The sequence below is a fragment of the Schistocerca serialis genome, chromosome 5, assembly GCF_023864345.2.
Source record: "Schistocerca serialis cubense isolate TAMUIC-IGC-003099 chromosome 5, iqSchSeri2.2, whole genome shotgun sequence".
NCBI classification, from domain to species: domain Eukaryota; kingdom Metazoa; phylum Arthropoda; class Insecta; order Orthoptera; family Acrididae; genus Schistocerca; species Schistocerca serialis.
In genome coordinates, this window is record NC_064642.1 from 292,264,249 (window position 1) to 292,336,337 (window position 72,089).

A 72,089-nucleotide genomic window follows, 5' to 3' on the forward strand; every position below is an offset into this window, starting at 1 on the left:
ATTTTGCTTTTGCTTCAGCCTGAGGTGTTCACAGTAGGCTTTTCTACAGATTAAGTGTGTTTTTTTTAATCTAAGTTGGTACAGCTCATTAAATGTGTCGGAAAGGTGATGAGCATAATTCTTATTAGTCTCTATCCCTCACCCGCCCCCCCCCCCCCCCAGACTAATCACTGACTCACCACTTCTATAGTTGTCGAATTGTGAAGGCTCCTGCACTTCTTGGAGAGGATACCTTCGGAAAGATAGTCACTGTTGTACACATGGTATGTTTGGTACTTTACTCGGTAGTTCGGCCTGCACAACGATTCGCAGCAGCTTGCAGTCGATTGAGAGCAGTCTGAGACACTTCCGTCAGCTTATAGCCGTCTACACACATACACAAACGTACACACTTTCTTTACTCGTGGGGTGTCAAAACGACGCCGCTTTCGTCTCGCCTGGGACGTTATTTGCGATAGTACTTATACTTGACTGAGTTCAAACCATAATGACTCGAGTGGCAAGTAGATAGTAGCTGTCTTCTATGATCTGATAATCCTACTACTTTAATCAATTTCGTATTTCATTTGAAAATGTAGTATGTCGTTGTTCATAGTTATGTGGTCCTTGCCAGGTAGGCAAGAACAGATAGAGATGATATAACGAAGAGCGGCATAGTTTCGTCACGGGACCAGTTTAGTCGACACGAGAGCGTAACCGAGATATTCAACAACATCCAAAATTGGAAGAGAGGCGTTGTGCTTCACTGAGAGAAAGAATGTTCCAGGAAGAGTCGCGCAATATATTAATACATTCCACATTCATCTCGCGTAATGTCCACGACGAGAATATTCGAGAAATTAGAGCCAATGCGGAGGCCTGGCGACAAACATTCTTCACACGCGCCATTCGCGAATGGAACAGTGTAGGGGTATCAGTAATTGGTACCAAGAAGTACCCTCCGCCACACACTATTAGGTGGCTTGAGGAGTATGATGTAGATTTTTTTTATAAATAATAAAATATGGTTTTGCAATGAAACAACGGAAAGTTGTGAGACCTGAGTTTCTCTTGGCGTATACAATTTTCAAGCAACTTATGGGAATTCAGCCAGGTCATACTAACAGCGGCCGCCGATATTTCGGTGAGAGCACACCCCGTCATTTGCCTAGAAAATGGCGGGGTGTGCTCCCGCCGAAATATAGGCGGTCGCTGTTAATATGACCGGACTGAATTCCCGTAAGTTGTTTTAGAAGTGTCTATTTTTCTCGCTGGCCGTCTGAAGTCGGCATTTTGATATGGCAATCGGTAACACCAGACCCCAGTAAATAGAAACTGATAATTTTTAATGAAGTTTCGGTGTAACAAAAAGAGGTGTAAGTGGTAAGTAATGTTTTGAGACTTGGGGTCTCTAAAAATTTAGTCAGGTCATTTATAGCTTAGTACTTCTAAGACACTATTTCATGGATAATTGTCGCTGAGTGACGAAATGTTTTAAGCCATTATAGTGTTTGTATTCCTTGACATATAATTTATAGTTACTCCTTTGCTTCATACTTATTACTGCCAGGCCTAACAGCAGTTTTCAGGTCAGCGTTCTGACACATGGTCAGACAGAGTGCACTACATCGGCAGGAATTCAATTATCCTGATATCGTTATCGCTATGCATTGCGAGAAATGACCTATTTTACACTTCCTAACACACGGTGCGTAAGGCCGCTGAAGATGGTGTAGGGTTAACTGTAAGGGAGCGCCATCAGCCATAACGCTTGTGGTTATTGTCTGGCGCCACGACGGTGGGAATACTAATGCTTGGTGCTCTCCGACGTTCCAGGGGAGCTCAGAGACAATCAGCTGCTGATGAGGTGCACACGAGTGCTGCATGCGACCTGGGCAGTGATAGGTCTGACGTCAGTAGACTACGCCGGTAGTATAACGTTTGCTTTCAAGGAAACAGCTCAGATAATTTGCGCTGAATTTGGTTGCATTATGACGATATTACGATCTGGTAGCTAAGAAATGCTGTTCATTGAACAACATTTGTGAACTTCACAACATAATAGTAGCAGAGTTCAACAGCCAATCTGTCGGAAACTAGGAAGTATCAAGAAATTGACATTTACGATGACTTACTACTACAGTACAACTAATTCTTTCGGATTTGCACCATCGCACACGGTTTTAATCTGCCAGGAAGCTTCATACCAGCGCACAATCCACTGCAGAATGAAAATTTCTCTCTGGAAACATCCCCCAGACTGTGGCTAAGCCACATCTTCGCAGTATCCTTTTTCCAGTAGTATTAGATACGCAAGTTTCGCAGAACTTCTGTGAAGTTTAAAGCTAGGTGATGAGATACTGGCGGAAGTAAAGCTGTGAGAACGGGTCGCGATTCGTGCTTGAGTAGCTCAGTAGGGAGAGCACTCGTCCGCAAAAGGCAAAGTCACTACTCCGAGTATCGGTCCGCCACAGAGTTTTAATCCGCCAGGAAGTGTCACCTCAATGGTTGCTTAGAGACAAAGAAAAGTACCTTACGATCAGTGGGTAGTGACAATGAATATTGACCAGAGGTTCCTGAGTCCCGATTTCGGTGCAAGTCATTGCTTTGATTCTGAATAATTAGCAGTGACGGTTGAAGATTTCCAGCATTAGAAGTCACTCTCGTTCGGTCAACAGCGTAGCAAAAGAGAAGACGGTGCAGGAGCAGATAAACGTTCACGTCGTGTTCTTGTCCTTGGGATGGCTCATTGCCTTAAGAGACGGATGAATCGACAATGACCAATAGCAACATGATGTAGAAGGCAACTTAAAGCACTCTTTTTGAAGACAATTTGTATCCACAGGTGATGTGGCCTGTGATTTGAATTATTGTAATCATGATACTTCTGTTGGTAAACGATTACGGATTAGACCCACTTCCGGTTTCGCGGTGAGGACTGCCAAGTTCAGTATGACTATAAGCAAGTATGACGAAATGGTAACACAGTACGAACAGGAGAGTCGATTACTAGAAGATTGGTTATGATAGTGAAGGTAGAAAATCGGAAAAAGGAAATGCGAAGAGTGAATATACGGGTAGATGTGGCAGGGGTGTCAGAGAAGTGAAATGGAGAAAAAAGCAAAGAAATCTAATGAGGCAACAGATGGGTAACATCAGTTACTTCAAAAAAACTAGTGATGGGAGTGCGATAAAAGCTAGGACCAAAAAGTCTCTAAAATGTTCAAATGTGTGTGAAATCTTATGGGACTTAACTGCTAAGGCCATCAGTCCCTAAGCTTACACACTACTTAACCTAAATCATCCTAGGGGCATACACACTCACCCATGCCCGAGGGAGGACTCGAACCTCCGCCGGGACCAGCCGCACAGTCCATGACTGCAGCGCCGTAGACCGCTCGGCTAATCCCAAGCGGCAAAAATGTCTTCCTGAGCACACATTACTGTAGGATTTCTCATAGGAATTTAAACAGAATCGGTGTCAACTGCTATGGTTCACCTGCATATGCTGCCGAGCATACGATGACGAGTTAGAGTAGGTGACAGAAATGAATGGAGAATCCTTTATGTAAAGATGAGATGTAAATCTAATGTCCCTAGGGGTAAAGAAACTCTGTAGTAGGGGGAAAGATCAGAAGTAAGAATTACGGGAAGATATGGACTCGTCAGTCAGAATGTGAGAAAACATAGGCTCCTTGATTTCTGCATAAATTCAGTTAGTAATAACAGATATACTATTCAAAAATCATAAGAGAGGAAAGCATACTTGGAGGAGGCCAGCTGGACAATATCATGGTGAGACAAAAATCCTGATACCAATTATCAGATTGCATTCAGGAGCAGTTATAGAGTTGGGTCACAATTTAGTGATGATGAGTAGTAGTTTGACAGTAAGAAAACATGTTACGTACACAACTGGTAATGCTCTTGTCGTTGTGGAACCTTTGCATTTACATTTCTGAAGATGGAAATAATTTCGAAAAGCGTCAGGCATACTTTGCGATCAATGAAATCATTGTTTAATTTCTGTATGACTTTGCATGCGACCTAGCCACTTAACTACAGATCTATGCATAACAGTTGATGTATGCAGGTTCCTGACAAGAGTGATAAGGCGTTAGATGGTGTGAAACAGTGTTATTTGTTCGGAATCCTCAGTAAAAGAAAGCTAAGCTCTAGGAAATGATGAATTTGAAAGAATGAAGAGGAAACAATGACAATGGAAGACTAAGAGCGAAGTACTCTGGTTAAAATTGGAATAATGCAGTGACGAATTTTTTCTCTTCTACTGCTCAGACTGCATGCTGGAGAAACATGAAATCAAATAAAAAATGTAATGTGTAGAAGTGACATTCAAATTCCCTGTGAAAAGGTATTAATGAGGACATTTGCTACTGTCACTGTTGTCGCCTTTGAATGTGAGAAAAAACTGTTATACAATCTATTGCATAAATTTTTTGGTTTTGTTTTTCTCTGTTTTGGGACCACATGTTTTTTGATAATGAGGCCCAACGTTCCGTACAACAGTGTCATATCGGAGAAGCTCTTACGCCCGACGTCCTCGATTAGTTGCTGGATGTATTCCAGTGCCTTTCCCTTATATTTATTGCGCTCTACGTGCCCTCCAGTACCATTGAAGTTATTACCTGATGTCTTAAAAGTTGTGGTATCATTCTGCTCCTTCTAGTTACTGTTTCCTAGTTATTTATTTCCCAAGGGTTATGCGAAAGTATATTTCATTTCAACAGTCCACATAATTTTCAGCATTCTTCTGTAACACCACATATGAAAAGTATCGATTCATTTTTTTCCGGTTTCACGCAGTCCATAGTGCATTTCCAAACAATGCTCTACAGTATCACACTCCATATGTACAGTCTCAGGAATAATAGCGAACTCTTTTTAGTTGTGCTAGTCGGCTTCTTACAGTGTCCTTCTTCATCGTCATGAATCATTTTGCTTCCAAGATAGCAAAATTCGTTCACCTACTGCACGATCCCCAATCGCTAATCCTATTTCTATTACGATACTTATTATTGTCTTCATTTTAATTTTGTTTGTTTTGATTTCAAACTTTTTGCTCATCGTTCTGTTTATTGCATTCAACAGATCCTGTAATCCTCCTCACTTTCACCGCGGACAGCGATTTCATAAATGAATCTTCTCACTGACAACGTTTCACCCTTGAATTTTAAACTCACTCTGCAGCCTTTCTTTCAATCTCATCACTGCTCCTTCAAAGTACAGGTCGAACAGTAAGCACAAAGACTGCATCCCTACCTTTCGCTATTTGTTGTACGAGTATTTGTTATCTCCGTCTGTCTTCACTATATAATACCAGTTTTCCTAATAGTTTTTACCTATATTTCTGTGAAATTCAACCTTCTTCATTTACATTGAGCGGTTTCTCCAGATGTACAAGTAAAATAGAAATATCTTGACTTTTCTTAAGTTGTTTTTTCCTTATCAAGCGTAAGGCAACATCACCTCTCTGTTGCATTTGCCTTCACCAAAGCCACGCTGATGGTCATCTAACAGCTCCCCTGGTTTCTTTTCCTTTACTCTGTATATTGGTCTTGTCAGCAGCTTGGACGCCTCAGTTGTGAAGTTGTGTGTACGACAGTTCTGGTATTTATTTGCTTGTGGTATCTTCGGGATTTTGCCGACGGTATGTGTGTCTCATGTCTCATAGGTATGACAGACTATTTGCAATAAACGTTTGGTTGTCACTTCTCCGAATGATTCTACAAACTTTGAATGTATGTCTTCTAACATGTTTCTGTGTTTCCAAGGTTCTAATGCTGGAGTCCCTCCCTCCCTCAAATCGCTATCTATCTCTTATACTGCCACGCCTGCAGACAATTTCTCCACCACGTGGAGGCCCTCCGATTACTATTTCCTCCTATCTGCACATTCTTATACGTGCGTGCATGGGTTGTCTTTTTTTTATCTGAAAAGTGTAGACATACGTATTCACTAACAAGGAAAAAAAAATAACTAAAATCATTCAAACTGTCAACTATTATTTGTTTGTGCGAGCTCCCACCTCACAACTGGGGTGTTAACGACTAAGCTGCGCAACAGAAATATGGAACAGCAAGTTAAACTTTGTGAACAACTTGGCGCAAAGCCCCACAGGTAACAATCTGGACAATATACAGAGAGTTGCGAGCCTACCAGTGGGCTGGGATAAGGGTACGTGCGGTTACTAGTCACCAAACCTACAATTTTTGTCTTCACCAATAAAAGAGACAACCAACATACCTGTAAATCGTCCAAAGTCAGTTTATACAGCGAACGCACTAATGACTAACTTTAGGTCGCGAAGTACGGATGCAGAAAATTTGGACAGTAATTATTTCCAAGTGAGTCAGGTATCGTCACCTTGTCTATGTGACAAATAACTGAGGTAATGCAGTGTAAACGGACCTAGAACAGCGAACAGGGAAAAGTACTTATTCGTAGTCCTGCACACTCAATCTGCTCATCCTCTATGTCGGCCAGTAGCTTCAGTGATTGTAGGAGACTGCATGAGTGCAGTTCAGGAGGTTAGACGTGCAACTCATTCTGATTGTGAAGCACTTTGGTTGCGAAGTAGCGAAGTAGAACTACATTTCCAAGAGAGCTACATAACATCAATTTGGAAAGTGTGTGTTATGCTGAGAAGGAGACAAAGACATTGTAAAAATCACTGTACTCACGAAGATGATACGAATCTTTGGCCGGACGCCATTCTGGTGGTCTGGTAAGCAGAAGTATTTTTAATGTTACCTGTAATGTCACAGATCAAACATTATACGTGATTCAGCTGCTGCTATCCATGGGTTTCATGCAAATAACAACGTCTTTAAAAACTACGGGCGAGCTTTTAATTTTCTAACGCTCGTTACGTGAAAATTATCACTGAAACAGAGGAAATGAATAGGAGCTTTTTGCAGGAATTTTCTTTGAGGCTATAACACAGGCCTGTTGTACATCGCTCTTCCCTAACAACAGAACCTTTACACCTGTCACGGAAAAAGCCATGTATAAAACTATAGTTGCCACGTACGTTGCACAAGCGTACCGTGAAACAAGCTAACGCTACCCTCTGAGAGGATTTCGAATTTTGACCGCGCGTGTATCAAATGGGCAAAGGTATCGGACTGCAGTTTTGAATATGGTAAAATTAACAGAAAAACTAAACGGATTTTAACCTTGAGAGCTAATGAAAGTTGTACAATTCATATGTGAACGAAAAAATGAACGATTGCCAGCCCAGTTAGGCACATTAATTTGGAAATATAAGTTGAAGAAAACTGAACATTAGTTATTAAAGTTACTTTCGTTGATATTTCCCTTTGAACAGCGCACAGGATCCAAACTGACACAGGACACTCTGACCTGTGTGTAGCAGCAGTTATCAATAACGTACACACCAGTAATTATGGAAAGTAGATTTTTACCAAGCTCACACTAATAACAGCTACACACAAGATCATTTCTTAAACCAATACTGAAATGTTACTGCATGAAGTGCAGAGCTGAATTTGGACATGAGGAGCCTCTATCTTAACTGACATGAAAAACACAAGTAAAGATAAATAATATAAATACACTGTTTAAACTCCCCTACACATATCAGTTTTCCTTAGCAGCAGTAATAGTCCAAATATCTTTGTAATGTGTGGAGAATATGATGGGGACGCACAAACTGGTACAGTGTCACTAGTCAAGCTCTATGATTATTTCAGTAGAAAAGACTAATTCAAACAGAGCTAATCCTTCACTTCGCTTGGGGTAGTTCATAATTAACTTTGCAAGACAAAAAATTTCAACACTGAGCTTAGTTAACTTCGAAAAAGGAACCATTCATGATTGCAATTAAGGCCGCACTATTATGAAAATGAGCTTAACTTATTTTCCTTTTCTTTTGTCACCCGTGAAGCAGGTAATTTAGACAATAACATTTACATGATCTGGCACTGTATTCTTGCAAAACTATGCTTTGCAATAAACATAGTACTTTAGCCAGATCCTATCTAACATCACTTCAGTGGTTTTAACTTCAACTTTTATTACTCTTTGTATATTTGACAAAAAAAAACACTTTGAAACACTTGAATGCCAGAATTGTTCATTTAAGACAGGATATTCGGCTTTAATAGCACTTAGGAGAGGACCCTGTGTAGGTTCGTGATCAGGATACAAGATACGGTTCCGGACACAGATTTATAGCATTTGGATTATTATTATAACCACACATACAAATTCACTGGTCCATTTCCATATACATAGCTGGATGTATGAAGTTAGTAAATCAGTGGCGAAGTTTTTGGCGGCAAGCGACATGGTGGCTAACTGTACTCACGGCACTTGATGTTCGAATGCTCTATAAAATTTCTTTTTGGCATCGGATTTTCAACATACCAGAACCATTACTTTTAGCCAAGAATACCAAATAATAGCCATATCCATATCCGAGGCAAAAATCCTTTGCAAAGCAGCTTTCATTTGCGTCTCTTGGCACCGTCGAAGTGTACCGTGCTACGGCTAGCCACATACTGCGTACTATTCACACCAAGGAGCCGCCCAGTTCGGCTGCCAAAGCCGCGTTTTACATCGCGCCATGCCACTTCCGTTCCGGAAGGACTTCCCTACGTCTTTTATATATATTACAAATACCCTACAAGTACCCTAAGCATGAACTAGCTTCCAATAAACATTGTCATTCTTATGAACATACACGTATTATAATAATTTATTATTTTGGCAAATAATTTTGCTTTTTTCATATATTCATTACATAACTCTAAATTTACTGTCACAAATCAAAGACTTTAACTAACACAGAATACACATCATTCCATATAGGCTTTCACGGCCGGCGTCTTTATCAGTAAACTCTTCCGGGCTAAGTTGCCGTGGTCGATCTGTAGAATTTCTTCTCCCTGACGTTTCGTTCTCAACTACGGAGAACATCTTCCGAGGTGAGTCGACGACTCACCTCGGAAGATGTTCTCCGTAGTTGAGAACGAAACGTCAGGGAGAAGAAATTCTACAGATCGACCACGGCAACTTAGCCCGGAAGAGTTTACTGATACAGAATACGCACTTCATATTTGTCGACACACCGTTTTGTAATATAAACCTACTTCTAATCGATATAAGTGTTACAAGTCATTAGTCTTCTGTATAGTTTGATGCAACCCGCTATGACGTCAAGTCCTGTGCCAAACTTTTCATCTGACAGTAGCACTCGCAACCTATGTCTTCAATTATTTACTCAATGTATCCCAATATATGCATTTCGTTTACAGTTTTTTCCTTCTACAGCTCCAAATAGAAACAATGAAGTTGCTCTGTGAAGTCTTAACAGATGTCCTATCATCTTGTCATTTCTTCTTCTTAGTGTATTCCATAGATTCATTTCCCCGCCGTTTCTGCGGAGACCCTCTCCATTCCTTACCTCGTCTGTCCACTGAATTTTTAACATTCTTTTGTAACACCACCTCTCATATGCCACGAATTCACATACACAGTGATTCAGTTTCTCCTAACGCTGTCGTTTTATGCAATGTTATATATGGTCTTCAAAAATCACGTGAAAGATTTTCGTATTATAAGCTCGCTAGACGCAGACTAGTAGTCCTACATAAATAATAAACCTGATCTTTTTTAAAGGAAATGTAATGTAATTAAATTTTGTACCGGAGTAGTTTGCGCTAGAGGCCTGAGTTTTCGAGTTATTCAAGGAAAACGTACTAAAGTGACCTTCAGACGCACCACTTACTCCCACACTCTGCCCCCACTAGTCAGGGGTTTATAGTCGACACGTCGTAAGATTACACTTGTCAGCTCGCAGCACTGCTCCCAACTATCAGCTGCAAATCGCAAACAATTGCAGGCGAAACCTATAGCAGTCTACAGAGCTGTGTCAACACTCAGAAGTAGCCTTAGAGACAGTTCACAAAACAGGGTTACGTTGTAGATTGAGGGTAGCGCGCGAAGCAGCTCCATCCAGCCCACTGCAACAGTCAGGAATTCACTTACGACTGCTAAGCTACAGTGTGCCGTTCAAGCCACGCCTTCCCACAACTTCATAAAAATTGCGACTGCAGGAATTATTTCCTACGTTCGAATTATTTAGTTTTTTACTGACTATCCCTACTAGGCCACAGAGTTAGAAGAGCACTTACAAACTGGAAAACTGACTTCTGTGTAACTTTTACCTAACAAGTGTGAATGCATGCTTTCGCGGCGATATGAATTAACAAAATTTTCTCGGGCTTCCAGCCGCGCCAGGTGATTAAAATCCCACGAGCTTCCGACCGAGCTCTCCTCGGTCATTCTCAAGTGGTAAGAATGACTGCTGTGTCGCCGTGGCCGCGTCGTTATATAGCCGCATAGCTGGCTGTGACGTCACTAGTGCTCTCTTCCTCGCCATATATGGTAATGTTTTCATCCCGAGTCCGTCGCGCCCGTCGCGCCCGTTTCAACCTCACGATGGCCGGGGCCCAGGCGGTGCTGAGTTGCAAACCGCCGTCCTTGTTGACGGTGTTTTCAGAGATTTTCTAAGGCGTGTTCTGCCACGGCTGATTTTTCTGGACAGTGTAGGCGTAAGCACTTCTCGTGTTCCGTCCGGCGTTGCTCCACTGTGCGTACTCATCTGGCCGACATAGTAACAGCCACAATGACATGCTATATTGTACACCCCAGGCGGTCTTAACCCTAGGTCGTCCTTCTCAGGCCTCATGAGCTGTCGAATTTTTGCTGGGGGCCTGAACACCGATGAAACATTAGATCTCTTCAGGAGCCGGCTAATCTTTCCCGACACAGTACCACAGAAAGGCAAAAACACAAGTTTCTTGCTTTCCTCTTCGGTGATGTTCTCTTTTCTGTTGGTGTGTTTCTTGCGTGTCATACCAGATATAGCCTGTGACACCTGTCCATGGCTGTACCCGTTTTCCCGGAAGACTTTTCGGAGCTGGCTCAGTTCTAGTGGTACACTTTCAGCGTCTGAGACGACTTTAGTATTCAGAAAACCACAAATTGTCGAATGTTGGTAACAGTTTGTATAGTCGAAAACTTTTGTCCAATGATAGGAGGGTGCTATCCAAAGGCCTTCCAGCAGTGGCAGCAACGGTTCCCATCAGAACACCGAAGTTAAGCGGTGTCGACAAGCGGTGTGCACGAAGTCCTTGTGAGGCCAATTAAGGACCTACTTGACTGACAAGGAGCGGCTCTGGTCCTGAAAGTTGAAAACGGCCGGCATATCGTTATGCTGACCGCTTGTCCCTCCATCTCCGCATCCAGTGACGCTTATCACTTGAGGACGACACAACGACCGTTCTGTACTATTGGGACTTCCGAGGCCTGTTCGGACGGAGGTAGGAGGGTGTCCAACGAACAACTCAGTATAAATCCTGAATGGTATGCTATACCTTTGTAGGTGGAGGTGCGTTTTAAGATCCGCTTTGTACGTTTTTCTTGAATAACTCGAAAACCGAGGCCTCCATCGAAAACGTATCCCAGTACAATATTAAATTAAATTTGCTGCAAGGAATGTCCTGCTCATAGTTTCCATAAGAGTATGTTTGCGCATAGCATGCAGGAGGATATGAAAATCTGGTGCCTGGTTTTTAGAGGCTAGAAATAACATTGCAGACTGAGTAAAACAACGGCGGTAGGAGCAGTTGAATCATCCTGCACATTTTAGCACTGTTTTAGATACAGTACATTTAAAATATACAAAACTACCTTCCATGTCAGGTGAACAAATCCTAAGTTAAGTAAAAGCAGAAGAAAACGACGGATAAAGGTGGAAGCAGAAAGGCTGAATTTAAATTTGGCCGGGTGGTAACAATCACTAATGGACAGAGCACAGCGGGAAATAGTGACATGGCCCAAGTAGTTACAAGTGGAAATGAGAAAAAGGGGAGAGGTCCCTCCTTTACCTGTACCCTTGACATGTGAATGGCTGGTTTGTAGCAATTCCAGCTTTGATCTTGAAGCTGGATTTTTTTCTATAATGACAATGTAAATTTCAATATACAAATTTCAATTAATGTTTCTTGTATTAGTTGGCTATCTCGCTGTATCTACTCGTATTCGAGTGCATGGCATCCTCATTGTGTCTTGTAAATAACGAATCTTTGACTGTCATTTGTGATATTATTGTCGTTACAGTGTTATTAAGATTACTTTGCACCCGACAGAAGACAAAAGGAACTCGCTGCGTTGCCCCCTGTCATGGCGCACAGACAGCAGCAACATAGCCCAAGCCTCGCAGACAACAACTATGCATTTCGTACGCTAGACTGCAAGATATGATTGGCCCACTCATTGCTCACATCGGCACGTAAGGCTGCACGGATTAGGTTGGGCAAAAAGCACATAAACTGTAGAGTAGCTGACAGGAGCCGAGTAATGTGAGCCGGCCAGTGTGGCCGAGCCGTTCTAGGCGCTTCAGTCTGGAACCACGCGACCGCTACTGTCGCAGGTTCGAATCCTGCCTTGGGCATGGATGTGTGTGATGTCCTTAGGTTAGTTTGGTTTCAGTAGTTCTAAGTTCTAGGGGACTGATGACCTCAGATGTTAAGTCCCATAGTGCTCAGAGCCATTTGAACCATTTTTGAGTAATGTAATCCGACAAGTTCCGCCTTTGCCACTCATGAAATAATGCAGGGCGTCTAGCGCACCGACGGCCCTGATACATCACGGCTAACGCGCCTAGGCAACTTCGACAAGAGATTAAACAGGCGGGTCTCGGACCAAGTAGTTGCCAGCTGTCGGCCGCCAAGCAGAAACCAGGTCAAGCTGGCAGCCACCAACAGGTGTCAGAAACGCTGCTAGAAGTCGCGACATACACGAGCTAGACGTGTGACTGAAAATAGTGTGTGGAGTATTGTGCCGCGGGTAGCCCATTTAAGGCAGCGTACAGATCCCAGAAGGCAGCCTTCATCGAGTAAGCCGCTGTTCCAGGAGCCGAGACAACCGCCCTTCCACAGTCAGTTGCCTACTAAGGTGCATCCAGAAAGACGCGCAGCAGTCCAACACCAGCTACGCCACAGATTTGTCCTCCAGGGGGAACCACAAGTTTCTGGACGATTATCAGTCGACATGTGGCCCACGACGCTTTATCAGTTGTTTCGAACTGTAATTAATCCTGGTGGTTAACTCTGACTACAGCGAACTTTAAAATTTCTTACGCTATTAAGGACCTTGACTATCGGTGAATGATGTTTAATTCCATAAACAGTAACGGCCCTGCCGGCCGAAGTGGCCGTGCGGTTAAAGGCGCTGCAGTCTGGAACCGCAAGACCGCTACGGTCGCAGGTTCGAATCCTGCCTCGGGCATGGATGTTTGTGATGTCCTTAGGTTAGTTAGGTTTAACTAGTTCTAAGTTCTAGGGGACTAATGACCGCAGCAGTTGAGTCCCATAGTGCTCAGAGCCATTTGAACCATTTTTAGTAACGGCCCTGCTTGTCATTAACCGCGATTTTGTTGGCAGCCGTCAGCCTAATTTCGGTTCGTTTAAGTACTTTTCAATACTGGCCATCAGCCAGAACTTATTAGTTGATGTGTTAACACTTGTTCTTATTAGAATTGTTATTTTGATCTGAGAATTTAGCCAGAAATTATTGGTTCCTGTTGTAATTCAGACAATTATTGTTTCTTAATTAGGATTTTAGCGCTCAGGTCACTGTCACTGGAAAAGGACTAGTGTTTCCCTGCAGAAAATAAACTTTGCATCTTTTAGGTTTTGTGCGTCGTTTTTATCCGCTAAAGGCGGATACAGCAAACCCAAAGAGGGCGTTTATCCACAGTGTGTGGTGGCAGAGGTTCAGTTCAGGTTTGGTTCTGTGATGTTTCGGGAGCCGTTTTCGTACCATGAATTAGATCCACTTATTCAGGTTACCGTGAACATAGACCGGGATATTCGTTTCAGCAGTCTCGGTGATTAATCGTGGCCCTTTGTTCTACACATACATGATGAGTACGCTGTGGATCCTTTCGTCTTCCAGCAGTGTTTACAAGGCTGCATGCATAATACCGAGGCCAGCAGACGCAAGAGCAGCGGCAGTAGCAGCAGCAGTTGTTTGATAAACTGTAATTTAGTTAAGTTTATGTTTCTTTTTTCTTTTTTCTTCATGTGCTTCTGCAAAGAAGTGAAATATACCTGTGTATCTTACGTGTAGACTAGTCGTTAGCAAATTACTCTAATATTTTGTTTTTGCGTAAATATTGGTGCATGTCCTCGTGGAAGGCGGCTTCCTAGTATTATTTTCTCGCCTCCGGAAGCTCGACGAACGCTAATAAGTTCAAATCTCGTGCTCGTACACAGCATGCAATTTAGATCAGTGCAATCTAGTCTGCATACTTATCTCGTGCAGCAGCGTTTGGGTAAGCAGAGTTTCTAGTAATAGCTAACTGTAGATACATCCAATTCAGTTGAGAAATGTATTCTGTTTAAGAGCCTGACGTCCCAGGGAGAGAGAACTACAGACCAATTTTTAGTGTATCTTTATTCTCCTCGTTATGTTTTGCGAACATTCCAAACTCAGTAGCCCCACTTGACATCTTATATACAGGGTGAGGCAGCTAAGTCATAACTACCCCTGTATCTCCCCAGCAGTAATAGATACAATGGTGCTGTTTGGATAGGGAACTGCAGGGATAGCGGCTACTTGAATATATCACTTTTCATGTTTGTGCAATTTTTTATTACAGAGATATGAGGCCGTCTTTGGTTTTTTAAACGGAACCCTATGTTAAATTTTAGAGTAACATGATGGGCTTAAAAAGACAGTTTCAAATATGTGTATATCATCATATGTAGTCGAATAGTTTTTGAGACACAGATATGTTCTCGTATCGTGTTCGTCCTTCGAAGCGGCGTTGTCTAATGCGACATTTTCTGTTGACCGCTGAGGAACTTAACAGGGAAGGCGTTGTTTTCCTGCTTCTTGATAACGCCGCCAGGTGACGCACGAGGTAGCTGGAGAGAAGGGTATAAATGTGTTGCTGGGGTAATGAGACATCGTCTTTGCGTCACAGTTTCTAGGAGCAGACATGTACAGCAACGAAGAAAAGTTAGATATGCTTCTAGTGTATGGTGAAAGCAGAAGAAATGCTATTACAGCAATAAGGCGATATGGAGAACAGTATCCTGATCATGAGCGTCCGATGCGCCAGAGTCTTGCACGTATTTTCAGGAAGCTACTTGAATCGGGATCATGGAACGCCATACAGAGGACAAGGCAGAAAACTGCAACTGGCGAGGTACATGAAGAGGGCGTTCTAGCATTGGCGCATAACGATCCTACTGTTTCGTCACGACGTATCGCCTCGGAATGTGGTATGAGTCTGAGAAGTGTTCTACGTATATTGCACTGGCATAGATTTCACCCGTTTCGCCTCTCATTACATCAAGCACTCTCCGATGTGGATTTCTAACGGCGCCAAGACTTTTGCCGGTTTGCTCTGCAGCGCCTACAGGATGATCCAACGTTTTTTCAACGGGTGCTGTTTTATTGATGAAGCGACTTTCACCAACCACGGTAATGTGAATTTGCATAATATGCATTACTGGTCAATAGAGAACCCTCATTGGTTTAGACAGGTACAGCATCAGCAACCGTGGAGTGTAAACGTGTGGTGGGGCATCGTCGGAAATGTCATTGTGGGGCCGTACATCATTCCGCGTATACTAAATGGCAATAACTATGCACAGTTCCTGCGAAATGTTCGGCCCATTTTGCTAGAAGAGGTACCACTAACTACGCATCAGTGCATGTGGTTTCAACATAACTCTTCCCGTGTGGCTACAGAGCTGTTAAATGAAAAGTTCCCGGATTGTTGGATAGGACGAGGTACTGAAGTGGAGTGGCCAGCGCGGTCTCCTGACTTGACCCCTCTTGATTTTTTTTCTGTGGGGAGCAATCAAACATAAAGTGTATGCTCAGATACCAACTACGAAAGACGATATGAAGCAACGTATCATCGAAGCGTGCGCTGATATCTCACGTGACACCCTCGCAGCAGTTCACAAATAATTTGAACGGCGACTACAAATGTGTATTGCAGCAGAGGGGAAGCATTTTGAGCACATGTTTCAGTAAAGTTTTGTGTCATGTACAGTATGTATGCTGCATCTTTGTGTGTATTTGTTTCGTATTGTGATCAATAGTAAATATTTTAAAATAGATAACAAATACGTATGAAATAATTGTGACCAATAAAGGCCTCCTCATTTACATTTGTATTTCTGTTACTTAAAATGTATTAACATATTGTAGTATTTTAATACTGTGTCTATGATTTTGGTATTACAATTGTCAAATAACTGAATAATACTTGCGCGACAGCATCAGTTAATTTTTGCGCAAAATATCGCTTTATGTATGACTATTGTCGGGTAAATGGGCGTGTTTGTGTAAGGACGGACTCGCAACGTTTACCATGTACTCTACACACCAGGAAAGGTCGCATTAGACAACGCCGCTTCGAATGACGAACACGATACGAGACAATGTCTGTGTCTCAAAACTATTCCCCTAAATATTATGACATACACATATTTGAAACCGTCTTTTTCAGCTCGTCATGTTATGCTAAAATTTAACTTAGGGTTCCATTTAAAAAAACCAAATATGGCTTCATATCACTGTAATAACAAATAACACAAACATGAAATATGATGAAACTTCCTTGCAGATTAAAATTGTGTGCCCGACCGATACTCGAACTCGGGACCTTTGCCTTTCGCGGGCAAGTGCTCTACCTTTCTTTCAGGAGTGCTAGTTCTGCAAGGTTCGCAGGAGAGCTTCTGTAAAGTTTGGAAGGTAGGAGACGAGATACTGGCAGAAGTAAAGCTGTAAGTACCGGGCGTGAGTCGTGCTTCGGTACCTCAGATGGTAGAGCACTTGTCCGCGAAAGGCAAAGGTCCCGAGTTCGAGTCTCGGTCAGGCACACCGTTTTAATCTGCCAGGAAGTTTCTTATCAGCGCAGACTCGGCTGCAGAGTGAAAATCTCATTATGAAATGTGATGTATTTAAGTAGCCCCTGTCACTGCAATTGTTATGACTTAGGTGCCTCATATATATATATATATATATATATATATATATATATATATATATATATATATATATATATATGTATATGTATATTGCACTACGATATTGCTAGGGACTGTGCTTGCTGTGAGTGAACCCAAGGAGAACTGGCTGCTGGCCGTAAACAGCTGGAATCTGCGTTGGCTACCGTCTGCTAATGCTCAAAGTTACGGCGATATTGGGGCGCCGGCGACGAGACATGCATCACATTTGGTGCCATTGGAATCCCCTGGTGACCCGGATGTCGCTGCACCTTCTGATACGCAACATCTGACTGGTCTGTCCTCAGTCAAGAGAGGGTGACAGAGTGATGGGTTCGCGTGTCACTAGGCGGAAGGCGGAAGAGGTAGCCGGTGGCGCGACTGGCTCCCTACGCCTTAGCAACAGTGTTGAGGATAACTCTGATCCAGCGCGGGATGCCTCTCCTCTTACGCCGGTAGCTGATTTTCCTGTCCATTCCGGACAAGTGCAGAGGGTGGATTTGATTGTCATTGGGAGCTCCAATGTTAGGCGGGTGATGGAGGTCATCAGGGAAATAGCAGGCAAAGCTGTAAAGAATGCCAGTACACCCCATGTGTAGATTGGAGAGTCATGTTATCATTTTCAGGTTAGTTTTTTTATTTCAATTGTTCTTTTTTCTGCCCTTTTTATAAGATCAGGTTTAAAAGAGAAAAAGTTTATTTGGTTAAATATAATCAAAGTTGCTGTAAATATAATAAAAATGGAGAATCGTATAAGTGGCGATATTTGAGGGATTTAGATTAAGATTCCCCATCAGACGTAGGCGTTGAATTAGAATTTTTTGGTTTAAGACGCCATGTTTGTTGACGATAACGTCCGCGATGTGGAGCAGGTCCTGCCGGGGGTTATCGAGCGCAATGCATATAGTGGTACATATGGGTACGAGTGACGCCTGCTGCTTGCGTTCTGAGAGGATTCTCGGCTCCTATCGGAAGATGCTGATTTGACGAAGGCAACCAGTAACGCACGCGGGGTGCAGGGTAGGCTAACTATCTGCAGCATCGTAACCAGGGTTGATCGCGATCTTCTGGTTTGGAGCAGTGTGGAAGGTCTAAACTAGAGGCTCAGACGACTCTGGGACGGTATCGGATGGGTATTTCTCGACCTCCGCTATAGTGTGCAGAATTGTAGGTTTCCCATTAATATGTTAAGCGTGCCAGAATTAGCTTAGTGAAGATTGTAATGCATTGACAGGATTAGGGACAGAAAGCTAGATTGAAAGCGGACGTTAATGAGAACGATATCCTAAGTTCAGATTGAGCTATTTATCGTAAGGAAAGGTTAGTCACTGATGGTGGCGGCGTGTTTATTGTAGTGAAAGATTCGATAAAATCTAGAGATTTCGACTGTGACTCAATCTGAGTGAAGGTATGCATCAAAGATCAGTCAAGAATGGTAATCGGGTGCTTTTATATTCCTTCTGGGTCAGGAGCTCTAGTGGTAGAGCCCTTCAGACAGAACCTGCACAATATTGTTAATGGTTTTCCTGATCTTATCATTGTAACAGGGAGTGACTTCAATTTTCCATACAGATTGGGAGTGTCATATTGTCAAAACTGATGCCAGAGACAAGGATTCGTGTGACATTGTTCTGGATATGTTGTCCGAAAATTACTTTGAACAGAGAGTTAGAGAACTAACTCGTGAGGGTAATTTCTTAGATCTCCTGTCAACAAACAGACCTAAACTTATCGAACTAGTTAACATAGATAAAGGTGTCTACGATCATTTATGACAACGGGTCTTACAAAGAATGTTAGGAAAGGTAAGAATACGTTTTGGCGTGGCAAGAGCGACAGGATATAAATTTCAGAGTATATGAGTAGTTAGCGTCAAATATTTGGTGATAAGGACGAAGATGTGAGAACAGATGGAAAAAGTTCAAAGGCATCGTGACTAGACAAGGATGTTCTGAATACGGTCGTAATGGATGGGAAAGACCCATGACGGTTTAATAGCCTTGTTAGGAAACTGCTACGTGAACAAAGAGAACTTCATCTCAGATTCAGAGAAATGAAAACGAAGCTAACAAAAGTTGAACGAAGTGGAAATGAGCGCAAGAAAGAGCAATGAGAGAAGCTTTCAATGACTTTAAAAGTAAAATTTTGTCAAATGATCAAAGCAAAAACACTAAGATATTTTGGTCGAGTGTGAAATCAGTAAGTGGGTCAAAATGATCTATTCATTCACTCAGTGATCGTACTGGCATCGAAACGGAAGATAGCAGAGAGAAGGCCGAAATTCATATCCGCCCTTCCGAAATAGTTTCACCGAGAAAGATCGTAACACAGTTCCTAATTTCTATTGATGCACAAACGTTGAAATGGCAGATATTGACATGGGCTATCGTGGAAAAGAAAAACAACTACAATCACTTAGTAGTGGAAAGGCGTCAGGACCAGATGAAATACCTATAAGATTCTACAAATATGATGCGAAAGAACTTGCTCCCATTCTAGTAATAATTTATCGTAGGTTGCTTGAGCAATGAAAGATACCTAGCGACTGGAAAAAGTGCAGGTCACTCCTGCTTTAAAGAAGACACGTGGGACACATGCAAAAAATTAGAGACCTATATATTTGACGACAATCTGTTGTAGAATTATGGAACATGTTTTATACTCAAGAATTTTGGCGTTTTTGGAGAGTGAAAATCTTCTCTATAAAACCTACATCGATTTCGCAAACAGATATCCTATGAAACTCAGCTCGCTCTGTTCCTCCGTGAGATCGACAGAGCCGTACACAACGGCGCTCAGGATGATGTTGTGTTCCTTGACTTCAGAAAGGCGTTTGACACCGTTCCCCACTGCCGTTTAATGAAAAAAAAAACGATCTTATCGAGTATCGGAGCAGATATGCAAATGGATTCAAGACTTCCTCGAAGATAGAACTCAACACGTTGCTCTTAACGGAACAAAATCGACAGATGGATAGGTACTTTCCGGAGTACCATAAGGAAGTGTGGTAGGACTGTTACTGTTTACAATATACATAAATGACCTAATATGAAGCGTCGGGTGCTCTTTAAGCCTGTTTGCAGATGATGCGGTTGTGCATAAGAAAGTAACAACGCCAGGAGATAGTAACGATTTGCAGAATGACCTCCAGAGAAACTAAAGTGTTCAGCTACACTGTTGATGACAAACCGATGGAGACAGTATCTAACGTAAAATATCCAGGAGTATCTATACAGAGCCTTTTGGGGACTGACCTCAAAGAAATAAAATAAGACAGTGGGAAAAGCATACGCCAGACTCACATTCAAAGGAAGTATCTCAAGGAAATGAAACTCATCCACGAAGGAAATGGCTTATAAGATGCCCATTCGCTCGATTCTTGCGTATTATTCACCTGTCTGAGAGCCTTGCTAGGTGGGACTGAGAGAAGAGGCAGAGAAGATCCAACGGAGAGCGGCGCGTTTCGTGATGGAGTCGTTTGGCCGGCGCGAGAGCGTTACGGAGGCGATCAACAAACTCCATTGGCAGACGGTACAAGAGAGGCGTTGTCCTTCACGGAGAGATTTGCTATCAGACTTTCGAGAGAGCACTTTCTGGGAAGAGCAGTCATATACCATATCGCCTCTCGCCTGACTCGCTAAATCACTCGGTATTCATCACAGACAAAATGACAAGAACAATTTGGAGCAACACGTGTAATCTAGCCGTCTTCATCCTCGCAGTTTGGTGTATCGACGGTGTATAACCATCAGTGAGTGCATTGTGCTGAAGGAACTTCCTCGTCAAATTGAGGCCTTTCTCAACGCTAGAGGTGGCTTTATTAACGTGATGTCTTCTTTAAAGACTAAATTTTCGTCCCGTGCCCTTATGGATCTTGTGCAAATTAATGAACGAACTGTTGTTGACGTCGGTACACTAAGATCTGAAAGTTTTAGTCAATTACGCGGAATCAGGTATCGGCGCGTGCCATGGGTCGGTACCCTGCAGAGCTAGCCGTGCTGATTGGGAAAGTTGCTGACAATATCGTTAAGAGTCGCTTGCAGGCCGAGCAAATTCCATCAGGAAGCCAGTGAAGTTTGACACTCCGCCGCGTCAAGCCCAGGCGGCTAGGCGGCGTTGTTGACAAAGTGTTTAACGAGGAGCGCGCGCCGCCTGGCGGTGGCCGACCACAACCACTGAGGGAGCGCTGGCGCCTGCGGTGGAGGTGCGACCGAGACATTACACAGCAGGACGCTGTCTCAATCTGCCCTCGTGGCTGAGCCCGCTGCACCTCGTGTTACGCGGCAAAAGAACGCTGCGCCGCTAATTAGACAAAGGGAATACGAGGGGTCTACCATAAGTAATAACAAAAACAGGCGCTGCTGAAAAAATACCATAAAGTAGTAAAAACATTCCAATAAACGTGGGCCGGCAAAAAGACCCAATTTCGTGATAACTGCGACTGTGTGGCTACGACCCATCATCGATTTTAGTATGTTCTACTCTCCTTGCTACTGCACAAGTATTAGAAATAAAAATTTTCAAAAAGTCACCAGCTAATTGGACTCAAATCTCAATGGTCCCTTGACAGTTGTTCTTCAGGGCGCTCCTTATTTTATTTTACTGTTAATTCCTAACCCCTAAAGGAGGTATTCCACATATGTGAGTCGTCATCGCACTTGGATGACCTCAGACCTCTGGATTTTTCTGTCTTTAGCCATCTCACAAGAGATGTGAACATCCCTCGCATTCAGGCGGTCGAAGTACTGCAGAAAGGAACTGTGCTGTCTTCACAAGATTTACGAGGTGGTCTTGGGTGTTAATTTCTACCACTCTGCAGACACGAGTGTAGTACTGTATCCAAAAGCGAGGACGGCTCGTGGAAGGGCCTCTTTACCAAATACAAGGTTTCAGTAAATTGTAACGACTAAAAGTAGAACTGTTTTTCCTGTTGAAGAAGGTAATGGGTGAAACCTGATCACAGTTGTAAGACGACTTAAACAAAACGATTTAATTTAATATTAACTAGGGTAGATCTTCCCAAGCAAGTCAGTCGCAACTGAGGACGTTGTAGAAAACAGAAGCACGTGGATGAACATCATAAACTCAGTTGGAAAATCAGTTCCAAGCAAAGAAGATGGAGCTGAGAAAGATGAAATGAGTGCACATTCGCTATTCTCTCGCGAATGCATCCTTTGTAGACCAATTTTTTAAGCTTCTGTTATCGTATACATTGTAAGCGGTGTGTGAATATGCGAGTGTGCACGATCGACCCTGTGTGTGTGTTTGTGTGTGTGTGTGTTTGTATGTGTGTGTGTGTGTGTTTGTTGAAAATGATCTACTTCTCTGTGTAGTTAGATAAAGCCATGCTGGGTGATGCTAAGCCCTAATAGACACTGTGTAATCAAAAGTACTCGGACACCCGAAAACACATACGTTTTTCAAGTTAGGTGCATTACACAGCCACCTTCTGCCAGGTACTCCATTTCAGCGACCTCAGTAGTCGTTAGGCATAGCGAGAGAGCAGAATGGGCGCTCCGGGGAACTCACGGACTTCGAACGTGGTCAGGCAATTCGGTGTCACTTGTGTCACTTGTGTCATACGTCTATACGCGAGATTTGCACATTCCTAAACATCCCTAGGTCCACTGTTTCCGTAGTGATAGTGAAGTGGAAAAGTGAAGGGACGCATACAGCACAAAAGCTTACAGGCCGACCTCGTCTGTTGACTGACAGAGAACGCTGGCAGTCGAAGAGGGTCGTAATGTGAAATAGGCAGACATCTGTCCAGACCATCAAACAGGTATTCTAAACTGCATCAGGGTCCACTGCATGTACTATGACAGTTAAGTGGGAGGTGAGAAAACTTGGATTTCATGGTCGAGCGACTGCTCATAAGCCACACATCACGCCGGTAAATGCCAAACGACGCCTCGCGTGGTGTAAGAAGTGTAAACATTGGACGACTGAACAGTGGATAAAGGTTGTGTGGAGTAACGAATCATGGTACACAATGTGGCCGCGCGATGGCAGGGTATGGGTATGACGAATTCCCAGTGAACATTATCTGCCAGCGTGTGTAGTGCCAAAAGTAAAATTCGGAGGCGATGGTGTTATGATGTGGTCGTGTTTTTCATGGAGAGGGCTTGCACACCTTGTTGTTCCGCGTGGCACTATCACAACACAGGCCTACACTGATGTTTTAAGCACCTTCTTGATTCCCGCTGCTGAATTCGGGGATGCTGACTGCATCTTTCAGTATGATCGAGCACCTGTTCATAGTGCACGACCTGTGGCGGAGCAGTTACACGACGATAACATCGCTGTAATGGATTGGCCTGCACAGAGTCCTGACCTGAATCCTGTAGAACACCTTTGGAATGTTTTGGAACGCTGACTTTGTGCCAGGCCTCACCGACCGACATCGATACCTCTCCTCAGTGCAGCACTCCGTGAAGAATGGGCTGCCATTCCCCAAGAAAGCTTCCAGCACCTGACTGAACGTATGCCTGCGAGAGTGGAAGCCGTCATCAAGGCTAAGGGTGGGCCAACAACACATTGAATTCCAGCATTGCCGATGGAGGGCGCCACGAACTTTGAAGTCATTTTCAGCCGGATACATTTGATCACATAGTGTAATTACTTATGACCCAGTATTCAGTTGAAAATGCAGTCTGATAGTCACAGAAATAAACACAAACTTTCGTGAAGTTCCTCTTAGGTTGTGTTGAGGTTGTGTTGAGGTTGCAGGGATGCTACGGAAGTAAGTATTGAGAGAGGCCGATGATCATGTGTTTGTGACCATGGATTTGAAGAACCACACAATGGCATGTAGCCAAACAAAAATGGTGGAGAATGTCTCAACAGGACGTAAAACAGTATGTGAAAATCTTTGTACCATGCACATAGTAGGATGAACCAAGAGCATATTCCACTGTGAAGTTTATCAAAGGCTAGAAAACCATTTCATACGATTGTTTGGGACGTCTTAGGTCTTATTGAGCAAACGATATTAGAAATTCGCTTTGTAGTGGCAGTAATAGATCGCTTTTTGCGCTATATGCGAATGGTACCTATCCACAAATCAACAAGTCGACATAAAGGTCATCCCAAGAAGCGCCTGTTCTACCGCTGGTACTTCCCCTCGGGAAAGAGATAGACGGAGGAGATGAACAGAGGTAGGGGAGAGGGAAATGGACAGGGAGAGGGGAAAGGAGGAGATGGACATAGAAATGAAAGACGAGGAGATGGATAGAGACAGAGGAAGGAGGAGACAGGCAGAGGTATAAGGGAGCTGGAGGGGGAGGAGGGAATGAACAGAGAAAGGGGAGATAAGGGGAAGAATAGAGAGAGGGATGAATAGAAGATGGACACAGATAGGAAACGGAAGGCTTTTTCCGCATGCTGTTCTAGAGCGGAATAATAGAGAATTATTGTGAAGGTGTCACCCCTTAGTGACACTCGGGTAAGGGGTGAGAAAGAAGAGGTAGTGGGAGAATACAAGGTCTACCTGTCAGGAGTCAAAGCAGGAATAGCACAATGGGGTGTAGGGCTTTACATCAGGAAAGAAATGGAACCCAGCGTAGTTGCAATAAGGTATGATAACGAACGACTGATGTGGATAGATTTGACAGTGTCTAGCAAGAAAATTAGGATTGTGTCAGTATATTCGCATTGTGAGGGGACAGATCAAGATAAGATGGATAGTTTTTATGAGGCACTCAGTGATGTAGTTGTTAGAGTAAAGGACAAGGACAGTGTTCTGCCAGGATTGGAAATCGAACAGAAGGGTATGAAAAGGTTATGGGTAAATTTGGAGAGGATATGGAGGCCAACAGGAACGGGAAACAACTCTTGGATTTCTGTGCCAGTATGGGCTTAGTAATCACAAACTCCTTTTTTAAACATAAGAACATTCACCGGTATACTTGGGAAGGCAGGGGAACCAGATCTGTCATTGACTATATAATAACAGATCAGGAATTCAGGAAGGCTGTGAGGGACACACGTGTATTCAGGAGATTCTTTGATGACACTGATCATTATTTAATCTGCAGTGAAATTGGGATTGTGAGGCCGAAAGTGCAGGAGGTCAGGTCCATATGTAGGAGGGTAAGAGTGGAGAAACTTCAGGATAAGGAAATCAGGCACAAGTACATAATAGCGATCTCAGAAAGGTACCAGTTTGTTGAGTGTAGTCAATTACAGTCATTGGAAAAGGAATGGACAAGGTACAGGGACACAGTACTAGAAGTGGCTAAAGAATGTCTTGGAACAGTAGTGTGTAAAAGTAAGATGAAGGAAACAGCTTGGTGGAATGATACAGTCAAGGCAGCCTGTAAAAGGAAAAAGAAGGCGTATCAAAAATAGCTACATACCAGAACCCAGGTAGACAGAGAAAGTTATGTTGAAGAAAGAAACAAAGCCAAACAGATAATTGCAGCATCCAAGAAGAAATCGTGGAAAGACTTTGGAAACAGGTTGGAGACTATGGGTCAAGCTGCTGGAAAACCATTCTGGAGTGTAATTGGCAGTCTTCGAAAGGGAGGTAAGAAGGAAATGACAAGTATTTTGGACAGGTCAGGAAAACTGCTGGTGAATCCTGTGGATGCCTTGGGCAGATGGAGGGAATATTTTGAAAAGTTGCTCAATGTAGGTGAAAATGCGATCAGTAATGTTTCAGATTTCGAGGTAGAATGGGATAGGAATGATGATGGAAATAGGATCACATTTGAGGAAGTGGAAAAAATGGTCAATAGATTGCAGTGCAATAAAGCGGCTGGGGTGGATGAAATTAAGTCGGAACTCATCAAATACAGTGGAATGTCAGGTCTTAAATGGCTACACAGGATAACTGAAATGGCCTGGGAGTCGGGACAGGTTCCATCAGACTGGACAAAAGCAGTAATCACACCAATCTTTAAACATGGAAACAGAAAATATTGTAACAACTACAGAGGTATCTCTTTAATCAGCGTTGTGGGTAAAATCTTCTCAGGTATTGTTGAAAGGAAAGTGCGAGTATTAGTTGAGGACCAATTGGATGAAAATCAGTGTGGGTTTAGGCCTCTTAGAGGCTGTCAGGACGAGATCTTTAGCTTACGGCAAATAGTGGAGAAGTGTTATGAGTGGAACAGGGAATTATATCTATGCTTTATAGATCTAGAAAAGGCATATGACCGGGTTCCTAGCAGGAAGTTATTGTCTGTTCTACAATATTATGGAATAGGTGGCAAACTTTTGCAAGCAATTAAAGGTCTTTACATGGATAGTCAGGCAGCAGTTAGAGTTGACGGTAAATTGAGTTCATGGTTCAGAGTAGTTTCAGGGGTAAGACAAGGCTGCAGCCTGTCTCCACTGTTGTTCATATTATTTATGGATCATATGTTGAAAACAATAGACTGGCTGGGTGAGATTAAGATATGTGAACACAAAATAAGCAGTCTTGCATATGCGGATGACTTAGTTGTGATGGCAGATTCGATTGAAAGTTTGCAAAGTAATATTTCAGAGCTAGATCAGAAATGTAAGGACTATGGTATGAAGATTAGCATCTCCAAAACGAAAGTAATGTCAGTGGGAAAGAAATATAAACGGATTGAGTGCCAAATAGGAGGAACAAAGTTAGAACAGGTGGACGGTTTCAAGTACTTAGGATGCATATTCTCACAGGATGGCAACATAGTGAAGGAACTGGAAGCGAAGTGTAGCAAAGCTAATGGAGTGAGCGCTCAGCTACGATCTACTCTCTTCTGCAAGAAGGAAGTCAGTACCAAGACTAAGTTATCTGTGCACCCTTCAATCTTTCGACCAACTTTGTTGTATGGGAGCGAAAGCTGGGTGGATTCAGGTTACCTTATCAACAAGGTTGAGATTACGGATATGAAAGTAGCTAGGATGATTGCAGGTACTAGTAGATAGGAACAATGGCAGGAGGGTGTCCATAATGAGGAAATCAAAGAAAAACTGGGAATGAACTCTATAGATGTAGCAGTCAGGGCGAACAGGCTTAGATGGTGGGGTCATGTTACACGCATGGGAGGAGCAAGGTTACCCAAGAGACTCATGGATTCAGCAGTAGAAGATAAGAGGAGTCGGGGCAGACCGAGGAGAAGGTACCTGGATTCGGTTAAGAATGATTTTGAAGTAATAGGTTTAACATCAGAAGAGGCACCAATGTTAGCACTGAATAGGGGATCATGGAGGAACTGTATAAGGGGGGCTATGATCCAGACTGAACGCTGAAAGGCATAATCAGTCTTAAATGATGATGATGATGATGATGATGATGGTACTTTGCAGAGTATCCATGTAGATGTGGATGAATATGTAACCCATGAACGTCATAAGTCACAATAACCAGCTGATTCACGGCGCACGTTACGTGGGCGAGGAGAACAAGGGGGTTTCCATTCACTGGGCCGATCTTGAATGACATGTCTGCCGTCTCTACACATTTTCACCCGTCCCGTCACCATACGATATGGCAATGCTGCATCACCACACGCCTCACGCAGTGCCTGAAAACGTTATAGAGCACTCAGTCCACATCTCACTTCAGTATTGATCTACGCTCGTTTTTCATGTTTCTAAGCATACTGTAAGGGAGCCCGACCTAGCCTCTCACACTTTCAGACAGTACAAATTGCAAGTGACTGAAACACAGCCATCGTCGCTCACTGCACTACACCAACTGACCTTCCGTTATCGGCTACATACAGAGTGCCCGCTGCTAGAAGGATATCCTGCATGTTACGGCAGGGTTGCGATCACTTTTTAAGTGCCCTAGTGTATTGTTAGGTTGTTAACTGTTTACCAATTGTAGGGCCAGACTGAATTGGTTTTGCATTAGACCTCGCTCTGGTACTGTAAATGTTTTGTGTTTGATTATTACAACTCTACTGAAGCTTTTTCGGGCTACAGAGAATTATATTCTCTTACTGTAAATGGTGTCTGTTTCCTTAATTGATCTTTTTAATGCTAAACAAGTTTTTGTTAAATTGAGCCCCAGGCATTTTTACGATGTTTTCTTCCTACGGAACGCGGTGATTTGTGGCGCTGGTATCTTTTTATTCTCTGTTCAAGTTGCATATGTGTTATGTCGTTGGAGTTCAGATCGAAGAATCTTTCCAATGGCACAAACAATTATATAGTTGCATTTAAAAAGCTGTAAACTATGAAAATTAATTTACCTGTGTTGAAAAATTCACCGCACTGTCCTGCGTAACTAAGTGCTGGATATGTTTATGGCAGACTGTCTTAAATACCTCATCTTGTATATGTACTGTACTATAATGCTCAAAAGTATCCCATCTCCCTGAACTGCGCTTCCACTGCACAATGTAGCTGCTTCGCAGCTGCTCTAGCCTCTCATCAGAACAACATTGTTATTACAGCAGACCAGTAGACACCGCTGCTCTTGCAAGGCTTCAGTCCAGATGCAAATTAATACCACGGTAATACAAATATTCGGAAACACCTTATCAGAGGCATGTTTCAAATTGAAATAACATGGCGAAAATTTTTGTAATGGACAGGGACGCGGGCGTACTCACCAGGACGACTACCCAGCAACCATATGGTTGTTGTTGTGGTCTTCAGTCCTGAGACTGGTTTGATGCAACTCTCCATGCTACTCTATCCTGTGTCAGCCTCTTCATCTCCCAGTGCCTACTGCAGCCTACATCCTTCTGAATCTGCTTAGTGTATTCATGTCTTGGTCTCTCTCTACGATTTTTACCCTCCACGCTGCTCTCAAATACTAAATTGGTGATCCCTCGATGTCTCAGAACATATCCTACCAACCGGTCCCTTCTTCTAGTCAAGTTGTACCACAAGCTCCTCTTCTCCCCAATTCTATTCAATACCTCTTCATTAGTTATGTGATCTACCCATCTAATCTTCAGTATTCTTCTTAGCACCACATTTCGAAAGATTCTATTCTATTCTTGTGTAAACTATTTATCGTCCACGTTTCACTTCCATACATGGCTACACTCCATACAAATACTTTCAGGAACGACTTCCTGACATTTAAATCTACACTCGATGTTAACACATTTTTCTTCTTTAGAAACGCTTTCCTTGCCATTGCCAGTCTACATTTTATATCCCCTCTACTTCGACCATCGTCAGTTATTTTGCTCCCAATAGCAAATCTCCTTTACTACTTTAAGTGTCTCATTTCCTTATCTAATTCCATCAGCATCACCGAACTTAATTCGACTACATTCCATTAACCTCGTTTTGCTTTTGTTGATGTTCATCTTGTACCCTCCTTTCAAGACACTGTCCATTCCGTTCAGCTGCTCTTCCAAGTCCTTTGCTGTCTCTGACAGAATTACAATGTCATCGGCGAACCTCAAAGTTTTTATTTCTTCTCCATGGATTTTAATACCTACTCCGAACTTTTCTTTTGTTTCCTTTATAGCTTGCTCAATATACAGATTGAATAACATCGGGGATAGGCTACAACCCTGTCTCACTCCCTTCCCAACCACTGCTTCCCTTTCATACCCCTCGACTCTTTATAACTGCCATCTGCATTCTGTACAAATTGTAAATAGCCTTTCGCTCCCTGTATTTTACGGCTGCCACCTTCAGAATTTGAAAGAGAGTATTCCAGTCAACATTGTCAAAAGCTTTCTCTAAGTCTACAAATGCTAGAAACGTAGTTTTGCCTTTCCTTAATCTTTCTTCTAAGATAAGTCGTAAGGTCAGTATTGCCTCACGTGTTCCAACATTTTTTCGGAATCCAAACTGATCATCCCCGAGGTCGGCTTCTATCAGTTTTTCCATTCGTCTGTAAAGAATTCGCGTTAGTATTTTGCAGCTGTGACTTATTAAACTGATAGTTCGGTAATTTTTATATTTGTCAACATCTACTTTCTTTGGGATTGGAATTATTATTTTCTTCTTGAAGTCTGAGGGTATCTCGCCAGTCTCATACATCTTGCTCACCAGATGGTAGAGTTTTGTCAGGACTGGTCCTCCCAAGGCTGTCAGTAGTTCTAATGGAATGTTGTCTACTCCTGCGGCCTTGTTTCGACTTAGGTCTTTCAGTGCCCCGTCAAACTCTTCACGCAGTGTCATATCTCCAATTTCATCTTCATCTACATCCTCCTCCATTTCCATAATATTGTCCTCAAGTACGTCGCCTGTGTGTAGACCCTCTATATACTCCTTCCACCTTTCTGCTTTCCCTTCTTTGCTTAGAACTGGGTTTCCATCAAAGCTCTTGATATTCATGCAAGTGGTTATCCTTTCTCCAAAGGTCTCTTTAATTTTCCTGTATGCAGTGTCTATCTGACCCCTAGTGAGATAAGCCTCTACATCCTTACATTTGTCCTCTAGCCATCCCTTCTAAGCTATTTTGCACTTCCTGTCGATCTCGTTTTTGAGATGTTTGTATTCCATTTTGCCTGCTTCATTTACTGCATTTCTATATTTTCTCCTTTCATCAATTAAATTCAATATTTCTTCTGTTATCCAAGGGTTTCTACTAGCCCTCGTCTTTTTACCTACTTGATCCTCTGCTGCCTTCACTATTTCATCCCTCAAAGCTACCCATTCTTCTTCTACTGTATTCCTTTCCCCCATTACTGTCAATTGTTCCCTTACACTCTCCCTGAAACTCTGTACAACCTCTGGTTCTTTCAGTTTATCCAGGTCCCATATCCTTAAATTTCCACCTTTTTGCAGTTTCTTCAGTTTTAGTCTACAGTTCATAACCAATAGATTGTGGTCAGAGTCCAAATCTGCCCCTGGAAATGTCTTACAATTTAAAACCTGGTTCCTAAATCTCTGTCTTACCATTATATAATCTATCTGATACTTTTTAGTAGTTCCAGGGTTCTTCCAGGTATACAACCTTCTTTTCTGATTCTTGAACCAAGTGTTAGCTATGATTAAGTTATGCTCTGCGCAAAATTGTGCCAGGCGGCTTCCTCTTTCATTTCTTAGCCTCAATCCATATTCACCAACTATGTTTCCTTCTCTCTCTTTTCCTACTGACGACTTCCATTCACCCATGACTGTTAAATTTTCGTCTCCCTTCACTACCTAAATACTTTCTTTTATCTCATCATACATTTCATCAATTTCTTCGTCATCTGCAGAGCTAGTTGGCATATAAATTTGTACTACTGTAGTAGGCGTGGGCTTCATATCTATCTTGGCTACAATAATGCGTTCACTATGCTGTTTGTAGTAGCGTACCCGTACTCCTATTTTTTTATTTATTATTAAACCTACACCTGCATTACCTTTATTTGATTTTGTATTTATAACGCTGTACTCACCTGACCAAAAGTCTTGTTCCTCCTTCCACCGAAATTCACTAATTACCACTATATCTAACTTTAACCTATGCATTTCCCTTTTTAAATTTTCTAACCTACCTGCCCTATTAAGGGATCAGACCTTTCACGCTCCGATCCGTAGAACGCCAGTTTTCTTTCTCCTGATAATGACGTCCTCTTGAGTAGTCCCCGCCCGGAGATCCGAATGGGGGACTATTTTACCTCCGGAATATTTTACCCAAGAGGACGCCATCATCATTTAATCATACAGTAAAGCTACATGCCCTCGGGAAAAATTACAGCTGTAGTTTCCCCTTGCTTTCAGCCGTTCGCAGTACCAGAACAGCAAGGCCATTTTGGTTAGTGTTACAAGGCCAGATCAGTCAATCATCCAAACTGTTACCCCTGCAACTACTGAAAAGGCTGCTGCCCTTCTTCAGAAACCACACGTTTGTCTGGCCTCTCAACAGATAACCTTCCGTTGTGGTTGCACCTACGGTACGGCTATCTGTATCGGTGAGTCACGCAAGCTTCCCCACCAACGGCAAGGTCCATGGTTCATGGGGGGGGGGGGGGGCAACCATTCTATCTGTTAACTAACCTAGAAAGGTCTTAAATGTGATACCAGTCATAAGCATCAAACTGTGTTCATGATCAATGTTCAAGATGACCTTACAGACAATTTGTGTTGGACGGGGCTGCGAACACAGTACCTCAGCGGATTGTTAACTAACACAATCAAATGTAATATGCAGAATTTTTTCACCAATAGTGAGATGACAAACAGTCGGAGAACAGTAAAAATTGAAGATAAGTTGACGTCGGCAAGGACTATCTTGAATGTATTATTAAGCCTTTCCAATAGTCTCCAAGATGAAATGAAATTACCGTTTTTGTTGCCAACTAACTCAGTTTGTGCCGTAAGTACCACAGTATTTCACATTATAGTCTATTCTAACCACTAAACTTCGACAATTCTCATAAGAATTTTCTGGTAGGCTTTCTACACTCACTCAGGTCAATGTCTTCGTGTCACTTATTTCTCTCTTAGGCTGTCTGAAAATTGTAGACATTATTCATTGTTGTAAGCGAATGATACATTCGATCCTCTGGTTTTTTTAGACATATGGACATATTCGAAACATTTCTGTAAACGTTTTCCATGGCACATTCTCATCACGACTTTTTCTCTTTCATGTTACCTGAAGCTGTAATGAGACTTACCTTTAACTCATTCATTTTCTTCACTGCTTCGAGTCTTTGTACAAGATGTCCTTTCATGGTGAGCTTTTCTGATCTGAAACTCTATGGCACTCAAAGCTTAAGAAACTTTTGAGTAGGTATTCGCATTTTGTAATCAGTGCTATGCGGTTTTTCAACTGTGTTAATATGGTTAGAGGCAATGCAAATGAAAGGATTCTTAAGGAAAACTGATCTTAAGTATATAATATTAAGAGGAATATTACTTACATTTAATATCGATAGCGTCTGTTGATGTCATATAAAGTGAATATCTTCCTGTGAAAGAGCACCTTAGTTTTCGTAAGACAGTAAAACAAAAATAGCTGTAACAGTTAGTGAAGAGCAGCACCACTCAAATAATTCCACCTGCTCTTCATTTATGGTGTTAGATTTGCAGTCGGTACTTCTGGACGTTATTCATAACTACGCTTTAGTTAGAGAGATACAAATGAACCCTCACTGGGGTAAACTCACGTATTTTGGCTCCCAAGCAACTCTATGCCAGCCGGTGCTACCGTATCTTCTAAGTGTGAGCTTCCCAAATGCTAACCAGCTCAAGAAACACATCGACTGAGAAACTGTATTTTTTCCATCTCTTGCCCTACAGGGAATTGGCAACTTCTTGTTCTACGGAGAACTGACTGAGTTGTACAATACGTTTGTTAACTATTTCATAATCGATTTATACTCCAGTGGTTCAGAATTATCCTGCGATATTCACTCGATGTACACTTGTCATTTACAATAAATTATCCTAATGATTTTCATTTAAGGTACAACATTAGTCCATCAAATTTAGGAATTGATTCCAGGAAGGGCGTTCCATGTAGAATCTATAAGTAACCAGATATTTTACGTTGCAAATTATCTGTGGTATCAATAATTATGGCAATGAGAGTACCGACACTAGCTCTGTCTTAACGCAGATGCTTTGTGAAGAGGAAAATGCGTTGGGCCTTGGTTCCAAACTCGCTGGAAACCTATACAGTTCCACAGGATTTTACTTCGCTCTTACTGATATACAAGCTTCCAGATCGAAAATCAGTAAGGGAATCTTAATTTCTCCCTCTTAAGTCCTCATGCCGCATTGATCAAGTACCTACTCAATTTAAAGATGAAAAATTGAAGAAACTGTGGCAGTGTTCCCTTGTTAAAACTTTTAATTTTCTACTTACACTATCATAATACACAATGTGATTGATTTGTGTGAAGCATTGAATAATTTGTTTACTGGATATTACTGGGTATACTCTCTCTGCCAGGTTTACGTACTTTCGTGGTAGTCCAGAAGTTGGGCGACATAGGACTTCATGTAGGAAAGGTTCATGTAAAGGACAAAAGTACGTAATATCTTAGTGATGCAGCTTTGCTTATGCTCGAACTGAGGATGGATTATGTTTATTAAGCTAGACTTTCATTGTAAGGTTATCGTTGTAAGTTGTAATTCATTTTTAATAGAACAGTGCATATTTCATAGAGCTTCTGGTTGGATTGTTGAAGATGACACATGAACCTAAGAGAGGAATTTTTCATCAACAATACAGTATCTTGCATTAACTAAAACAGTCTGATAATGCCCGTCCAGTTTCTGGATTCCACACTTGTAAAATGCTCCTGTTTCAGAAATAAAGATGTCATCAATCCAAGTGTAAACTGCATTTTTGCCCACAAAGATATTTTCTTGATAGTTGTTAGATAAATGGGGAGAAAGGTAAATGTTTGGGGGCAGAAGCTTAGAAGAATAATTCAGTAGGGATTGCTTTCCCCCCACGGGCAAGTATTGGTTTTTTTAGTCGTTCTTCTTACATGGCGACCACAGGGCGTCTAAGGTGTTGGCAACAGATGACAAGTGCAATGGAAACACACCTGGGATGCAGGTTGTAACACAAAACACATTCCTAGTACCACCAGATGCGTAACATTAAATCCTGTGGACACACACTGGCTTTTGCTTAAGATATTTTCTTAAAGCCAACCAGTATTTTCTTTTTATGAAGTTAAACGGCACTGGTGCGGCCTGCAATTCTTACGCTGGAGGTGTGTGGGGTGTAGCACAACCCAAGTAATTTTATATATATTTTGAATATTTTAACTTTGAAATCAGTGGTTTAATCAATTGTTACTTATTACTATCTACTAATGCTATTGAACAGTATATTACTAACATACAGTAACAATAATAAAACTATATTTATTTATTAATTACTAGTCACATACGAGTTGTGAATATTGTCATACAATACCGGTAATTTTTTATGAGCAAAGCTATGGTACTGAAATAACTGAATACATCAGGTTAACAAAAAAGGTCAATGTAATGTAGGAAAACATAACGAGTGTAAATTCTGTGACGTACATTTATTTGTTTTGTATTACAGGGTTACAGCCAACAAAATGTGTTTCAGGTACAGAGAGCACCACAAGAGAATCATTATGCAAAATACATTCTCGTGACTCGTCATCTAATTTTTGCTTACTGACACAAATAACACACATTATTACGAGGTGGTCCATAGATAAATATCTGTCACATTTCTTGCAAGTATATATATTTTTTGCTTTCTTTATTCCTTGGACGTTTGACACAAGGACTTAGTTTCTTCTGTGCTTCATTAGGGGGCCCTTGAGGTAAAGGTTCTGTTGAATGTCGTCGTACATTTGCAGTGAGCTCCTAACAAACTAAAGAGACAAATTCTTCAAGAACTTCCGACGTATATGTTTCGTTGTTGTATTAGAATCACAAATTATTTGGGGATGAATTCCTTCCACATTCATTAGAGCGAAGAATAACTCCAGTGGCCACCACCTACTGCTTCTTGATATATAACAAGAGGTAGAAAGTTGATCTACAACATCTATACCACATTTTGTAATATTTTAGAAAGTACTGATCTCCAGTTTCGCCGTATCAATTCTGGAATCATAAGCGGCAGTATCATGGTGCATTTTTGACATCAGTAATATCACTATATTCTTTTTGGGGACATATGAAACCGAAGTTTTGTCCTCATGGAAACCGAAAATTTTGGAATGAACTCATCGAATACGTGCAATTGTAAGTTTATGTTCCTTTGGAAGTTTGAAGGCAAGGCTGCAAGTTCCGAACCACTTGTCAGTCATAACATTCCTATCAAAACCCGAAATTGGTTGTATAAGTCGTTCCACTGTTCTATTGCTGCCTTTTAAAGGCCCATCTGGTTGCTGACATACATAGACTTCTAAATCCATGGTGTGTCAACAATTAAGGCAAAGATTTTCAAACCGTACCTTGTTGCCTTTCTGGGTATGTACATTCTGAAGAAGCAATTCCCACGAAAAGTTTCTAATTATTCGTCTAATGTGACATATTCACGATAGAGCAATGTTTCTTACAGTTATCCACATACCCGGTAAGAACATCTCGAACTGAAGCCAGTCTGTCTACTTCTTTTCCGGCTGCTCGAGTATATTGGTCACCAAAACGAAGACACCACAAGAGTAACCGGAATCTTTGAGGGACGTAGTTCCCCGAAAAATCTCGATATCAGTTCCATCAGATGCACAAAAGTCTTCCAAATTCAGCCTCTTTGCGTTTTGTGTTTTGATAAATACTGGAGCCATAGTACTGCTATCATTTCGTTTTTCTTTGTAGGGTTTAGTAGGCATTCTTGTGAACACTTCTCTCTCTGCCTCTCTATGCCCTTATTTGTACACAAAACAATTTGTTCAATAATGTGAAGACATACGCAGAGATTGAAACATTGTAATGGTGTAGCATATTGCTTGGCATCACCAACGACATATGGAATGTAGGTAATAAATCTGTGTGACATTTTTCTAACATTAGGTCGTGGGAATTTTGTACACCATTTAGTCGTTCCGCCTTTTCCATGATAATAACCGTCACTTACCTCATTCTCATCATTTCCCTCTCCTTCCTGCTCTGATGATGTGTCATGATCACCTACAATAACAGCATCTTCTTAATCTTCAGCATCGGAATCGATAGGCCCCTCGATATAATCAATCGATGTTCGTAGTTGGTCCGCTTCTGGCCCATAAGGATCCATTCCAAGGACATCTCGTTGCAGCTACCTGGAACTACAAAGCAATGCGATGTCCCATCTAGTGATTAAAAACAGCAAGTCGTATGGGGTGAACCGCACCCTTACGTGCCACTAGTGGGTTAAAAACGGTGGTTCAGATCCCCGTCTGGTCAGCCTGATCGAAGTTTTTCATTATTTAAATCAAGGCAAATGCTAGGCTATTTCCTTTGAAAAGGCGCAGACGTTTTTCTTTCCAATCCTAGCTTCTATTTCTTCTCTAATGTTGACACTGACAGGATTCTTAGACCTAATAATCCTTCCTGTTTTCTTTCCCCAATATTTTACACTAAATGAAAATGTCTCAAGAAGGTTAAATGTTCACAGTTTATCGCATTTGCCAGTAATCCGGTGGACCATAGCGATAAACCTTAAAAAACATCCTCCGTCATAGCCCATTGTTCTTTTTCAGTGTGGCAAAATACGAGCAATTCATGTCGAAACGATCCTACTATAAATGAAATAATCATTTTCTGACGTGATTTCTCCGATGCCCTTAACCCATACAATAATTACAGTGTATGCTCTTTTTTATATTAGTTATTGATTACACAAATGGAAAGATAGTTCATGGAAATTTAACTGTAACCATTTGAACAACCGTTTTCTTACACCAGAACTTTTTTTATTAACCTTCCAGCCATCATGTAAAGCCTCAGGGCATTTATTTTTTACCGTATTTGAAAAAAAAAATTTCAAATGTGTGTGAAATCTTATGGGACTTAACTGCTAAGGTCATCAGTCCCTAAGCTTACACACTACTTAACCTAAATTATCCTAAGGACAAACACACACACGCCCATGACCGAGGGAGGACTCGAACCTCCGCCGGGACCAGCCGCACAGTCCATGACTGCAGCGCCTAAGACCGCTCGGCTAATCCCGCGCGGCTTACCGTATTTGAACTTGAGATTTTGAAAATATTGGTGCTGTGTTGGGGTTCCAATTCACATCTCCCCTTTCGTTGGATCTGACCCTTTTGGGGTGATATGTTTCCAGTTGACGTCTTTCCGTGCCTTATCAGCAGTAATAATTAGTCCCTGATGTGACTCCCAGTGGCACACACAACTTTTAGTAACATCATTTGAAGTTCAAATATGACACTGATCTCTACTGCTGCAAAGAATTAAACAGTTAATATCTCTTCATGTGTAGTAAATAACAATGATAAGTGTGGGGTTTGATTCCTAGTCAATACAAGATTTTTCATAATGTTGTATCCAGTTCAGAAATGAGCACACTCCACAACTCCTAAAATAAACTTGTAAATAATGGCTATTGATAGAAAACAACGGCAATCGGTGCCGGGTTCGAATCCCGGTGACTGTTTCGTCTCTTCATTTCAGGTTGTCATCTCAAAAATTTCATTGTGCTTAGGTAACAATCCGATTAGCCGCTGGATTCAATTATCATCCAACCCAAACTTCTCAAGACATCTCGAATTTAAACTTGCACACACTTTGTTATTTGTGACTGAAACCATATTTAAGATTTTTCGCTTTAGTAAAAAAAAAAAAAAAAAAGAAAAAAAACTGTTCCGCCTCTAATGAGTGTTTCCAGATATCTTTATTACTGTAGAATTAATTTTTATCTTGACTGATAGGCATTTTCCTCTTATGGTCTCTTGCAGTAACCATTTCGTGTAGTTAGACTACTTTACCGACAAAGGATTGCCGCGCGGGATTAACCGAGCGGCCTGGGGCGCTGCAGTCATGGACTGTGCGGCTGGTCCCGGCAGCGGTTCGAGTCCTCCCTCGAGCATGGGTGTGTGTGTTTGTCCTTAGGATAATTTAGGTTAAGTAGTGTGTAAGCTTAGGGACTGATGACCTTAACAGTTAAGTCCCATAAGATTTCACACACATTTGAACATTTGACAAAGGATTAGAGGACCTGCAAGTATGTTACGTTATGCGGGTTACATAAAAATGAGGCGAAGCGCTACTCAGGTCGTTGGGGTGCTTTTGGTATAATTTTATCCCAGATCACTGTACACTACTGACCTTTGAATCGTGACTCTCCTCCCGTTATCTCCGTTATAGTTATCCAGCAAATCGTGTTAATTACCAAGGTTGGCAGGTTATCGGACAAAGGTCAAGAGGTGGCGTCCATCGAGTGGCGTGCTCTCACTGGGCCCCCACGCGAGGTCGCAGCTTCCGCCCTACAACCTCCAGCCCTTAGCTTGCCTCTGCGCCACTCTGCTAACGGGGCAACAGCACTCCCACGCCGCGGAACGTCCGGCGGCGTGGGTGACGTCATGTCAGATCTATTCAGTGTGGCTGCCTCCCACGGTCAAGTCCAACTGGATTCGGTGCAGCCTACGAGAGCAGAAACAGTTGACTTCTAGAAATGTATCTTAGTCCGTACTGTGTGTATTCATTGCTAAAAGTTTCTGACTCCTCTCATTTTACGATTTTCTTCCTCTTATCGAAGCCGAGTAGTGGAAAACCTACGTATCTAGATAATTTTCTAGTGGTGTGTGGGGTACAGCTTCCTCATGTCCTGCTCAGCACTTAGGCTGCCCTTCTGAATATACACTATCTGATCAAAAGCATCCAGAAACGGCCAAGTAATGCAGAATTAACCGCTATATGACGCCAGAGGTGGACCCACCGTTGCACACGGTGGCGATGATTATTGAATTTGCTGTAGAGAAACAGTTATGGTAGAATTAGTCGCTCGGCAGTGACATCGAATGTGGGCTTCTCATTGGATGTCGCCTGTGCAACAAATAGGTCAGGGACATCTCAACTCTGCTAAAGCTAACAAAGTCAATTCTTGTGACAAAAAATAAAATCACCTACAGCCGTCTTTATGATTTTATTTTATTTTGTCGCTACCAGTTTCGACGCTTCATTGCGTCATATTCAGGCTGTTTTGATGCGGTACAGGTTGATATTGGTAGCGACAAAATAAAATAAAACAAAATAAAATCATAAGGACAGCTCTAGGTGTTTCATTTTTTTGTCATGATAGTAAACAGCAGTCGTCCCAGAGACGTCCTGCTGAAAGGATGGACATACAAAAATTAATCGTTGGTGATGTGATTGTGAAGTGGAATTACGAAGGAGCAGCTACAGCCAGACAGACTAGGCAAGCCTCATATACTTACAGACAGGGACTGTCGAATACCGCAGAGGGTGGTTGTAAAAGAAAGGCATGTAACCAGCGGAAAGAATGACTCGCGAGTTTCAAAGTGATACCAGCGGTCCAGCTACAATGATTACGCATAGGAAGTGACGAAATGACGTACATTTGTTGATTAGCTCCTCATAAGGCACACATTTGTGTAGTCAACGGCATGCGGCGCTTGAGGCGGTGTAAATAGCGAAGTCAAAAGACAGTGGATGACTACAAGCGAGTGATTTGGTGTGACCAGTCACCCTACACTACTGTGGCGACCCGACAGATAGAGAACCTTGCATGCAATGATGTATAGTTTCAACAGTGTAATATGGAGGAGGTAGTGTTCGGTATGAGGATGTATTTCATGGTTAGAATGTGGCATACCTATTGCGCTTAAATACACACTTAATTCTATACTTCTTACAGCAGAGGAGAGGAACAGTTCAGCGACGATGTTTATCACTGTGACAACGCACTCTGTCACAAAGCAGCACGGTTTGTTGACAATAATATCCTAAAATACACTGACCTGCGGAGAGTCCCGACCTGAACCCAATGCAACACACTTGGGATGAATCAGAACGTCGACCTCACTCCAGACGGTTAGCGTCTGGAGCGAAGGAAAACAATAGATTCCTACTTCATGTAATTGGCTATGAGCAACAACATAGATCGCGAGTGCAGAAGCCACGGAAATCTTATAAGTACTATTTCTATCTCCCGCGACCAAGCGCAAACTGCCCAACACTCTCCAAGTATTTCCTGCGACCGTGCATCGGGCCTTCCCGTCCAGCACACTCTCGTGTCCTGTGCGACCCGATGCTCCTCCCCGACTTCCATACAGTCTCTCCATTGGCTTCGGTAGTCGCCCACTGTAGTAACGTGTGCTGTGATTGGCCATATCTCCAGCCATGTCTCCGACCAATGCACACTCACAAACATATTGAAACACATACGAAATACAGGATTTACATATAAATGTCTTAAAATTAAATAAATATTCCTACGGCTGGATCATAAACAAGCTCTAACACACATTATTAAATACATAAGTAAATTAAAAAAACATATATAAAACGAATAGCAACAAAAGTAGGCCAGTATCCTAATGTCTATGTGCTTTCTAAAACACAGTAAATATTTGACCAATTTCTTCATGAATAGTATATAACGGATATAAATAAAGACACACACGAATAAATATATTTATACACATGCTGCTACCGATTTTTCGTGTAACTGTGGAGTACTTATGGCATGACGCGATCAATAGTAATCGTCCACTTTGACCTTCAATAACTCATGTACTATTCAAGTTACATGCCTGTAATTGATACAATTTAGGTTTACCCTAATAGCTTTCAAAACACATGTCGATCGAGAAAATCGGATGAACACTTTAGATTTTGGAAACTCGTGTCTGCCATTATGGTTTCACAAATTCCGCCATCTTTGACACTCCTGACATACAAATCACCTTCATCGACACAAAGCACAGTCCTTCACACAGTGTGAACATGGAATTCCCAGCCACGTGGTCAGCCTGGACCACGCTCTTGGACTACCCCTCTTGCTACGGCTAATTTCACTCAATTTACACTATGTGTTGATATTCTGTGAAATAAAATGAAAAAGTGTCGGACAATTATGATTTAAAAAAAATACCGAAAACACGGAAAGGACCCGAACATGCTCGTGGAAGCTATAGACGTTCACCGCTGCTCCGCGCTCACTTGCCTGGGACATGGCTAACGTTACGCGTATTACAGCGCATAGTGAACTATAAAATCAATTTTCTCGAAAACCAAGGCCCTTCGCTAAAAAAGAAGGATAGCGTAACACTCAGGGCGTGTCCCTCTACAACATATCCGAGAGCAATGAAACTCCGTTCTTTACACTTCTGATGGTCCCCTTGTAAGTGAAAGCCGCGTTAATAGCCCGTGGTCCGGAACGCGGCTGATTGCTCCCTCAAGCGCAGTTCATGAAGTCCATGTAGTGCGCCGAAGGGAAGCAGCCAACCGCCGCCGTTGTAGCGAGCCTACGCAGCTGCTGCCGTCCGCTCAGGGCAGCTGCTTCAGCGCCCGCACACAGCTTTGCGCGCCTGAGGCCGTGATTCCGTGCCCCGGCCCCGCCCCTGCGGACAGCGCCGCGCCGTCCGCCGGACGACGCCACCCAGAGAGCGGAGAATAGCAGCCCTCTCGCTCCCTGCGCCTGTGTATCCCCAAGGAGAGGCGCGCCCCGCCACAGTAATGGCACGTCCGTGCAGCTGAGATTGGAGGTAGCTTCAGCAGGCTGATTAGCCGCCGATGTCCATCACCAAATGATAGTCGTGGTCGACCTGCAAATTAAACATTCGTCATTCTCTTTGGTTCTAGACGCAGACAGAACGGCGACACTATTGCCTGCTTTGAACCTCCGGGCTCGCTTATTTATATATCTTTTCCCTACGCCTCTGGAGGGAACAAATGGAGTGCTGTCCTTGCTCCCTTCGGCCCCTACACAAGGTCGCTAGGTGGTGTTGTAACTGCAGCTGGGGTGCCATAATTACTTCACATTTGTATACAATGCCTGCCGCGCCGTGCCTTCTAGCCTACGAGCGGTGTCGTAAACCTGCCTCAAACAATCGTTTACAAAATATCAATATTGCCAGTGCATGCCCTTAACTACTGGCTTCCGGCCATATCTGCGATCAGTTTACATGAGCTCTCCAAATCCACGCCTGCTCTTATTCGTGGCCAAGCATACCACCCCCCTTGCGAGAAGATTTGTCCCCAATCTTTAACATTATGCTTTCACTTAACTACCTTAACTCAAGTAATTTACATATTGTGAACAATCTCCCGAATTCACCATACAGGAGTTCCGTTCACATTTTACTACTACCATGTATCTCTTATCGTGACCTTACACAGCAAGACCTTAAAACTAATTGCTTCCCAGACCAATGCCGGTCAACCATTCTACTGGTAGCTGGAGTGTTGGTAAGTCCACAGTCTGTGCCGTCTTGTGTCTTACCCAGAAACATAGTACGGAAAAGCCTTCTAGAAACACCCCCGCGCTACAACACCCCCGCGCTACAACACCCCCGCGCTCTTCTGTTCTTCCTGGAAATGGTGTTCATGCAGACACATTTGTTCTATCGAAATTCCACTTTGGCTGGCGCTCTATTAACCTGTCCAAGGACTACAAAAGCTCTGGATTGAGTGTGTCGTTTACATAACATAGATTTTGAAGGTCAGAGATGCTTTCGGCTAATACAACGTTTCCAAGATAATGTCGTAACAGTTGCGCCTACTAGCGTAGCCAGAAGACAAAAATCCGTTCCCACTGACTCACAAGTCGTGCCATTTTTTATCATCCCGGTTTCCTGAAGCACAAGTTTTTTCAACCGTACCGATCTGCCTCCTTCGTAGCAGTTCAACTATACATTTTCAGGTGTGAATACGGAATATAACCAGAATACCACACTCTGAAAATACGTTCGGACTGGCAAAAGCTTCTTCGCACAACTCGTCCAATTTATTTCCCCCAGGAAAAACTTGCTTCACATGTCCGCATATCCATCTGTACTTGGCCTCCTGGACAGATCACAAATTACCCTATCACCACCTTCCTCCTTCCGAGAACGCACAATCCACAAAAAACAATATCGGTAAGAACGGTATTGAGAACTAACAACGCCGCAAAAAAAGAAAAACAGAAAATTTCCGTAAGGCAAAAAAAAAAAAAAAATAAATAAATAAATATGCGTAGCCCCTGATATACTAAAACAAAATAAAAAATCACAAATTACAATTATACAACTTACTTACGCAACCTTAACATATAGGACACACCATGCACCTTACGTTGCTCACCAATTCCAGGTTCCTTCTTTTTACCCCTTGTAAGTTTCGCCTCCTGTTTGACAACCGATAACTGTGATATCCCGTCTACCACTCCTTTAAGCGATTTTATGCGACTGACTCGTATAACAGACGGACTTGTAGGGAACTACACCTTCGTGTTGACCAGTGAGGTCACTTCCATGACCTAGTATCGTCCCTGGCTTTTTGTTGAACATTTGTTCGTTTTCCCATTTGACGCGTAGGGACTAGTGACCATTACCCACTGGGCCCACGCGGTATTGCGGCAATTTGCCCATGCGCCGTTTGGTTATTCCTAGCGTTCTAGTGCCTTCTTGTTCGCCTTTTGCACATTACTCCAAACTTCCCTAATTCTTCTCGCAACTTCCTCACCGACTCATCTGGTCCTAATTTAGGAACCAAAACGTCAAAGGGGGATGGCATTTTGCTGCCATGCACTACCTCAAATAGTGACAAGGCCGTTGCAGTATGAACCTTCGAATTACAGGCTCACTGGGCAGAAGATAAATGGGGGTCCCAATCGTCATGTCTAGAACCTACGTAATAGATCAACATCTTTGGAACTGTCTTGAGCACGCGTTCCATTCTTTCGTCATCCTGTGGATAAAATGGATGCAACATTTGCCATAGCTGCTTCAATAAATCCGTAATTATGGCCTCAGGCACCCCAAACTTTAATACCCATGCTTTTAATAAAGCCTTCGCTGCAGTATTAGCCCGTTGATCTGGAATCGGTACTATTGCCAAAAATCGAGAAAAATGATAGATGACCGTGAGAAACCTATTTCCTGCAGGTGTTTTATTAAGTGGCCCGCGGACATGCAACCACAACATAGAAATGCACTGGACGCAACGACACTTTCTGATGCGTAATGTCGGTCCTCTGCACGCATGGCACACAGCCCTCAACATACTTCTCGACGTCACGCTTCCTGTTCCTCCACCAAAACTGCTCTGTTACACGTCTGTCCGTCGCACGTCGCCCACCATGACCTGACAACATATGATCGTGGGCTTGCTGCAAAACGTCCTCCCGAAAACCCTTTGAAACCACAAGTGGCCCACATTTCGTCATTCTACAAAAGAAACCCCCGTGCGGCTGCGACTCAAATGCTAGGACTACTTATCCCTTGCTTCAACGCTCTTCCCTTGCCTACTTAACATTGTTACCCCGCGGCTTAACGAATCGGCATTTGCGTTTGATCTCCCTGGCTTATGGATTAACCTGTACTCGGATTCACTAATCTTAAGTGCCAACTAAGTTAATCTACTAGATGGGTCCTTCAGACTAAGCAAGCATTTCAATGAGGTGAGATCTATCACGACTCTAAACTTCTTACCACACAGATAACACCGAAAATATCTAACATTATACTTGGCCGCCAACCTCTCTTTCTCCGTTGTTGTGTAATTACGCTCCGCCTTGTTTAACTACCTTGAAGCGTAAGCTACCGGACGTTCCTGGCCATCTATCGTTTGTCCCAAATACAGACGAGTGCTTCATTTGCAGCATCACACGAAAGAATAAATCTTTTGTATGTCCATTCTTTTAGCAGGAGGTCTCTGGGACGACGGCTGTTTACTATCCTGACAAATAAATAAAAACACCTACAGCCGTCCTTATGATTTTATATTATTTTGTCGCTACCAGATTCAGCGCTTCAGTGCGTCATCTTCAGGCTGTTTTTGATGTGATACAGGTTGGTATGATCCGCATGCATAACACATCAGTTGCCAGCTTTACTGCACAGTTGATGTGTCAACACTCCAACCGTAACTTCAGTTGCGTATCTGCGCATCCAGTAAAGCTGGTATTATGTGTGGAGATCACACCAACCTGTATCACTATAAAAATCAGCCTGAAGATGACGTAATGAAGCGTTGAAACTGGTAGCGACAAAATAAAATAAAATCATAAGGACGGCTGTAGGTGTTTTTATTTGTTTGTCACGAAAGGATAAACTCTTTCTCGAAATCCGGGAAAACCAATACTGTATCTGAACTAATATTTCTTTCAATTTTTCAAATGATTGCTGCGGCCAATTAAATTTCGTCCCCTTCTTCAATAGGTTGTGCAAGGGTCCGGCTATTTTCGCAAAGTGTTTCACGAACCATCTATAATAATTACAGAGATGTTTAGTTATTTGCGGTATCGGAAAATTTTGAACTGGATCTATAAGACGAAGATCAGTCTGTACGCCACGCTCACTAATCACGTGCCCCAGAGAGCTTACTTGAGTTTACACAAAATAGAACTTGTCCACACTTAGCGTTAAACGTGCCCATCGTAGTAATTTCTTTCAGTAGAAAATTACGTAAATAAATTGTAAATTTGTGGTAAGGTCTTATGGGACCAAACTACTTAGGTCATCGGTCCCTAAGCCTACACACTACTTAATCTAACTTAAAGAAACTTAGGCTATGGACAACAAACACACCTATGCCCAAGGGAGGGTTCGAACCTCGGACGGGGGGAGCCACACGGACCGTGACGAGGCCCCTCTGACCGCGCGGCTACAGTTATGTCATCGAGGTAGACTAGATAAGTTTTTGGCTTCAATACTCTCATACCTTATCTAACAAACACTGAAAAGTTGCCTGTGTGTTCTTTCGTGCAAATGGCGTACGTTTGTGATGAAGATGTCCTGCTGGGACGGTAAACGCTTTTTCGGCCTATTTTCAGGCGCCACCTCCTGTTGATATCCACTCCTATGGTTCATAGTTGTACAGAACCGACACTCAGATTATCCAAAGTTTTCGTGATGTTTGGAATTAGATAAGAATCCAGAATGGTTCGCACGATTAGATATCTGTAGTCACAGTAAAATCCGTATTTCCGTGTCCCGTCCGCCGACTTTTTTGGCACAATGACAATAATTGCACTTCAGGGACCATCACTCGGTTCTGTATCTCATCCCGTAGTTGTTGTTCAACAAATTCTATTATAAATGGCTGCTACTGATATTCTATACAGTATGGCTTTCTAGGAGCTGGTGCACTACGTCTTGTCGGCATGTTGTGTTGCATCAGCGGGTTTACTGGTAACATTCCGTTCGCACAAAATAAATCATTATACCTCAACAACAAGTTCTCCGTAGCCATTCTATCACCGCCCTCCAAAAAATCTACTTTCCCTCTTAGCACTTCCTTATCGACGGTTTGCTTGTGGCTTTCTTGTAGGCTCGACCTATCGAAGTCCACACCTTCCAAGACTCCCAGAGTGGCTAATATTACACTAATATTGTACCCTTTGACAGAGTCACCTGCGCTCCGCCAAAGTTATCTACATTAATCGCAATCATTTGTCACTCACATGCGCTAAACTCTTGCGCTTAAAACGATGCAAACCATCCAACTCTTCACTGCTTAAGAGCAGTTCCCTCTGAAAATCGGCATCCACTGAAACCCACATTACCTTTCCCGTACTTGCTGATTTGTGATCCTGTTGATCGATCTTTATTGAAAACGAACGTAGTTGGTGTCACCCCTACGTTAGGTGAAACTTGCGCCACTGTCTCAGATGCAACTGTTTCCCCAGGTTCCACTGTGCATTGCAAAAGATCAATCTTAGCCCAAGAATCATTGAATAACCTTCCCTTACTCATGGCAACACCTCCATGCGTTCGCTGAACTCAGGTTTTCCGACTGAAAACTCCAATACTGCCGGACACAATGATTCCAGCCTATTATCGCCAACCCCACGTAACCTATAAAGTGGTGGCCCCAGTCTCCTCTTTCCCCCGAGGAACAGACTGATACCGGACACATTTGCACCCATGTCTATCAAAAATCTTTGTTTCCTGCCAACCACTCAGCCCACCAAGCTACATTCCGTCTGTGCACTAACTTGTGTTACGACCTCTCGCGACTGCCTTTCGACGATTGAAGCAATCCCGCTTGCGGTTAACGGCTGCCTCCCCTGCCGGTGCTCTTCACCCTTCCTACCTCTACATTCAAACGCCTGGTGACCCACTGTTCCACACGCATAACACTCTGGTTGCTTGCATTGCTTTCTTGCATGACCCTCTCGACCACATGTGTAATACTTGACTTTAGAAGCGAATATGCGGTGGTCCCCTCTCTTCTATGTGGCCATATACACCTTCTCTATTAGCTTATATGGATATTGTGTCTGTTCTTTACCAAGTCCCGTAAGAGTTCGGAGAATATGCGTGCATCCACACAGAAGAAGAAGGTCATGGCCGGTATTGCCAGAACTATATACTTATATGGATACGGTGTCTGTTCTTTCGGACGTGTCTTCCACGAGTAATGAGTGTGTTGGGGTAAGACACTACGAATGTGGTGTGTGGACATACAAAGTGAGAATGTGGGTATCGCGGGAGGCGTGCGCGAGATAGTCCTTGCAGTCGCACTATCCTCTGTGCCCTCGGTGGCTCAGATTGATAGAGCGTCTGCCATGTAAACAGGAGGTCCCGGGCTCAAGTCCCGGGCAGGGCACACATTTTCACCTGTCCCCGTCGATATAAGTCAACGCCCTTGAGCAGCTGACGGTATTAACATAATTCTAATTTCCTCTATTAGCATTGCAATTCTCAGGGTTGACTCTAAGTCATCTGGGTTCTCCATCCGTAACCGCCGTGACATTTCAGCGGGTAGATCACGCATAAAAACATCCACCACTCTATTTTCTGCCTCCTGTACCAGTACCCTATTAGCTTCTAGATTCTGACTCTGTCCTTATGTCTTTGTGTTTAGCCTACGTATTCTAACCGAGAACACTTCCGCAGGCTCGTTGCGCTGCATGGACAACATACTTAATTTCTCCAGAAAAGATCGCTTCCTGTTCTGCTTCTGGTACATCTGGCACAATATAGCGATCCTCTTCTGGAACGTTTGTGCTTTACTCAATATCTCGTGGAAGACAAATGGTTCAAATGGCTCTGAGCACTATGGGACTTAACTTCTGAGGTCATCAGTCCCCTAAAACTTAGAACTACTTAAACCTAACCAAAGGACACCACACATATCCATGCCCAGGGCAGGATTCGAGCCTACGACCGTAGCGGTCTTGTTGTTCCAGACTGAAGCGCCTAGAACCGCTCGGCCACACGGCCGGCCCGTGGTAGACAACATATGCTTTGGCGTCCCCCGCCAAACGTATTTTAGCAACAACAGGGTTACTTCATCTGACCACCCATGTGCTAATATCCTTCACGAAAATTGTTACGTCCTCCGTCCCCTTGCTCGAGGATGGATTAATTAGAGGGACCACTGCCGAGTCATACGGAACAGAAGGCACTCGCAGTTCAGACTTACTTCTCTGAGACTTTGATTGGGACTGATGATGGCTCTCCTTACTAGCATCTGACTCACGATGTTCGAAATTTCTGTCCTTCATGCTCTCAAACGGCTCTGTTAACTCTTGCACTTGCAGACTTAAGGCAGCAACCGCATCTGCGGTGGTAGCAGATGTTTCCATCATTTTGCGTATTCTAGATCCAACGTACTTTTTTAAACAAGACAAGACACGAACTTCCATTCAAACAACACAAAAAATGTAAACAAAAATTAATTCCTCCAGTGAATTATCACCCATGTACACTCAGTACAACTAGTAGACTGATAACGAGTACGTCTACTTACAGAACAAATAGCTGCCACAGCTCTGGTACACTGCATCTCGTGCCCACATACATTGCAAAAGGGACACCTCACCAGCACTAAATTATCCAGACCATCATTACCTGTAATCAAAGATAATTTCACAGGTTCCTGTGGCTTCCAAAAGTAGCTCTAAACATCTAGTATCCTGACCCACACAACTAACTCTGACAGTGAGAGCAAACATAAAAAAAAAATACAAATACAACTTAGGCTCACCAGACCACGTAGTCCGCCCCCGGTAGCTGAGTGCTCAGCGCGACAGACTGTCAATCTTAAGGGCCCGGGTTCGATTCCCGGCTGGGTCGGAGATTTTTCTCCGCTTAGGAACAGGGTGTTGTGTTGTCCTATCCTAATCATCATCATTTGTTCCCCATCGACGTGTAAGTCGCCGAAGTGGCGTCAAATCGAAAGACTTGCACCAGGCGAGCGGTCTACCCGACGGGAGACCCACGTCACACGCCATTATTATTAACCGCACCACGTTGTGCTGAGCTGGTACCTACGGCACGTGCCACTGCCTCACTCACCACACACTAAAGCCAACTCTCCCACCAAGACGTAGCGATGGATGTATTGGACACGTTCCGACGCAATGTGTTGTGTTGGAAAGCGAAATATCCCACTTCTGAGACCTAATTGTTAGAACTCTCTAAGTTCGGGGATTGTAATATGTCAGAACGATCGAGAGGTATGGTTTGGGTGAGAGGGAGGACTCATGCCGAAGCGTGCAAAGAGACGCAGCCAAATGTGTCACTGACTTTATTACATCGGAGGTACACAGGCGGCCTTGCGCTGAACTCGGTGATAAGCGCCACGCAGCGTGCGTGTGTCAGCGCCAACGTGTATGTCGTACTCTCCACTGTCGGTGTCTTTTACCCAACCTTTCAGGTGTAGCTGTCCTATTCGCGCCACAGATAAGTGACCGCCGAGTGCGTTAACTGTGCTCAGGAACCGGATCACTGCTGACTGTTCCCTCAAGAGCGACTCGTGGACCCCATGTAGAGAGTCGAAGAGAGGCAGCGAACCACCGCCCTTGTAGTGAACCTTAAGCCGTCGGCACACGGACCGTGCTGTCGAACGTCAACGTTGAGCGTGCTAAGTTCAACGTGCTGCTGAAAGCTCAGAAATGATGCGACTTGTGCATACGGTGCGTGCGTCCCAACGTGGTATACGTGATCACAACGCACTCCAGCGGCAGTTGCTGAATGTTTCTAGTTCGCAAATCACACTGTTTACTAAACGGACGCGCGTAAAATCCCACGTTAGCTCTTTTAAAACGCATATTTCCTCTGTGCATACGGTGCTTGCGTCCCAACGTGGTATACGCGATCAGAACGCACTCCAGCGGCAGTTGTGAGATGTTTCTAGTTCGTAAATCACACTGTTTACTAAACGGGCGCGCGTAAAATTCCCACGTTAGCTCTATTAAAACTTACATTTCCTCCATCGTCCACGAAAAGGAAAGTACCATGTCCAATCAATAAGAACACAGGAATATAAAAATTCTATTACAAACAGTGCGATACAGAATTGTGATACTTCTCCACATAAGATAAACATTATTTCACCATTCCCACATTAGTAAAACACCAAGGTCAGTCTTACTTTATCACTGTTCCTACCCTGGGGCAGAATCTTTGCAACATGTGAGTAACGAAGCGTAAAAGAGAAAGGAGCAAAATATCTGTATACAAGTAGCGCAAGCTGTCCTGTAGATTAAACCAATCGAACAAACTCACCTCTAAAAAGAAAGAGGACTTACAGTAACATAACATCAAATATTATAGTATATGCTTATATTAAATTAATAATAACGGATCAGAACCCAATAAAAACGCAAATGTTAGGAAAAAAATTGAATGTTCCTAGACGCGCACCACCGCCCTAGTATTTATCGATGCGTATCAGTGACGTTATTTACTACGCTAAACCAGCAACACACGGCTGACAACGAATCATAGCGTATTACCACATGCTGCAAACTTTAATCGTAGATCTGTTACTGATTCAGATTTAATTATAACAATTTGTACCAAGAACAATGGGTTCTGGGTGGATCTTCAGTGTGTCGCTGCCTTCAAATAGCATACTCTCAAAATACGCAAGTTACAATAATTATTTTGCCACGAATATGATGTTTCTCATTATTTAATTGGTGCAAATCACACAGTACAAACAGATTTTCCAGTGATTCTCAATTTACTGGTGCTCAGAAATGGCATATATACGCATAGGCTTGAAATGAATGCCAATATGGCGCCTCACAACTCTGTGCTGAAGGGAGATGGCGTGCATTTGACGTAGGTGGCGTTGTGCCATCTCATTGCTCATCGCTCAGACGCACGATCAGAATATCTGACATGCTAGATATTACTCTGCACGTTCGGAAAGACTCCAGAACGTTATATTTCACGCTATGACGTCAGAAACTCGGCACGCTCAACGCTCAACGTACTGATGCACGGTCCGTGTGCCGACGGCTTTAGCAGTTCCGACCACCCGCCCAGGGCAGCTCATCCAGTATGGTGGTGGTGGTTAGTATTTAACGTCCCGTCGACGACGAGGTCATTAGAGACGGAGCGCAAGCTCGGGTTCGGGAAGGATTGGGAAGGAAATCGGCCGTGCCCTTTCAAAGGAAACATCCCGGCATTTGCCTGAAACGATTTAGGGAAATCACGGAAAACCTAAATCAGGATGGCCGGAGACGGGATTGAACCGTCGTCCTCCCGAATGCGAGTCCAGTGTGCTAACCACTGCGCCACCTCGCTCGGTGCTCATCCAGTATCCGCAGACAGCTGTGCACCCGGGAGACCGCAGGTTTGAGCCCTGGTCCCACCCCTGTGGACGGCAGCCTGCATTCCATGCTGCCTCCAGAGAGGAGGCTAGCAGATCTCTCGCTCCTCGTGACTATGTAGCTCCGAGGTGCGACACGCCCCGCCACAACTATAACGCGACGGTGTAGCGGAGGTTGGAGGTAGCTTCAGCGGGCTGGTTGGCCAAAGATATCCATCAGCAAAAGGTCGTTGTGGTTGGCCTGCAACTTACACAATCGTCATTCCCTCCGGTTCTAGATGCAGACAGAATGGCGACACGACTGCCTCCTTTGAACCTACGGGCTTGCTTATTTTTACGTCTTCTCTCTATGCTTATGACGTAGTTCCTCTGGAAGGAACACGTGGAGTGCTGCTTGATAACTATAACGTAAGCTTTCCTCAGCCCACTTTGGCCCCTACACACAGGTCATAGACGCTGCTGTAACTGCAAAGTATGGATTCTTCATAGTACGTCAGTGCCCTGTGCTGCGCCGATTACTTCGTATTTGTATACAGTGCCCACCAGGCCATGCCTTCTAGTCTGCGACCGGTGCCGTAAATCTGCCTGGCAGAATCGTTTGCAAAATAATATGGCCAGCACCTGCCATCCGATGTCCCAATCGGTCCCTTAACTACTGCCTTCCCGCCATAGCTGCTCGAAATTTTCAGGAATTCCCCAAATCCACGTCTGTACTTAGCGTGGCGCTCCAAACAGCACACTGTTCACGAGAAGAGGAGGTATACATGGAAAAGGCCTAGAGACAGGGCAAGGTTCCATGTAATATTCGTGGTCTTCATCGTGTTGTGACGGAGATTCCTATGAGCAGATGCCAACGGCCTTGCTGCTGTGGTAAAAACAGTTTCCATCAGATCACAGACTTAAGCGCTCTAGGGCTTTGCTACCACTCAAATGGGTGACAATCCAATTTTTCCATGTGCTGTTGACGAGCGGGGTGCACTCAGACCTTGTGAGGTCAACTGAAGAGCCACTTGCCTGAGAAGTAGAAGCTCTGGTCACGAAAACCGACACCGTCCAGGAAGGCGGTGAGCCGTGCGGGGTTATTGTGTTCGTGACACCTCTTATTTAACATCCTGTTTTTGCCGTACTGCCACCTCATTACGTTAGTTTCAGTTACTTGTGTCACTGAGTTGCTGCATTGCCTGCCCGTGAGCGGCAGCATCAGCGCTCATCGATATAAGCCTTGCCCTATTATCTTTGCTGAACTGCTATTACTTACCGGTCGTCGTGTGTCGACGAGTCAGTTGGAACGCGCCAGCAGTAAGTTTGGACCTAAAAGTCTTGGAGTTGGCACGCGACACAAGTTCAGACGGGGCGCGGCAGCAGTGAGATCCGGACCGCCATGACCCCCCCCCCCCCCCCTCCGACTGTTGCCGACACACATGATTGGAGTCTTGCCGGACGACGTGTATTTGGCCGGCGATCGCTTGAGTTTTGGCTGTGTGTGCCGACGCGTGATTCGTCCCTGTTATTGTACAGTCACTGCCGTTAACATTGTCTGGTTCATCGTGTAAGGGTTCGTGAAACTGTGTATAGTTTGTGTGATTTTGACTAACAATTTATTTTAAATAATGCCGGCGTACTGGCTGCGAGGAGTCGGTCGGTTGGCGTGGAGCAGTGAGGAACTCTCGCCGGGGCGTAGTTTGGCCGGGCCTGCTGGCAGTCTCTATGCGGTGTCGGAGAGTGTGGCACTGTTCCCATTATACGAGGTCCGTGGCTCACCGACCTGGACACGAAAGTTGAGTTTTGATTTAATCTACCAGCAAGTCAAGACTGTTCACATTGTGTCGTTTGGAGTTCGTTGTCGGCTGTTGGGATATTCCGCGAGCAACAACATGGTTTTCAAGTTAGAAAATTCTAGTCACCCTCCGGTGGAGTTTCACTGTATTTGGTTATTTGAATTGAAGTGCACCAGCGGAATCTTCTGCATTGTGGCCATTAAAGTTCCGGTTACCTGCCCTGGGCGTTGACGTAAATTTCAGGCAGTGTAGTTTACTCATCTTGTTGCTGTCCAGCACGGTGTGTAGTTTGACAGCTCCGTGTATGATTGGTTGTGGGCGCCAATATCTTCTACGTTGTTCCGTTGACCTCCATGTTGTGCCCTGGTCGGGTGAAGTGGAAGTATCTTGTCTGTGGGTCCGCTGACTGTCGATCGGTTGGGTTCTCGTAGGATCATGAATGGTTGGCCCGCTTGCCTGTCTCACATAAGCGAGAGTTAGTGTTTGAATTACAGGCCGACCCTCGAACATCTGGGCACCCTTGTGAGGTCTGCCTTATTCTTTTTAATTTGTTCTTGTTGTTGGTACTTGTATGCTAGCCGGTTTTGTGTTTTAAATTAGAGTGATTTTACTTTTAAGGTCTTCAGCCTAGTTTAATGTACTGTTTCACGTAAGCCCTTTGGCATAAAAAAAATGGTTTTTAAGTCTTCAGCCTTCAGCCGGTTTGAGTTTGTTGTTTGTTCTTATGCCTTCAGCCTAAATTAAAGAACTGTTTCACGTAAGGTGTTTGGTATTTAATATATATATATATATATATATATATATATATATATATATATATATATATATATAATATATGTGTGTGTGTGTGTGTGTGTGTGTGTGTGTGTGTGTGTTTGTGTGTGTGTGTGTTTTGGAGTCTTAAGTGCTCGGCCTTCAGCCGATTTGGATTTAACTTGTTTACTTCAGCCCAACTGATGAACTGTTTTAAGATGAGGCTTGCATTTTAAATTTCTGATTATGCTTGCTTTAAAAGTCTATGAGAAATAAAAATCAAAGCTGGCAACATTAAGAACGTTAAAGAAATACCAGCGCTCTAAGCAAAGGAGAGAGTGGAATGGCGGAAAGAGTACAATGATGGTCTCTAGAAAGAGGTTTCTTTGCGTAAGAGAAGAAGAAAGGAATGTGGATATGGTGGGCTTAGTGTTTGACAGACATTTGATAGACCGAATGTCCATATGCATCTGTGAGTTACATGTATATGGGCATTGCCTTTTGGACAAGATGCTGTGTGTTTTTAAATATTTTAGCGATGACGAACTTTTATAATGTGCTGAGTTTCATCCACTTGCCATCTTGTTCGTGATGTCAGCATAAAATGAACAAGTTTTAGTAAAAAAGAAAAGGTGGAAATGTTTCAGGTTTGAAGATTACAGATGAGACTGTTGAAACCGGTTGTCTTGAATAAAAAAATATGTTGTCTGAATTTGGCTTTTAAATGGGTTTGAACAGAACAGAGGCACTGATTACAATTATCCACAGCTCAGGAGCGTCGTGCATTAAATTGTGCGAGACGGAAATAATCTTGCAAATACTTTGAATTTACTTTGTCAAGATGTTCTCCACAGTTGTCCATGTAGAGATAGGTTCCCTTTTCCTAACGAAATTATCATTGAAAAAACAGTCGATTTGACGTTCAGACTTCTTGTGTTTCAACTACATATTGATACTCGGCCGCGCCGCCCTGGGCTTTCACCTCTTTAGGTGACTGTGGGTAATGTTCAGAATAATGTGATCTGAGAAGATTTATGCCGTTTATTATTTCCATTAGCCGTTTTGTAACTACTCAAAACAGCTTCCACCGACTTAGTTCGTTGTTAATTACGCACTGGGAAACCGCATAAGTCCTTGACGATTGCCTATTTCTCTGCAACTCCACTGCCTAACAAAAGAAGTGAAGCACCCAGAGGACTTCGTACAAGTTCTCATCATCAACGGGTATGTAAGTTATTACAGTTTCAATTCTCTGTGACAGGTAGAACGGCTATCAGTTTCGTTACTGGTTTTACCAATCCTGATAGATACGTGAATAGCGTAACATGTTGAGTAATCGCTGTGAAAGACACAGACATGCCTCGTACACATATGAGACAGCGTTGTAAGCACCTGACAGCGTCTGAAAGAGGAGTCGTCGTGGATTTCCTGTTGGTCGGTTGGTTGAATTATGTAATAATCAGTTTTGTAAGACCTGAAATCGTCGGATCAAAGAGATACAGCGATCTGTATTATTTGTTAAAATTTTTAATATACTTGATTATAATTGTTCCCCATATCGTAACTGGAGGGCTGAATTAAATAGGTTTCAACAGTAAAAAAATTAAGCTCTCCCGGATGTTCGGCACCCATAGCCCGCTCTGTGATAACGAACCATGTATTATGAACTGAGAATGAACCGAAGAGAAACCAAAGTAGGGAAGAGTAGCAGAAACAAGTTTAAAGATAAAATTTGCATCAAAATTGGAGACCACGAATGAGATGAAGGAGTTCTTCTTGCTCAGAAGCAAAACATGAGGTGGCGGACGGACCAAGAATGATATAAAAAGCAGACTAACACGGGCGAAGGCGGCATTCTTGACACCGGGAAGTTTACTATTATGAAATATACACTTTAGGTTGAGGAATACATTTCTGACAGTGTATGTCTGGAGCACAGTTTTATAGAAGCGAATCGCGGATTGAGGAAATTCGGAAAGAAAATCGACGCGTCTCAGCTGCTGTTCTATAGACGCTGAAAATTAAGTTATTATAAAATATGACATAAATAGGGTCTCCGGAGAATAGGCGAGGAGAGGAACGTATGTGAAACGTTGACAAGAGGGACAAGATGATAAGACTTGTGTTAAGACATTTAGGTCAATGGCATTTGAGAGAACTGTAAATGATAAAAACTGAAAGGGAAGACAGAGATTTGAACTCATTCAGCAAATAATAGAAGACAAATATGCAAGTGTTACTCGGAGACGAAGAGATTAGTACAATAGGAATTCAAGGTGTGCTACAGCAGACCAGTGAGAAGACTCTATCTGTGTGCGCATGGACATCTTGTGTCATTTAGATCGGAGTACGAAAAAAGGCTCATCACAGCTCTTTGAGGTGCCAAATAACGTCTGATCAACTCAAAAGTTTTTTAGTCTATCACATTGCCTCCGTAGATCTAGTGCTGGAATGTAATTTCATTACTGCGAATAACCACGCCGTGAACGTACAATGTATATTACAGTGTCTCTATGATGCTTGGAATATCGAGTTGCAAAATCAGCTGTTTAAGCAACTTCAAAAAGGATTCAAATGGCTCTGAGCACTATGGGACTTAACATCTGAGGTCATCAGTCCCCTAGAACTTAGAACTACTTAAATCTAACTAACCTAAGGACATCACACACATCCATGCCCGTGGCAGGATTCGAACCTGCGACCGTAGCGGTCGCGCGGTTCCAGATTGAAGCGCCTAGAACCGCTCGGCCACCACGGCCGGCTTAAGCAACTTCAGGAAATTCTGTCCTACAGCGTTGATCCATTTCCACTGGCATGGGCTTTGAAGCTTCCATGTGTGACGGATGCATTATCACACGCGGCTGACGACAAAAATACATACGAGAACGTTTACGAAATAAAGTAGGCTCTGTTACAAGTCAGATCCTTCCCCAGTGGTCAGTGGCCTGCTCGTCAGTTGATGCGTCTAACTGTTTTCTCTGATGAAGATTCGAAGAGTGATGAACAACTACGTAAGTTTCATATTTCAGGAACTGTCAACAGCACAAATTTACTTCTGACTCTTATCTTCCGGTGGCTTGAGCGAGACAATCAGGTGTTTGACAATGCCGCGTTTAGTAGCACGTACTGTTCTCTCGTCTCGACTCGTGCTACACCTTGTGTTTAGATTGCATTGGTTTTTCCTTTTCTTCCCCTGACATGTTTGTTTGATATGTTGTCTGCCATTAAGTGGTTGTTTGGTTGTCTTTTCCCTCTGATATCGATATCTGCGTTCTTGCTTCTGGGAAACTGGTATGGAGGAAGTGAGATCTTTGACCGATTGTAACCTCGTGTGGTGGCGCGGAAGTAGGGGCGTTGCGCGCAGAGAGTGTGGTGGACACGGGAGGGCAGTGTGGCTCTCCAGCGCGAAGCAGGCGTGGTCGGTTGTACCGAGTCGCCATGTGATGTGTGTCGGTTGTGTGTAACGAGCGGGTCAAGTTGACGGAAGAGCTCCCCGCGTGTTGGTTGTATACAGAATCGCCCCACGAGTAGTTGCTGTTCATTTCGCCTTGGTGGGACGTTAACAATCTTCTTTAAATCCTCCGTTTAAACACTGGAGTTTAAAAGGAGACGCCTAACATGAAGGAGCGGTCACTAGCCGTCAACGTTGCAGAGAAGACGTCAGCTCTGGTGACAGAGCGTGTTGTCGCGTGACCGTGGCGTGTTGGGTACACTGGCGACGCGTGCGCTGTCGGATGTGTGGATCCTTGCCATCGGAGGTCGTGGACTGCCTGTTCGAGCATAATTGCAAGTTAAGTACGTGGAAGGTTTAATTATTAAGCAATAATTTTATGTAACCAGCGTCTCTTCTGCCTTGTGGCCTCCGACGACCGGGTTTCCTGTCCCTGGCACCGGTGTAATTGAAGACAGTGGTCTTTCCTCCTCCTCTCGTTACTGTCCGATGGGAGGTGTAGTTTTGGCAGTTTAGTTGTTTCGCTATTCTGTGGTGGGTTATGAGTAAATTCATGCTTCGTGTTGGTTGATCATGTGGTCTCTCATTCAGGACTGTGTGGTGTAACGTTTGCTTGCACGAGGTTAGCTCTAATTCTGTCAGCAATTTAAGCCATCCTATAACAAGTTTTCGCTGCAGTCGGTGCAGTGACCAGCCTGAGAGTGGCAATTATGTTTACGGGCGTATTTAAACTGGTCAGTATTCTGTCTAGCCTGATCATCCCTGAGTGGGTGATTTGTGGCCGCCTTACAAGGGTCCGTCTTATCTGTTATGTTCTAATGACATTCCAGGAGACTTTTGTTTAATTTTTTTTTTAATTCCTCCAACTTTGTAAATTTCTTTTATTGCCATTAATCGTGTGTTTGCTGAGACCTGTTTAATTTTTTAAATGGCGGTGTTGGTAGCTTCACTACCTCACCGTACGTTATTAACAAAGTTCTGTATTTACTTTAGTAACCTGTTTACTAATGTTCTTTAAATTTTTTAAATTGTTCTCTTGCTATAAGTTACTTTGATTGCCGTTAGCGGTGTGTTTAAAAGGCTGTTTATTGCCGTACTGCTAGTTTCTGAAAGGTACGAATAAAGCATTTGTGAAAATCTCAACTCGACAGTAAACTACTAGACATTTGGCCCCGTTTCCCAACTTGTGGTGTGGCTTGTAGTAACGGTAACCACTGTGTGTGTCACGACTATTAACCTATGGCTCTCACGCGTAGCACTGTCATCTTCCGCGCTGGAACCAGTCTCTCATATATTTCAAGTATGGTAGTTCTCGGGCACCGGTGCAATTGCTTCCTAATTGACGACACCAAATTTGCAAATATTTCTCATTGTTCGCTTATAGAATACAGAAAAACCTTCCGAAATGAACGACGTGGCAGCGTGGGCTCTAGGAAGTGAGGCTCGCATCATTGTATGAGAATCCCGTCATTAGTAGAAGTATGCAGTCAATCGTATAACATACTGAGAAATGAATTTTTAAGAATATTTATCTCGAACTATGTGTGTAGTTTCCTTGAAATTCTATGTTTATGAGTCGGAATAAAAAAAAAGTGTGTGAAATCTTGTGGGACTTAACTGCTAAGTCGTCAGTCCCTAAGCTTACACACTACTTAACCTAAATTATCCTAAGGACAAACACACACACCCATGCCCGAGGGAGGACTCGAGCCTCCGCCGGGACCAGCCGCACAGTCCATGACTGCAGCGCCCGAGACCGCTCGGCTAATCCCGCGCGGCTGAGTCGGAATAAAACGGGAATTAATCATTCATTCACTCATTCATTCATTCTCTCATTCAGCGTGTTCCGTAGATTTCGTCAGGAAGGAAAACGTTCGAGGATGTGCAACGAGTTAAGGTATACAGAAGACAAATACAAGGACATCGTAGAAGCATCATCTGCGTAGTGTATCATCAGCAAAATGTCACTGAACTACTCAATGCTGTTCACCTTAGTGCTATACAAATTTAATACTTAAAGTTTGTGAGAGCGCTTTATTTAAAAAACGGCGCTGCCTCCTCAATTGTACCATATAGCTGCTGTTTGCCTGCTATCAGGAGTTCAATATTCACTTGATGACTATACTATTTTCTTACATCTATAATTATTGCTGATTCATATTTGTAATACTACAAGGGGTCAATTATCGTCAGTCGTGACTGCAGCTCAACAACCGAAACCAGGCAGTAGTTACCGGCCAATGCCTTGCCAGCTCGCCCAGCTCAGCGGCGTCAGCAGACACGGCTTCCGCAGCCGGCGCTTCCACGTGAGCGACGTCACGAGGACTCTCGTGCGTTGATCGACCGACCTATCGATTATGCCACAGAAGGCCATTGACCCCGCTGCAGATGTTTTGACGCAGCGACGATAGGTGGGCCTTCCGCAACTGTCAGCACGTTGAAGCAGTATTTAAACGACGAGCACCAGTCCGTCACTGCTGGGCTGACCGAAGACATAGTCTGAATCGACCGTTCGTCGCCTAATCTATGGTTCAAATGGCTCTGAGCACTATGGGACTTAACGTCTGAGGTCATCAGTTCCCTAGAACTTAGGACTACTTAAACGTAACTAACCTAAGGACGTCACACACATCCATGCCCAAGGCAGGATTGGAACCTGCGACCAGAGCGGTCGCGCGGTTCCAGACTGAAGCGCCTAGAACCGCTCGGCCACAAAGGCCGGCTACTGAAATAATAATTTGGATCATCACAGAGCATGACCAACCACCGCGTTCATAGACACACTTTAGAACACTCCGTTCATCCTAGAGGACACATGAATTATGAACTGAGCCTCACGAGAACTGTCGGCCGACCCCTAGATTCCGAGAGCTCCAAACCGCTTCACGAAGTTATTTAACGTTTAAGCCTTCGGAAACATCGACCGTCATGGGGAAACTACTCACTCGAGACCAGTGTAGTCATCTCCTGCCACTACTAGTTAGGAGGATTAGAGAAAGACTGGCCCGTCAACATTCTCTTAATGAAACTCTCCAAAAGCACACACGACTAACACAAATGAGTAGCCAGGAAATGATTCTTTTATTAACGCTTGTATTTCATTACTTTCTTGTCGGTCTGTTAGATACAAATATTGAAACTGATTTCAAAATAACATCCTGATGAGCTAGAGAAATGAAATTATATACATGGCTCAGTACTGGATGACAGTGCAATATTAGCTCTTTGTTATGTCCGTCTATTCCGTAGGAGTGGAGGTGATTGTGAAAAAGTTTGGTAATGCCTAACAGCTTCTCAGCTGCCCTGTATGACCAGTGTGTTGTGTGGGCGTGTTGTGGCTGTTCTAGGTGGTGTTCCAGTTAAGAGGCACGGCTGACCAGAGAGGAAGCTTGGGATGGTGGAGATGAAAGAGGAGAATTGAGCAAAATATCCTCCGTAAGAATACAAGGGTTAAGTTGCGATAGAAAAGCTTATATGTGTATAATCTCGTCAAAAAACACAGTACACATAGCCCGAAAATTTGTACTTGTGAACTTTTAGCATACACATCCAAAAAAGTTTTGCATCACCCCAGTTCCCAGAACTCCTGAGCATAGGCGTTGACTGTGGATATTGTATTACAGACACAGTCCCTTTGACTGCTCAGAGATGTCACTAAACCCGCCCAATGATATAAAAAACCATGCATGAGCAGCACCTATTCAGACGCAGGGGGTCCGACAGCCGATCAATTTGTCATTCTGCCAGGAAGGAGGTACACGGCTCGTGTTGTCTGTAGTTCAACCATGCCTAGACGGTCAATACCGCGGTTCGATCGCGTCCGCACTGTTTCTTTGTGCCAGGGAGGGCTTTCAACAAGAGAAGTGTCCAGGGGTCTCGGAGTGAACCAAAGCGAGGTTGTAGACGACATTCCTCGCTCAGGCTGCCCAAGGGCTACTACTGCAGAGGATAACCGCTACCTACGGATTCTGGCTAGGAGGAACCCTAATAGCAATGCAACCATGTTGAATAATGCTTTTCGTGAAGCCAAATGACGTCGTGTTACGACTCAAACTGTGCGCAACAGGCTGCATGATGCGCAACTTCACTCCCGATGTCCATGGCGAGGTCCATCTTTGCAACCACGACAGCATGCAGCGCGGTACAGATGGGTCCAACAACATGCCGAATGGACCGCTCAGGATTGGCATCACGTTTTCTTCACCAATGAGTGTCGTATATGCCTTCAACCACACAATCGTCGGAGACTGATTGGAGGCAACCCGTTCAGTCTGAATGCCTTGGACACCTGTCCAGCGAGTGCAGCAAGATGGAGGTTCCCTGATGTTTTGGGGTGGCATTATGTGGGGCCGACGTACGCTGCTGATGGTCATGGAAGGCGCCGTAATGGCTGTACGATACGTAAATGCCATCTTACGATCGATAATGCAAACATATCGGCAGCGTCTTCGCGAGGCATTCGTCTTCATGGCGAAAATTCACGCATCCATCTTGCACATATTGTGAATGACTTCCTTTAGGGTAACGACATCGCTCGACTAGAATGGTCAGCATGTTCTCCAGACATGGACCTTATCGAACATGCCTGGGATAGATTGAAAAGGGCTGTTTGTGGACGACGTAACCCACCAACCACTCTGAGGCATCTATGCCGGATCGCTTTTGAGGAGTGGGACAATTTAGACCAACAGTGAATTGATGAACTTGTGGATAGTATGCCATGACACATACAGTCATGCATCAGTGTAAGAGGACGTGCTATTGGTTATTAGAGGTACCGGTGTGTTCATCTATCTAGACCACCACCTCTGAAGGTATCGCTGAATGGTGGTACAACATACAATGTGTAGTTTTCATGAGCAATAAAAATGGTGGAAATGATGTTTATGGTGATCTCTATTCGAATTTTCTGTACAGGTTCCGGAATTCTGGGAACCGAGTCGATGCAAAACTTTTTTGATGTGTGTAGTTACGACAGTACTGAAAGACATATAAGGAAAAACTGGGGGAACATGCAAGAGATAAAAGCAGGTGAATTACTCATGCACCAGTTATACATTACATGCGCTCCACGTTTATCGTTATAATACAGCTTTTAAAAATTCACACGCACAACTTTTAAGGAAAGTTTTTGTGGGATTAGGAATCTGTATTGGGCTGGGAAAAAATTACTTTATACTATTTATTCTAGTTTGTAAACAGGTTATTTAAATTTAATCCAAATAATTTTTTTTCAGATCACCAGACTCTGACGAGTTCTAAGCGGTCCGCCTTGAGCGTTTCTCCTGCGCAATAGCACTAGCATCCAACGTCATTAGTTGTCGGATTTATTCCATTCTGTCTTGCCATATCTGCAGCTCTTCAATGCTTATGTTTCCCAACACTTCAAAATTAACCTTCATGTAATCCTGTGATCCAAACGTACGTTCTTACAAATTTAATACTCAAATTAAAGCCAATGTTTGAAACTGATTGACGTCTTTTGGCTAGCAGTATTCTTTATGGCTGTACTAGACTGCTTTTCATCGCCTCCTTGCTTCATCCATGGTACGTTATGTTGCTTCATAGGGAGCAAAATTCGTGCACTTCTTCTGCTCCGTGGTCCACAGTTTCGATGATAAGTTTTATATTAATCTCATTTGTTCTGGTCTCAATTACCTTCGTCTATCTTCAGCTTATTCTTAATGTAGATACTGCGTTCAGTAGACTGTTAACCTATAATTCTCTTAACTTTCTTACTCATAATGACAATGCCGTCAGCCAATTTTATTACTGATATCTTTCCACACGAAAATTTAATCACACTATTGAACCTTCCGGTCACGGCTTCATCGATGTGTAGACTGCATTCGAGTCTTATACCCTTTTGAATCTGAATCCTTCGTTCCTGGTCTTCAAGTCATACTGTGCCCATTAGGTTCATGTGCAAATTGTATAGTACCTGTCGTTCCCTATAGATAAAAATATGAAGTTCCGCCTTCTGGCCCTAGACGGATCAGTAGAGCCCAACCGACCGCCGTGTCATCCGCTGCCGACGGCGTCATCGGATGCGGTATCGAAGGGCATTTGGTCAGCACAGTACCGGGAATCGAACCCGGGTCTACTGCATAGCAGTGACTACTTAGCTAGAGAGGGTGATTAGTCTTTCCCTATAGTTTACTCCAAGTCGTATCAGAAACTTTTCTTCCAAATCAGAATTCCTTAACTTCGTATCCTTCATAGTCAGCAACTTTGATTCTAAGTTTATTCGGTTTACTCTCAGCCCATATTGTTTACTCACTGGACTACTCATTCCATTCAACAGGATCTGTAATTCTTCTTTACTTTCACTGAGGAAGGGAACGTCATTACCGAATGTTGTTACTTATATCCTTTCAAAGGAATTTAATGTACTCTTGAACCTGTCTTATATTTCCAACATTCCTTTTTCGATTGAATCGTGGGCATAGAAGACTGCATCCCTGTCTTACGCTGTGTTCAATCTGAGCACTTCGTTCTTGAGTTTCCTTTCTCAACGTTCATTCTTGATTCTTACATGTATTGTAATACGTATTTCAACATATATTACACCTATCTTTTGAGAATTTCGAACACCTGTCACCGTTTAAATGGTCAAAAACTTTTCCTAGGTCGACAAATCGTACATAAAAGTCTTGACATTTCTGAGATGTAGCTTCCATTATCGAGCAAATAGTCATAAACGTCACCTCTGGTACCTTTAATTTTCGTAAAGCCAGTAGAGATATGCAGGAGATCCTCAAGTTTTCAGTGATATGTTACCATATGACAAAGTTCTCTCGCGCTTCCATTCCGTTTGTTTCCTTTGGTCTTGAAGACCCCGCGCCGCTCTCACTATCTGCCTCCAGTTCTTCCTATCTTGTGCTGCTTCCTCCCATTCAGTGGTACCCAGCACCCTGCAGTCTGAGGACACCTCAGCTTGCCATCAGCTTCTTGATCTTCCAGCGGGATCTTGAGCCTTCGGTGGCCGGCCGAAGTGACCGTGCGGTTAAAGGCGCTGCAGTCTGGAACCGCAAGACCGCTACGGTCGCAGGTTCGCATCCTGCCTCGGGCATGGATGTTTGTGATGTCCTTAGGTTAGTTAGGGTTAACTAGTTCTATGTTCTAGGGGACTAATGACCTCAGCAGTTGAGCCCCATAGTGCTCAGAGCCATTTGAACCATTTTTAGCCTTCGGTCTCCTTGTCATATACTTGACGGACTGCTCTGCCATGGCCCATTCCGACAAAACAGCCTGCACATTGCAAACGTCTCGCTTTGGCGATATTCACCACCGAGGATTGGGCAGCTTGCTAAACTGATTATTAGTTGGATCTTGAAATCCATCTTTATGTGGCTTGGTGAAGAGGTGGCCCAAAGATTATTTTATGCATTTTATTTTTGAAGACTGACAGTTGGTGTTCTTGTTGTTTTGGTCACGTTCCTTGCTTCGGCACCTTGTAGCAGTATTGACCTGATGACTGTATTGTAAAGTTTCATCTTGGCTTTTTCTGGTCAAGAGCTTGCAGGGTAGAAGCTTTTGGAGAGAAAAGTAAGCTTTGTTTGCATTCCGTAGTCAAGTTTGGTACTCTACTTGTCGTCTGTTCCAACCATTTACATTTACAACAAGATATTCTAAGTTGGGAGGGTTCTTGAAATTATCGTTTTCTATGGGAATGTTATTACGTTGCCCTATAGTCATATTTTCCCTGCATACTCTGTTCATTCCTATTAATTTTTTAACCTATATTCATGGCGATTTCATTTAGCTTCTTGAACAACGTTTCAATGTTACCACTTATTTCATACTAAAACAATGTCATCTGCGTTGTTTATCTAATCAAAAAATTGAGCCACATTATATCATTCTGACTACTGCCTACTTCACATATATTTTGACCAAGCTTGTGAGTTTTTTGAGGAGTTTGTAATCTGTGATGATTTCCCATACCATTTCTCTCTGCACCGAATCGTAGGTCTTCTGGAAGTTTATCAACAGGTAATGAATGCTGTTGTTGTATATATCTTCATTGATGGTCTTGATGCAGAATACACTGTCTGTTGAACTGTTTTCCGAAAACCATCCTGAAAGGCAACTATTATATCCTCGGTATAATTCGCTAGTCTTGGTATTTTGTTCCTAGTAGGGACATCCCTCTATAATTCCTGCAGTTTCGTTTATCTCCTTCAGTTTCTTTTATCTCCTTTCATCGATATAGGGACAGTGATTGATTCCCTCCATTCATCCGGTACTTTTTCATCTTGCCAAATTTTAAGAATAAGACGAAACAGCCGGCCGCGGTGGTCTAGCGGTTCTAGGCGCGCAGTCCGGAACCGAGCGACTGTTGCGGTCGCAGGTTCAAATCCTGCCTCGGGCATGGATGTGTGTGATGTCCTTAGGGTAGATTTAAGTAGTTCTAAGTTCTAGGGGACTGATGACCACAGTAGTTAGTCCCATAGTGCTCAGAGCCATTTTTAAGACGAAACATTTTTTAGTGAACTGCCACATTTCAGCAGCTCCTCTACTATTTTATAAGTTCCTGCCGCTTTTTTCTTCGTATGTTGGGTTATTTACAAGAGGTTCAGCTGTTGCAGAGGAAGTTTTCTCCAGTTTGATTTCTAGTTCCGGGCAGTTCAATAGGTCGTCCTGACAAAGGTATTGAATTTTTAAAAGACGAGGGTGCTCCCTGTCGTGGAATGGAGACGATACTGCCTGGATTACGCTGATAGTTGAGGTGTACACCTGGCTGGCGGCGGCCCGATCGGAGACGGCGGCGGCTACCTGTCCCTGGAAGCGGCCGGCTGTCGGTAATTGATCGCCGGGGCTTCCCACCGCCGCTGCCACGGCTGATGCAAATTTCCCGGAACGCTCGTCGTGCGTCTAATGCCCGGCCGGCCGCAGGTCATAAATATCCCGGCGCGGCCGCGGTGTCGCCCGCACGCAGGCGCAGTCGCAGCCCGCGCCGCCCGTCCCCCTCGCTGTCCTTCCTTCCGCCCGGCGCTCAGCTCTCCGCACCCGGCGCTCGACGCGTCTTCGCGGGCCATTGCCTGCGGCTGACAGTCGCATCCACAGTCCGCTTGACGCGCGATGCGCGCCCCCATCTGCCACCGGCTCCACACTGCCTCCAAACAGCGGCTCGAGGCTCGGATGCACGGAGCAATTCTGGGGAGGAGGCATACAGGTCGTGTCGTCCCCCACATCAATTTTTTGTTAAAAGCATTCATGTTGTTACTTATCCCAATTTCCAAATTTCTTTACTAACTTTCAGAGAATAACCTTGAATCATTAACCACTTGAGACCCGAGATGATACAAGTTTTAGTTTTTCTCGCTCACGTACGCAGTTGAACCTTTTCTGGCTTGTGGTATCGTGTATGATACGCATCGCACTTGTTCATCTTTCTGCCGACCACAAAAAAAGAAAAAATGGCTCTAATCACCATGGGACTTAACCCTAGGACGCGTAAGCGAGGGGGGGGGGGGGGGTTTGTTGACCCCACAGTTTTTTTTTTATGTCCCCTGCTTTTGCCCAAGTAATATTCCCTTTGAGTTACTGTTTGTTGGCTATTTTATGAAACGTTAGTGTCAATATATTTTATGGAAAATTCCTGCTTTGAAAGGAAAAATAAATAAGCTTTTTATGGGGTAACAACCAACCCCCCTCCCCCCCCCCCCCTCCCTTAGGCTTCCATGCTGTGGAAAATTTCCCTTAGTGGGATTTAGTATTTCTCATCTCTACAACAATGCAAGTTAGTTTCTTGTTGGTTGGTATTCTTGATATTCACAACAATCGGTTTACTTTCAGAGGAAGTGATTGTTGATGTCAGTCAGCTGTTATTTATCTTGTAAACTTGCAGTGCGTTGGTGCAGTTCCCTACTGTTCACACCCAGACTTAGAAATGACTAAAACAATATGCGACTCGTCTGTAGAAAGAGTTCTGAATTTTAGATGAAGATTCTGACTCGGGGAGTGAAAGTGAATATGAGGATGCTGTTATGGAGTATGATTCAGATCGGGAAAGTGATGTGGATGTGAGAGATGAAGACAGCGCAGCTTCAGGCAGTGACCATCAGGATGTTATTGTGGCCAAGTCTGGAAGAAGGTACTTAACCACACAGCCTAGAATTCCTCGGAGGTCTGTTGCTAATATAGTAAGAGAGCAGGCAGGAGTAACGCCAGCTGGTGTTTGCCATTCACCTGGAGAAGCCTTGAAGTTAATTCTTACGCCTGACATTGTGGATGCTATAGTAAAACATTCAAATGAAGAGGCAGTTAGGTGAAATGTTACTTTCACTAATGAGAAAGAATTGTATGTATAATTATGGGGGCAAATAAAGACAATTCTGTCAGTGTACACGATCTTTGGTCAGACCTAATGGGTCGGCCAGTTTACAGGGGTATAATGGCAAGAGAACGTTTCAAGGAACTTATTGCAATCATAAGGTTTGATAACAAAAGTACCCGCCAGCTAAGAAGGGAAGCAGACAAGTTCACAGCAATCCGTGATGTTTTCAACAAAGTGAATGATAGGTTTCCACTACTGCATAAACCTGGGGTCCACCTCACCATTGACGAGATGCTCAGCTTGTTTAGAGGGCGCTGCCCCTTCAAAGTATTTATGAAGGATAAACTGGGCAAGTATGGCATCCTTATACGCATGATGTCCGATTCACTTGACACATCCATCTTGAATACGGAACCCTATGGAGGTAATGTTCAGAATTTGTCGAAAGAAGAACGGGTTTCAGCAGCTGTCGCCAAGCGTCTGGTAGCAGCTGTGAAAAATACTTGTCGAAATATTGCTACAGACCGATACTACACATCAGTGGATTTCGCGGAAGAGTTATACCAAGACTACAAAGTTACTACAGTAGGAACTCTACAGTCAAACAGGAGGCATATTCCAGGCATAATGAAGAACACGTCAAATCGAGGGCTATATTCATCAATGTTCTTGTTCACAGACAAATCAGCAGGTAGGCCTCCAGTAACTTTGGTGTCCTACATAGCAAAAACGAAACCGAGTAAAAACTTACTGATGTTGTCAACAATGCAGCAAGATAAAGGCACTGTTGGAGGAGAGAAGAATAAAACTGAGATAAATGCATATTATAATTCCACTAAAGGTGGAATTGATACCATTTATCTAATGGATCGTATGTACACCTACAAGAGGGTAACAAAGAGGTGGCCTCTATCTATATTTTACTCGCTCATCGACATTTGTGCTGTCAATGCAACCACCATATTCATCCAGCAACATCCAAGATGGAATGAAAAGAAACACAACGAACGCAAACTTTATCGTCTGCAAGATGGGATGGAACTAGGGAAATTGCAGGTAGAACAAAGAAGTGCCAATGCAAGAGGGTTATCTAACCAAATTGTTTGATCAATGGAGACTATTCTACAAAAGTTAATCAAAGAAGTGACAACAGAAACACGTCAGCCTCCTGCAGGGAAAGGTCGGTGCCATATTTGTGTAAGAGAAGCTAAAACAAAGAAGCTGAAGTACAACAATCTAAGTAAACCAAAACAGTATTGTGGACAGTGTCATAAACATGTGTGTAACACACATTCAGAAAAAACTGTGAAGTGTGTCTCTTGCCTTGAAGTTGAGGACACAGAGTAATCTATTGTATATGAACACATCTGTATTTAGTACTGTAATATGTCAATTTTTTATTTACTCAATTGTATATTTATAACAATTAACAACATTTATAAACTGATGCTTTAGTTAAAATACATAAACCATTTTGAAAGTTGTAATTTTTCGTCAGTAAACTTATTTAATACCTGTGGGCTCGCCGAGCCCCCCCCCCCCCCCCCCCCCACCTCCTTCCCCCATTGGCATCCAATTTACAAAGAGGCTTGGGCGTCTTAGGGTTAACAGAGTTCATCAGTCCTCTATATTTAGAACTACTTAATCCTAACTGACCTAAGGATATCACACACATCCATGCCCAAGGCAGGATTCGACGCTGCGACCGTAGTAGCAGCACGGTTCCGGACTAAAGCGCCTAGAGCCGCTCGGCCACAGTGGCCAGCTACCGACCACCACAGGGTGTCAGTGTTGATTACAAACTTCACATTCTGCAACTGTACAGCTTTTCGACGAAATAAGGGTGAAACAATTAAAAGTTATTTATTAAAGCTGTGTAGACTTTCCTCAGTTAACAGCTAGTTATAATTTATCGTTGTAACGGCATTCTAAGCCTTAAACTTTTGGGTATCATATACTATACCTCGGGACTCTCCATCCTTGCTTATGTCAGTGGAAGTGCGGTTACATAATGCTGGGTAGAGTGCTGCACACGTCTTGCTTTTGTTCGATGTGCTTCACTACTGACAGGAATTACTGTATACATTCTATAAAAAATAAAATCAAATAATTACAAGTAATGTATATCTAATAGTCATCCATATGGTAGTGGCAGAAAAACAAATATACTTTGAAAATTTGATATGGTAGTTTTGTTTGAGTATTTCGAATATATTGCTTACAATTTCTGGAAGTTACGATGCCATTTGTGTTCTTCCCGATATCTTGAAATCTGCAGAAAATATGGGGAATATTTGCATGTATATGACTTTTATAACAAAGCAACAAGGACCTGCAAAGTTGTGTGTGTTGTTGTCCTGTTTAAGTCTTTACCATGTAGAAATATTTCTGATATGGTTTCAAAACTATTGTTGAACGTCATTCATAGTTAACTAGCTCTAACAAAAAAAAAGGAATAAACACAACAGTATAACAATTGTACTTCTAATATGTGTTCGAGACTGAAGAGGTTAAGGCTAAAATGGAGTGCTCGGGATCAAGAGGACTCGACGCTTTGATTATAAACTATACTTTCGTTACTTGCACTACTAGCGCAATGTGTTTCTCAGTAACTTCATTTTTATTGTCCATTTAGACCAGTACGTTGATTGTTGTTGAATACTGTTACTTCACTATCAATTTGCGGACAGGTAGTGGAGGATCCAGCTGCTCCAATTAAGTAAGTTTTTTGTTGTAATGTTTTTAATGAACACAAATTGCTAATAACACAATTATCTATTCTTATGACATATTTAAGATTATTTAGTTTTTACGTAACATAATCAAATATTCTAATGCCTTATATTAAATTATTTTACGTTACAATGGCCACATTGGAGAACATTAAGAAAATGTTTGTGAATGACCGTCATTTCCTTGGTTTATAGCTGACACTTGAAGGAATTAGCAACTGATATTGACGAGTGTGGAAGTGGATTTACGATAGAAAGTTAACACGGGTCAGACAGTGATCAGGACATAGACAACACTAGTGTAGGAATGATTTACAGGTTAGGTGTGAGTGTTTCTGATACAGGAACAGAAGAAACTAAATTCGATGGGTCGCTTGGGGATTTAAATACTGATAGACGTAACTATAGCAAAAATGGAATTATGTGAGCAGTAACAGAAAGAATGTGAAAAAGTTTCAGTAAACGTGATATCTATTACAAACATTTTTAAAAAGTAGGTTTGTTGTCTTACGGCAATTAAACAGTGGGTGCGTACCGCGACAGTTGGCGGGTAAGCGGCTGCCAATGTCTACAATGTAAAATGAAAGAGAACGCAATGATTGGCGTTCTATTGCGCGGGCGACCAGCCGACGCCGTCACCCGCGGAAAACTCGTCAACCGCTTGGTCACGCGGAGGCACGGTTGTCGACTTCGGCAAACTTGCACGGGAGACAACACACACTGCCCCGTCTCACGTTCGAGTCCTACCATTCGACTTCTGCCACAATCACGCTGTGGTGGCTTTCGACACAGAAAACCTTAATTTCGAAGTAGAAATCGTCCAGTCATCTTGAATACTAAGGTGAACGAAAAAACTAACAAAATTTTATGGTATAAATTGTGGGAGGGATGGTAGACATATTTAGAGGAAAAGAATTGTCACAAGATGAAAACACAAAGCCAAGTAAGTTGATCGGCCTTTATTTTTATAATGTTACTGCACTTTTTTACATGTTTTTGAATCTGGTGCATCAGATTTTA